The 65,680-nt window shown below is 42.8% G+C and overlaps 3 protein-coding genes across 7 annotated transcripts; 2 read left to right on the forward strand and 1 right to left on the reverse strand.

Moving 5' to 3' along the window:
* Positions 1-963: 963 nt before the first annotated feature.
* On the forward strand, positions 964-19,643 carry smpd4 (sphingomyelin phosphodiesterase 4). Of its 5 annotated transcripts, none has more exons than XM_029620342.2 (20): positions 964-1,067; positions 1,460-1,545; positions 1,718-1,804; positions 8,556-8,692; positions 10,524-10,599; positions 10,706-10,814; positions 10,945-10,997; positions 11,112-11,263; positions 11,998-12,130; positions 12,241-12,312; positions 15,441-15,572; positions 16,303-16,451; positions 16,562-16,652; positions 16,775-16,872; positions 17,024-17,187; positions 17,321-17,526; positions 18,294-18,524; positions 18,610-18,741; positions 18,830-18,958; positions 19,039-19,643. In XM_029620342.2, the coding sequence occupies exons 2-20, from the start codon at positions 1,507-1,509 to the stop codon at positions 19,360-19,362; spliced, it is 2,514 nt and encodes an 837-aa protein (XP_029476202.1). In that variant the 5' UTR covers positions 964-1,067; positions 1,460-1,506; the 3' UTR covers positions 19,363-19,643. The 5 variants fall into 5 exon arrangements, with proteins under 5 accessions (XP_029476202.1, XP_029476203.1, XP_029476204.1 ...); XM_029620343.2 differs by having other exon boundaries at positions 12,241-12,306; XM_029620344.2 differs by lacking the exon at positions 15,441-15,572.
* A 3,092-nt stretch (positions 19,644-22,735) lies between these two features.
* On the reverse strand, positions 22,736-35,754 carry LOC115101124 (mediator of RNA polymerase II transcription subunit 15-like). Its single transcript, XM_029620349.2, is given in 19 exon segments — positions 22,736-23,236; positions 24,951-25,049; positions 26,472-26,638; positions 26,879-27,039; positions 27,217-27,283; positions 27,382-27,445; positions 27,532-27,666; positions 27,950-27,997; positions 28,000-28,079; positions 28,210-28,334; positions 28,929-29,039; positions 30,563-30,667; positions 30,887-31,213; positions 32,254-32,549; positions 32,982-33,146; positions 33,270-33,296; positions 33,411-33,462; positions 35,022-35,109; positions 35,625-35,754. Coding segments are annotated over 19 exon segments (2,331 nt in total). The 5' UTR covers positions 35,702-35,754; the 3' UTR covers positions 22,736-23,099.
* Positions 35,755-42,193: 6,439 nt separating this feature from the next.
* Positions 42,194-57,080, forward strand: LOC115101125 (crk-like protein). The gene is made up of 3 exons (XM_029620354.2): positions 42,194-43,401; positions 43,926-44,394; positions 55,028-57,080. The coding sequence occupies exons 1-3, from the start codon at positions 43,091-43,093 to the stop codon at positions 55,160-55,162; spliced, it is 915 nt and encodes a 304-aa protein (XP_029476214.1). The 5' UTR covers positions 42,194-43,090; the 3' UTR covers positions 55,163-57,080.
* The last annotated feature ends 8,600 nt before the right edge of the window (positions 57,081-65,680 follow it).

Consider the following 65,680-nt stretch of genomic DNA (forward strand, 5'->3'; position numbering starts at 1 on the left):
GAGCCGAGCGGCCATGGCCGTGCGTTTTACAGCCGTGCAGGTTCTAGAACAGATCTTGTCCAGCGTGGACCAAGAAGACTACTCAGATTCCCAGGAGGAGGAGGAAGAGGAAGAGGTTTCGGGAAGACGAAGACGGGGAGGAATACAACCCGAGCGCCGCGAGGTCGACGATGCTTCTTCTCCCTCTTCTGAGGAAGCACCCGAGGACGAGCACAAGGACCAACGCGAGGAAGAAATCTCCTCGGCCCTGGACCAAAGGGGTTGCTGTCGAAAAACGGCAAAATCAAGTGGTCCCCCGTGGCCGCAGGGCCCTCGCGCCAGCCGTGCCGGACGAGACTCTGGGCCCCACGGCCTATGCCTCGACCCAGGCCCGCAACATCGAGTCATTTTGACATACTGCCTAATTTCCAGGCAGAACAGGGAACTCCAAGGGTATTTGTGAAGGGTGAGTGCACTTAAATCAAAACAGGATGTAATATGCTTTGTATGGAGTAGGGCTGGCCCCCTGGGAGTTAATACTCAATAGCATTGGGGCATGTCACTGTGAAATTAAAACACAAATAAATACACACAAACCAAATAGTTATGCCACATACTAGGCTACACAAGCACACTTATCTTTCCAATTCCAAAAAGCATACTTTGCACTTATCTTGATTTAGATCAATTGAATTCCTTATCAATACATTTGCATGCATATAATATCCATGATGATTGATTAACCTTATTGATTAATTGTTGATACACTTAGGAGGTAAATGTAACAATATTTAACAGTTAGTAATATTGCTTTAACACAATTCCACGTGGTCTATGAGCCAGCTATAAACCTTGGTTTACGACATTTTTTTTGTTTTGTTGCAACACTGCCATCTACCTAGATTAGCCTACCTGACTCTTCCTTCCCTAAAGTACTATCCACATGGGTGCGCTGTGTTCACCAGAAAGCTGCGGTCGCGTGCCATATCCTTTTAGGGAAATGACATCATTTTCGCTTCACTTTGCTGTGTCTAATGGAAACGCGGTAGATTGGAACTCGAAAGTCTGAAAATTTGTAGTCGAGGGAGGTAAGACACACTGCAGTTTTATTTTCTATAATGAGATGAGACTATTTTGTACCGTACCGTCAGCTGCTGCCTGCCAGTGCCACATTGTTATAGATGGGTTAGCTTAGTTGTACAGAAAGCTAGCTAGCAGACGTTAGTGCTAGCCGGCTGATATTAGCTAACGTTAGCTAGCTAGCTAGCTAGTCAGCCAAGCCATGGTTTCAGCCAGGTCTAACTGTATCGTCTAGCTAACTATCTTGCTTCCTATGTTTAAACATTTTGTATCCATCTCTGTACTCATAGCTAACGTTAGTTATCTAGTTAGCAATGGTGCTACTGCTAGCTAGTTTGCTTGACAGAAATAAATGTCAACAAAGCCCCTCTCAACCCTTTCTGCTTTGTGTTCTCCCCAGGTGTCAAGTGGATTTTGAAACGTGACCCGTCTCGAATATAATCTTCTATGGCTGCCCCAGCCTTGCAACAGCCCAGTTTTCTTCTGGTTAGTGGTAACTCCTATATTGTATTGCTCATCATGAGCTAGTTACATGTGAAATATATGTTGCCTGCCTGAAGTTCTCATGAGCCAAGTCAATGTCACAAAACGTCAGTTATCTAACACTGTGACAGCAGTAACTGTTGTCTACTCTTATGATGATCTCTTCTCGTTACAGGCCAATCTGAAAGTTGACTCGACCACCAAACCTTTTCTCCAGCGGTGCCAGGAGTTGGTGAAGGTCATTGATGACTACCCTGCAAAGGTGCAGTTTGCTTGTATAGACCAGCGTTGTTAGTTGTCTATCTTGCATGTGTTGTTAGAGATTGAATTGTGCGTGCTTAGGTCCAAACTATGTCAAATTTGAAGCAAGTTGTCAAGTCTGGATAAAAAATAGAATCAAATTGTATTTGTCACATGTGCCGAAAACAACGGGTGTAGACCTTACCGTGAAATGCGTACTTACAAGCCCTTAACCAACAAAGCAGTTCAATAAATAGTTAAGAAATGATTTACTAAGTAAACTAAAGTAAAAAGTAATACAATAAAATAACAATAACGAGGCTGTATACAGGGGGTACCGGTACCGAGTCAATGTGCGGGGTGGGCAGGTTAGTCGAGGTAATTAGTACATGTACAGTACCAGTCAAGTTTGGACACCTACTCATTCAAGGGGTTTTTCTTTATTTGTACTGTTTTCTACATTGTAGAATAATAGTTAAGACATAAACTATGAAATAATACATATGGGATCATGTAGTAACCAAAAGTGTTAAACAAATCGAAATATATTTGAGGTTCTTCAAAGTAGCTGCCCTTTGCCTTGATGACAGCTTTGCACACTCTTGGCATTCTCTCAACCAGCATCACCTGAAATGCTTTTCCAACAGTCTTGGAGTTCCGACATATGCTGAGTACTTGTTGGCTGCTTTTCCTTCACTCTGCAGTCCAACTCATCCCAAACCATCTCAATTGGGTTGAGGTCAGGTGATTGTCACCAAACTAGATGGGATGGCGTATCGCTGCAGAATGCTGGGGTAGCCGTGCTGGTTACGTGTGCCTTGAATTCTAAATAAATCACGAACATTGTCACAAGCAAAGCACCATCACATCTCCATGCTTCACGGTGGGAACCACACACGCAGAGATCAAAGATCTCAAATGGACAGATTTCCACCGGTTTAATGTCCATTGCTTGTGTTTCTTGGCCCTAACAAGTCTTTTGTTATTATTGGTGTCCATTTTATTTTCATTTAACCTTTATTTAACTAGGCATGTCAGTTAAGAACAAATTTTTATTAACAATGACAGCCTACTCCGGCCAAACCCGGACAACGCTTGGCCAATTGTGCGCCACCCCATGGGACTCCCAATCACGTCCTGATGTGATACAACCTGGATCCTTTAGTAGTGGTTTCTTTGCAGCAATTTGACCATGGAGGCCTGATTCACGCAGTCTCCTCTGAACAGTTGATGTTGAGATGTATCTGTTACTTGAACTCTGTGCAGTATTTATTTGGGCTGAAATTTCTCAGGCTGTTAACGAATGAACTTATCCTCTGGAGCAGAGGTAACTCTGGGTCTTCATGAGAGCCAGTTTCATCATAGCGCTTGATTGTTTTTGCGACTGCACTTGAAGAAACTTTCAAAGTTCTTGACATTTTTTGGATTGACTGACCTTGTCTTCAAGTAATGATGGACTGTTGTTTCTCTTTGCTTATTTGAGCTGTTCTTGCCATAATATGGACTTGGTATTTTACCAAATAGGGCTATCTTCTGTATACCACCCCTATCTTGTCTCAACACAACTGATAGGCTCAAACGCATTAAGAAGGAAATAAATTCTACAAATTAACTTTTAACAAGGCACACCTGTTAATTTAAATGCATTCCAGGTGACTACCTCATGAAGCTGGTTGGGAGAATGCCAAGAGTGAGCATTTGTTAAGTTAGATTACTTGTTAGATATTACTGCATGGTCGGAACTAGAAGCACATGCATTTCGCTACACTCACATTAACATCTGCATAACCATGTGTATGTGACAAATACAATTTGATTTAAAGCTGTCATCAAGGCTTACTTTGAAGAATCTCATAATATATTTTGATTTAAGACTTTTTTTTTTGGTTACTATATGATTCCATGTGTGTTATTTCATAGTTTTGATGTCTTAACTATTATTCCACAATGACTTGGGTGACTGAAGTCTTTGAAAACATTTTGGGCCTTCCTCTGACACAGCCTAGTACATAGTTCCTGGATGGCAGGAAGCTTGGCCCCAGTGATGAACTGGTCTGTACACATGACCCTATGGCAACTGCTCGGTCTAATAACGAGCACTTATCATACCATGCAGTGATGCAACCGGTCAGGCTGCTCGCAATGGTGTAGCTGTAGAACTTTTTGAGGATCTGGGAACCCATGCCAAATATTTTCAGTCTCCTAAGGAGGAATAGGTGTTGTCGGGCCCTCTTCACGACTGTCTTGGTGTGTTTACATTTACATTTACATTTAAGTCATTTAGCAGACGCTCTTATCCAGAGCGACTTACAAATTGGTGCATTCACCTTATGACATCCAGTGGAGCAGCCACTTTACAATAGTGCATCTAAATCTTTTAAGGGGGTGAGAAGGATTACTTTATCCTATCCTAGGTATTCCTTAAAGAGGTGGGGTTTCAGGTGTCTCCGGAAGGTGGTGATTGACTCCGCTGTCCTGGCGTCGTGAGGGAGTTTGTTCCACCATTGGGGGGCCAGAGCAGCGAACAGTTTTGACTGGGCTGAGCGGGAACTGTACTTCCTCAGTGGTAGGGAGGCGAGCAGGCCAGAGGTGGATGAACGCAGTGCCCTTGTTTGGGTGTAGGGCCTGATCAGAGCCTGGAGGTACTGAGGTGCCGTTCCCCTCACAGCTCCGTAGGCAAGCACCATGGTCTTGTAGCGGATGCGAGAGCTTCAACTGGAAGCCAGTGGAGAGAGCGGAGGAGCGGGGTGACGTGAGAGAACTTGGGAAGGTTGAACACCAGACGGGCTGCGGCGTTCTGGATGAGTTGTAGGGGTTTAATGGCACAGGCAGGGAGCCCAGCCAACAGCGAGTTGCAGTAATCCAGACGGGAGATGACAAGTGCCTGGGTTAGGACCTGCGCCGCTTCCTGTGTGAGGCAGGGTCGTACTCTGCGGATGTTGTAGAGCATGAACCTACAGGAACGGGCCACCGCCTTGATGTTAGTTGAGAACGACAGGGTGTTGTCCAGGATCACGCCAAGGTTCTTAGCGCTCTGGGAGGAGGACACAGTGGAGTTGTCAACCGTGATGGCGAGATCATGGAACGGGCAGTCCTTCCCGGGAGGAAGAGCAGCTCCGTCTTGCCGAGGTTCAGCTTGAGGTGGTGATCCGTCATCCACACTGATATGTCTGCCAGACATGCAGAGATGCGATTCGCCACCTGGTCATCAGAAGGGGGAAAGGAGAAGATTAATTGTGTGTCGTCTGCATAGCAATGATAGGAGAGACCATGTGAGGTTATGACAGAGCCAAGTGACTTGGTGTATAGCGAGAATAGGAGAGGGCCTAGAACAGAGCCCTGGGGACACCAGTGGTGAGAGCACGTGGTGAGGAGACGGATTCTCGCCACGCCACCTGGTAGGAGCGACCTGTCAGGTAGGACGCAATCCAAGCGTGGGCCGCGCCGGAGATGCCCAACTCGGAGAGGGTGGAGAGGAGGATCTGATGGTTCACAGTATCGAAGGCAGCCGATAGGTCTAGAAGGATGAGAGCAGAGAGGAGAGAGAGTTAGCTTTAGCAGTGCGGAGCGCCTCCGTGATACAGAGAAGAGCAGTCTCAGTTGAATGACTAGTCTTGAAACCTGACTGATTTGGATCAAGAAGGTCATTCTGAGAGAGATAGCGGGAGAGCTGGCCAAGGACGGCACGTTCAAGAATTTTGGAGAGAAAAGAAAGAAGGGATACTGGTCTGTAGTTGTTGACATCGGAGGGATCGAGTGTAGGTTTTTTCAGAAGGGGTGCAACTCTCGCTCTCTTGAAGACGGAAGGGACGTAGCCAGCGGTCAGGGATGAGTTGATGAGCGAGGTGAGGTAAGGGAGAAGGTCTCCGGAAATGGTCTGGAGAAGAGAGGAGGGGATAGGGTCAAGCGGGCAGGTTGTTGGGCGGCCGGCCGTCACAAGACGAGATTTCATCTGGAGAGAGAGGGGAGAAAGAGGTCAGAGCACAGGGTAGGGCAGTGTGAGCAGAACCAGCGGTGTCGTTTGACTTAGCAAACGAGGATCGGATGTCGTCGACCTTCTTTTCAAAATGGTTGACGAAGTCATCTGCAGAGAGGGAGGAGGGGGGAGGATTCAGGAGGGAGGAGAAGGTGGCAAAGAGCTTCCTAGGGTTAGAGGCAGATGCTTGGAATTTAGAGTGGTAGAAAGTGGCTTTAGCAGCAGCGACAGAAGAGGAAAATGTAGAGAGGAGGGAGTGAAAGGATGCCAGGTCCGCAGGGAGGCGAGTTTTCCTCCATTTCCGCTCGGCTGCCCGAGCCCTGTTCTGTGAGCTCGCAATGAGTCGTCGAGCCACGGAGCGGGAGGGGAGGACCGAGCCGGCCTGGAGGATAGGGGACATAGAGAGTCAAAGGATGCAGAAAGGGAGGAGAGGAGGGTTGAGGAGGCAGAATCAGGAGATAGGTTGGAGAAGGTTTGAGCAGAGGGAAGAGATGATAGGATGGAAGAGGAGAGAGTAGCGGGGGAGAGAGAGCGAAGGTTGGGACGGCGCGATACCATCCGAGTAGGGGCAGTGTGGGAAGTGTTGGATGAGAGCGAGAGGGAAAAGGATACAAGGTAGTGGTCGGAGACTTGGAGGGGAGTTGCAATGAGGTTAGTGGAAGAACAGCATCTAGTAAAGATGAGGTCGAGCGTATTGCCTGCCTTGTGAGTAGGGGGGGAAGGTGAGAGGGAGAGGTCAAAAGAGGAGAGGAGTGGAAAGGAGGAGGCAGAGAGGAATGAGTCAAAGGTAGACGTGGGGAGGTTAAAGTCGCCCAGAACTGTGAGAGGTGAGCCGTCCTCAGGAAAGGAGCTTATCAAGGCATCAAGCTCATTGATGAACTCTCCGAGGGAACCTGGAGGGCGATAAATGATAAGGATGTTAAGCTTGAAAGGGCTGGTAACTGTGACAGCATGGAATTCAGAGGAGGCGATAGACAGATGGGTAAGGGGAGAAAGAGAGAATGACCACTTGGGAGAGATGAGGATCCTGGTGCCACCACCCCGCTGACCAGAAGCTCTCTGGGTGTGCGAGAACACGTGGGCGGACGAAGAGAGAGCAGTAGGAGTAGCAGTGTTATCTGTGGTGATCCATGTTTCCGTCAGTGCCAAGAAGTCGAGGGACTGGAGGGAGGCATAGGCTGAGATGAACTCTGCCTTGTTGGCCGCAGATCGGCAGTTCCAGAGGCTACCGGAGACCTGGAACTCCACGTGGGTCGTGCGCACTGGGACCACCAGATTAGGGTGGCCGCGGCCACGCGGTGTGGAGCGTTTGTATGGTCTGTGCAGAGAGGAGAGAACAGGGATAGACAGACACATAGTTGACAGGCTACAGAAGAGGCTACGCTAATGCAAAGGAGATTGGAATGACAAGTGGACTACACGTCTCGAATGTTCAGAAAGTTGAGCTTACGTAGCAAGAATCTTATTGACTAAAATGATTAAAAATGATACAGTACTGCTGAAGTAGGCTAGCTGGCAGTGGCTGCGTTGTTGACTTTGTAGGCTAGCTGGCAGTGGCTGCGTTGTTGATTCAGGGGCTAGCTGGCTAGCTAGCAGTGTTGATTACGTTACGTTGCGTTAAAAGAACGACAATAGCTGGCTAGGTAACCTAGAACATCGCTCTAGACTACACAATTATCTACACAATTATCTTTGATACAGAGACGGCTATGTAGCTAGCTATGTAGACGGTGGGCGTTAGCTAGCTGGCTAGCTGCTGGGCAGATAGCAGTGTAGACTACGTTAGGACGACGAAATACGATAATTACGCAATTATCTTTGATACAAAGACGGCTATGTAGCTAGCTAAGACGAAATTGCTAAGATTAGACAAATCAAACCGTTGTACTATAATGAAATGTAATGAAAAGTTATACTACCTGCAGACCGAAGTGTTTGGACCATGATCGTTTTTTGGTGATGTGGACACCAAGGATCTTGAAACTCTCGACCATCTCAACTACAGCCCCGTCGATGTAAATGGCGGCGTGTTCAGCCCTCCTTTTTCTGTAGTCAACGATCAGCTCCTTTGTCTGGCTGATGTTGAGGGAGAGGTTGTTGTCCTGGCACCACACTGCCAGGTCTCTGACCTCCTTCCTATAGGCTGTCTCATCGTTGTGATCGGCCTACCACTGTTGTCATTAGCAAACTTAATGATTGTGTTGGAGTCATGCTTGGCCACGCAGTCGTGGGTGAACAGGGAGTACAGGAGGGGACTAAGCACGCACACATGTTGAGGATCAGTGTGGCAGATATGTTGTTGCCTACCCTGTCATTCTTAGTTACTTGGAGGTTTATGACTTATATAGAACACTTACTAGTGTTTTATGTTATCTTTTGAAAGGGTTGGGGCAGACCCATAAGTTGGATTCTCCAGGCTTTCATGCCAATGTGGAATGTGTCTAGGCAGCTGTTACTGTGTGGTATGGTGGGATCAGAGGGGATATCAGGGTAGGGTGACACAGTTCCTGGAAATCAGTGTCTCAGGAACAGCTGCTACACTGCAGATGCCTCACTCTGCGTGTGCGCGTTACAGAGGTAGAGCACCTATCTGGCAGTAGGTCAGAAAGAGCATTGAATATCCCTACCCAAACCGGTTCAGCTCAAATCAACCATGTTATCCAATCTCATTCATCCTCTTGTCTTCCACTGGAAGTTTCCTCTCCATGATCTGATGACATTGTTGTGGAGGGAGACTTAAGCAGGAATAATGGAGGTAAGCTTGTGACTGACAGCATTAATATCGTTCTCTCTTCAGGAGCTGCACCTGATCTTCCCCTGGCTTGTAGAGAGTGTTTTTGGCAGTCTGGATGGGGTCATCATGGGCTGGAACCTGCAATTCCTGCAGGCACGCAGCAATGAGTACAACATCGTCATGGACTTTCTCGATCCTAGGTAGGCCTCACAAGCTCCTTTGGTGTTAGCTGCTATTTGCAATGCTTGTGTATTTACACTACAGCGTTGCTCCCTAATTGTATTCGGTTGCACAAAAACAGTCCGTGGGAAGCCAGAAGTTACAAATATATATATATATTTCAACTTTCTATGCCAGTGGGCAAGACGGTTGGTCATTAAAACGGGGATAATGTGAGACAAAATATCTAAAGAACGTATTATTAAGCAGACTTTCCAAACACATAGGGTGTTAATGTTACTTTGGTGTGTGTCACTTTACTGTGACACACAGTATGTATTACAGTGCATTTGGAAAGTATTCAGACCCCTTGACTTTTTCCACATTTTGTTACGTTACAGCCTTATTCTAAAATGGATTAAATACTTTTCCCCCTCATCAATCTACACCCAATAACACCATAAAGACAAAGCAAAAACAGGTTGACATTTTAATAATAAATAATAAATAATATAATAATAATAAATAATAAAAGAATTCAGGCCAAAGAGTTCAATCTTGGTTTCATGTGACCAGAGAATCTTGTTTCTCATGGTCTGAGAGGCCTTTTGGCAAACTCCATGCGGGCAGCCATGTGCCTTTACTGAGGAGTGGCTTCCGTCTGGCCACTCTACCATACAGGCCTGATTGGTGGAGTGCTGCAGAGATGGTTGTCCTTCTGGAAGGTTCTCCCATCTCCACAGAAGAACTCTGTTAGAGTGACCATCGAGTTCTTGGTGACCTCCCTGACCAAGTCCCTTCTCCCTAGATTTAGCCTTGCTGCCAGCTCTAGGAAGAGTCTTGGTGGTTCCAAACTTCTTCCATTTAAGAATGATGGAGGCCACTGAGTTCTTGGGGACCTTCAGAATTGTTTTTTGTACCCTTTCCCAGATCTGTGCCTCGACACAATCCCGTCTTGGAGCTCTATGGAGAATTCCTTCGACCTCACAGCATGTTTTTTGCTCTGACATGCACTGTTATCTAGATAGGTGTGTGCCTTTCCAAATCATGTCTAATCAATTGAATTTACCGCAGGTGGTCTCCAATCAAGTTGTAGAAACATCTCAAAGATGATCAATGGAAACAGGATGCACCTGAGCTCAATTTCGAGTCTTATAGCAAAGGGTCTGAATACTTATGTAAATAAGGTATTTCTGTTTTTTATTTGTAATTTGCAAAAAAAATCTAAACCTGTTTTCGCTTCGTCATTGAGGTATTGTGTGTAGATTTGAAGAGGGGGAAACATTTATTTGATCCACTTTAGAATAAGGCTGTAACATAACAATGTGGAAAAAGTTAAGGGGTCTGAAAACTTTCCGAATGCACTGTACATGTAACTGTGTTGTTGTATGTGTCGAACTGCTTTGCTTTATCTTGGCCAGGTCGCAATTGTAAATGAGAACTTGTTCTCAACTTGCCTACCTGGTTAAATAAAGGTGAAAAAATACATAAAAAATCAAATGTATGTTGCTGTACAAGGTGACAATGTCTCTTTTGTACCAGTACTGTGTGTCTATGACAACCCCTCAGGAACATTACATTTTATTATTTTTTTATTTGACATTTATTTAACTAGGCAAGTCGGTTAAGAACAAATTCTTATTTACAATGACTGCCTACCGGGGAACAGTGGGTTAACTGCCTTGTTCAGGGGCAGAACAACATATTTTTACCATGTCAGCTCGGGGATTCGATCCAGCAACCTTTTTTGGCCCAACGCTCTTACCACTAGGCTACCTGCCGCCCCAGCCTAAATGACTTTATAAAAAGCATTTTTCGAAAAATAGTAATGTACTGTATACTGACTTAATTATGATTGTATATGCTTTTCAGTGGGCCAATGATGAAGCTTGTGTACAAGCTTCAAGCAGAGGAGTACAAGTATGAAATACCTGTCAGCTTTCTCCCTGTAAGTCTCATCCCTTTTTAAACTTTTTTTTTCTCAATTTGAAACATAGCAAGGTCGTCCACAACAGTGATTGGTGTAAAAGCTTGGATGTTATTTTCTCTTGCAGGGTCCTGTAAAGGCATCTATACAGGAAGGTGTCCTCCCAGATTGTCCACTTTTTCACAACAAGCTGCAGTTTCCTCTGTCTGGTCTCCAGACACTCAGCCTGGCGCTCAGTATCCTTGATGCTCAAACTCACTCTGTCCTCACCTTCTCACAAACATACAATGTGGACAATGACAATGTTTGCTTACATTATATACATTTGTTTTGTAGTCTGGTGGTATGTCCTTAAACCATCTGCAGATCCATTTGAATATTACATGTTCATATTTGCTTCCAGTCTTATCACACCAAAGGTAAACCCTACTCAACTGTCATTACAACAGTAAATGTTTTCATAGTTTGTGATAACTTCCATGATAATCAGACTTATTTGACCTAAAATGATAGTTTTGATGTGATTTTCTCAGAACTACCCTCTGGGCCAGCATGTGAGCAGCTTGGACAATGCGTACTTTGTGCTTGTGGACACCTACCTCAAGTACTTCCTCCCTACAGAGGGCAGCGTTCCTCCCTCTCCATTCGCCGACAATAGAGGCTCTGTGTCTCCACCTGCTCCCAGGTACTCTACAGTGGGGATAGGTCTTATCAAAATAAATGTTTCTGATAGTGGTGTAAAAAGTACTCAGTGGTTATACTTGAGTAAAAGTAAATATACCTTTTTTAATATAAAATTACTCAAGTAAAGGTCACCCAGAAATACTTTTAGACTTTTATTCAAGCAGTATCTGGTTTGAAATGTACTTAAGTACAGTGGTGGAAAAAGTACTCAATAATACTTGAGAAAAAGTAAAAGCTATACAAACCAGATGGCACAGTTTTATTACTGACAGACGGGCACACTCCAACACTCAGGCATAATTTACAAACACATTATTTGTGTTTAGTGAGTCCGCCAGATCTGAAGCAGTAGGGATGACAAGTTGTTGTATTGATATGTACGTCTATTGGACCATAATTCTGTCCTGCCTTAACATTAGAAGTGAAGAGTACTTTTTGGTGTCAGGGAAAATGTATGCTAGTAAAAAGTACATATTTTATTTAGAATTGTAGTGGAATAAAAAGTTGTGAAAAATATATATATAAATAGTCAACTCAAGTGTAGATACCCCAAAAATGACTTAAGTTGTACTTTACACCACTGGTTTATGTGAAAGGGTTGTGATCAGTAGGGTGAGAAAAGATGCTACCTGAACTTGTCCAATAAGAGCACACACTTACCTTTGGCTCCTCTTAGTTTCTCCTTCCTTCCTTATGCTATAACTCTGAGCTCACGGTTATGTCTTTGGCATCCAGGGCTCCCAGCGTGCCTTTTGCAGGGTATGGCATCCACAGCACCAGCCTCCTCAAGCGCCACATATCCCATCAACCCTCGGTCACTGCTGACCCTGCAGCCCAGGAGATCTGGAGGTCAGAGGCATTACTACAGGTGAGGCTCCTTCATCCTTTGTCAGTCATGAATGCATTTAGTCTGAATGATGTCAGTCAGGTGTTTAGGGAATCGGGAATAAGACGTGTGTTTGCGTGTGTTACCCCCAGGTTTTTGTGGAGATCTGGCTGCATCACTACTCCCTGGAGATGTACCAGAAGCTGCAGTCCCCCCAGGTGAAGGTAAGAGCATGTCACATGGACCCTCCCACCACCAAGCTCCCCCTTCACCCCTGCACGGCAGCAACGCACGGCTGACTGGCTGATGAACCCCTCACTTGAACAACGGCATGGCTCGTCCCACTCGAGTGCCATGCTAGAGCTTCCTCCAAGCCACAGACATGGACCCCACATGGTGATCAGCGTCAAATCAACCTGCCCCCTGGCTGGGACTGGGACACAAAAAGGGTCACATTGTCCTATTTTCAACTAGAGGAGTATTTCTATAAGACTTGCACTCCCACACCTGGGCTATAAAAATTTAGTTTATATCCATCTCCTTTGCTCTGCATAGATGGGTATACTGTATGTTAGTTGCTGTTTCTTATGCTTCTTTGAGGGTAACTGGAAAATCAGGCAGAGGGAGGTCTGGCTTTGGTTTGTACTGATCTATAGTCTCCTTATTTGCACAGATTAGGAAACATGAATGCTATCAAAATGATCAAAGTTCAATGTTAAACCAATCAAAATAGGGCACAGTAAACATCAGGCATTTGTAATTATTTTTGAAAGGCAGGCTTATTTTTTTTTATTTTCTTCGTTGCTGAATTATTGGCTTATGGGCAACTGCAGAGCAAATGTTCTGCACTGATTTGGCATGTGTATCTGGTAGTAGTGCTTTAGCTTCCCGCATGCCGTGTGTGTGTGTGTGTGTGTGTGTGTGTGGGGCACCATTAACTGTTTCAGTGCCCTTCTCTGTTGTTTATTTGGCTGCTAGGCTGGTTGCCAACTCTACTTCTGTTCATGTATCATTTAGCCACCACCCTTTATCATGATCCATACACCTGTCAAATCCCCAATGGTGTACAGGCCATACCCTTCCCATCCCTGCTGTCCCCTAGTATCTTAGTACATTCCCAGTAGAGGTCGACCGATTAATCGGAATGGCGTATTAATTAGGGCCGATTTCAAGTTTTCATAACAATCGGAAATCTGTATTTTTGGACATCGATTTGGCCAATCTATTTTTTTTCACCTTTATTAAACTTTATTTAACTAGGCTAGTCAGTTAAGAACACGTTCTTATTTTCAATGACGGCCTAGGAAAGGTGTTAACTGCCTTGTTCAGGGGCAGAACGACAGATTTTTACCTTGTCAGCTCAGGGATTCAACCTTGCAACCTTAGTTACTAGTCCAACTCTCTAACCACCTGCCTTTCATTGCACTCCCCGAGGAACCTGCCTGTTACACGAATGTAGTAAGCCATGGTAAGTTGCTAGCTATCATTAAACTTATCTTATAAAAAACAATCTATCAATCACTAGTTAACTACACATGTTTGATGATATTACTAGTTTATCTAGCTTGTCCTGCATTGCATATAATCGATGCGGTGCGTATTTCGCAAAAAAAGACGGTCCTTGCTCCAATGTGTATCTAACCATAAACATCAATGCTTTTCTTAAAAATCAATATTCAGAAGTATATATTTTTAAACCTGCATATTTAGCTAAAAGAAATCCAGGTTAGCAGGCAATTTTAACCAGGTGAAATTGTGTCACTTCTCTTGCGTTCATTGCGCGCAGAGTCAGGGTATGTGCAAGAGTTTCGGCCTCCTAATTTGCCAGAATTTTACGTAATTATGACATAACATTGAAGGTTGTGCAACAGGAATATTTAGACTTGTGGATTCTACCCGTTAGATAAAATACGGAAAGGTTCCGTATTTCACTGAAAGAATAAACGTCTTGCTTTCGAGATAGTTTCCGGATTCAACCATATTAATGACCTAAGGCTCGTATTTCTGTGTGTTATGTTATAATTAAGTCTATGATTTGATAGAGCAGTCTGACTGAGCGATGGTAGGCACCAGCAGGCTCGTAAGCATTCATTCAAACAGCACTTTCGTGCGTTTTGCCAGCAGCTCTTCGTTGTGCTTCAAGCATTGAGCTGTTTATGACATCAAGCCTATCAACTCCCGAGATTAGGCTGGTGTAACCGATGTGAAATGGCTAGCTAGTTAGCGGGGTGCGCGCTAATAGCGTTTCAAACGTCACTCTCTCTGAGACTTGGAGTAGTTATTCCCCTTGCTCTGTATGGGTAACGATGCTGCGAGGATGGCTGTTGTCGATGTGCTCCTGGTTCGAGCCCAGGTCGGGGCGAGGAGAGGGACGGAAGCTATACTGTTACACTGGCAATACTAAAGTGCCTATAAGAACATCCAATAGTCAAACGTATATGAAATACAAATGGTATAGAGATAAATAGTCCTATAATTCCTATAATAACTACAACCTAAAACTTCTTACCTGGGAATATTGAAGACTCATGTTAAAAGGAACCACCAGCTTTCATATGTTCTCATGTTCTGTGCAAGGAACTTAAATGTTAGCTTTCTTACATGGACATATTGCACTTGTACTTTCTTCTCCAACACTTTGTTTTTGCATTATTTAAACCAAATTGAACATGTTTCATTATTTATTTGAGGCTAAATTGATTTTATTTATGTATTATATTAAGTTAAAATAAGTGTTCATTCAGTATTGTCATTATTACAACAACAACAACAAAAAAACGGCCGATTTAATCGGTATAGTCTTTTTTTTGGGGTCCTCCAATAATCGGTATCGGCGTTGAACAATCATAATCGGTCGACCTCTAATTCCCAGTCTGTTAAATTGCATATTTTAAGTTAAGTATGTGGTCCTCCATAGTGTAAGAGATGCAGTATCCCCCCCCCTAAAAAAAAACCTGACCTGTCATGGCCATTGGACAGAAACAATCCTTTTACCTGTGGACTGTTCTTCAACCTAAAATAACAAACCATGTTATTAACCATGTGTTGTGTCTTCTGTGCCTCATTGATGAGGATATTTACTGTTTAATCTCTCCTGTCTTGGGTGTGGAAAAGGCTACTGCATCACCCTAGCTGTCATAGCATTGTGTTCCTGTGGTCAATATCTTTTGTTTGTTTTGTTTCTTGTTTTCTCCCATATTTGGTGTTCATTCCTTTTCCTTTGTGGATGCACTATATCCCTTTTCTCCTTTCTATTCTCATGTTCACCTCCTTACCTTCTCCCCCTTTCTCCTCCTTTCCCAACTGTGTTGTCGTTTCCCTCTTCCTCCCCTGGTTGTGATGGGTCGTACAGCTGGCGCTGCTGCACTATCGCCTCAGTATGTCCAGCATGCCGTGCCAACCCCTGACCCCTCCTGGCTCTGGGACCCTCGACACGTACCAAGTACTTTTACCTTTTCATCCACTCCCACCGGGCCTGCTGGAGGTAAACCTAGGCCCTGAGGACAGAGTAGTATTAAGGTGGGGAGGTCAAGGGTACTTCTCTTCAACAAAAAAACAACAACATTTGAATGCCGTTACAGTGCATTCTGTAAAACCAACTGCCTGGTTGACGCAACCAGTCAAAGACCTATCCTTGGATGGACCCCATTTTGACGGCACGAAATTCACATAACGTCAAACATCTCACAGTAGGATCTGGCCCATAGAGAAGTATCCTTGAAAGGAGAATGTGCCTTCAAAGCATGTTTTGAGTTTGAAGAGTGACGTTTTCATTGTATGTAGCATGTGGATGTCTGTTGTGTTGCACACTATCCTTAGTTAATGTGTGTCATTGTTGTCTTTCCCATCTCACATTCTTCCATTGAGCAAACACTACTACAGTATACAAAACATTATAAATAACCAAATTGCCCTAAATCAATTAAATAATTCCTCAAATTGTCTACTTTCCTCATTCTAAGAATAATGGATCTGAATATCAATTTGAAGTACTGTATGTGCCCGTTTCTGAGCTAGTCATGGATTGAATTCTGTTTTCAGCTAGGCTTTTTCAACAGCAGGGTAATTTGAGAAACCATAACAATGGCTAGGGGAGGAACCAGGATTAGGGGAATGTTCCAAGCCCAATGTGTGATTGGTTATTGTTATCTGAGGAGCTTTGTGTGATTGGCTGCTGCCCCTGTGGATCTCTGTATGACTGGCTGCTGTTTCAGGAGACTTTCACCCCGACAGAGGAGCACGTTCTGGTGGTGCGTCTCCTGGTGAAGCACCTCCATGCCTTTTCCTGCAGCCTGAAGCCTGAGCAGGTCTGCTCCTCGCCCTCGGCCCACTCCCACGCCAGCCCCCTGGAAGAGTTCAAGAGGTGAGCTGAGCAGTGAGCACCCCAATAGTCAGACATCAGGGTCCACGTTCTCTCCAGGAAATCAGTCGATCTAGTTTTGTCTGTAATTAACTGTGGCCCTGTCTCTGTAGGGTGGTGGTGCAGCGTTTTGTCCAGCAGAAGCTCTATGTGTTCCTCCAGCACTGCTTTGGTCACTGGCCTTTAGATGCCTCCTTCAGAGCGGTAGGTGTTCCAACTCCATCCTCAACCTTCTCAGCTTGGCTGGTGTCAATCACAACCCTCTCTCATTTTGTCCACTTTTTCTTTTTTTTGTGCTCTTATCTCTATACCACCACTGTGTTTAGGTGTTGGAGACGTGGCTTAGCTACATCCAGCCGTGGAGGTACACAGGAGAGAATACCAATCCTCAGACAGACCAGAACAAAGGTGTACCTGAGAAATGGTGGGTTATCTGTTGGATTATAGTATAGGTCAGGCTAAATAAATGTGTGCTAGCAGTGCTTCCTTGAAATGTTTTACTCAGAGGCACGGTTTAATATTGGTGTATTTGTCTTACTGATTCCGAAAATGTTCTGATCCATCTTCTTGACCAGGGGCTTGTTTGTTCAGGAGAACCTGCTCATGTACACAAAGCTCTTTCAGGGCTTTCTCAACAGGGTGGTACGCATAGACCTGGTCAACGTCAAAAATGCACTAATGGTCTTCAGGGTGGCCAAAGTCTTCGCTCAGCCAAACCTATCAGAGATGATTCAGAAAGGTAAGAACAGAAACAATCACCTAGTCTTATGATACTTGTGTGATGCAGATGACCTAATAGTAATGTCCAACTACAGTAGACTGTGCTATCGCTAACCTGTACTACCCTAACCCTCCTATCTGTCCCTCCCCAGGAGAACAGCTGTTTCTGGAGCCGGAGCACGTCCTCCACCATCGGCAGCACCGGGTCTTCCTCACGCCAAGCCACGGTGGCAGCTTCCTGTCTGCCCGGCAGTCCGTGGTGACAGACGGGGTTTTCAGGGTGAAGAGCCACGTGTACGGCCTGGAGGGCCAGGACTGCCAGTACAAACAGATGTTCGGCACAGAGCTGAGGGGCGCGGTGAGTGGAGTGGAGGCAGCATACTTGGGGGTGGTTTCATTTCAATTCCAATTCCCATTTCTGGAATTGAACCGAACTTTGGGAGAAAAGTACTCATGAGGATAATGGTGAGCTAGCTAGTGTTAACCACCTGCTACAAGCACAGTCTGTGTGGACTTTATTGAATTTGCTAGGCTGACTGTTCACACATTTTGTCATCAGTTAACTGTAGTCTCAGTTGAGTAAAATTAACTAGCTACGCTCTGCAAGATTAGATTGCTCTGAACTGTAGTGTGTTGCTGACTTTCTGGAGAAGACTATGTTCTTCTTGCTTCTCACAACTGCCCAGGCCTTCCCTTCATCTTAGATTTACATTTGTCATTTAGCTCAGGGTCCAAACTCAGTCCTGCCTCCCCCTGGGTAAACGTTTTGGTTTTTGCCCGAGCACTACACAGCTGAATCAAATATCCAACTCATCATCAAGCTTTGAATCAGCTGTGTGGTGCTAGGGCAAAAAACTAAACGTGCACCGAGGGGGGGCCCCGGGACCGAGTTTGGGAAACCCTGATTTAGATGCTTTTATCCAGAGCAACTTAGAGTAGTGAGTGCATCCATTTTCATACTGGTCCCCCGTGGGAGGTGAACCCGCAACCCTGGCATTGCAAGCGCCATGCTCTAACAACTGAGCCACACAGCACCACTAGAACCAATCAACAACTACTCCTTTAGTCTGATGTTTTGAGGCTGCATATAAGCATGGTCACTGTTGTCATCCTTCTTTGATGTAGGTCCTGAAGCTCATTCAGATCATCGCCCAGGCGAGGCAGACAGCTAAGAGGATATCAGATCACTCAGCTGAAGTGGCGGCCAATAACTCCTTCATGTCTTGGTTTGGAATGGGCTCCCCCGACCTCAACTACACCTTCAATGGAGGAGAGGTGGATGACACTGGGGAATGTGTCAAGAAGACCCACGAGTTCCTGGAGAGGTCACTGGACTACCTCTGTCAGATATTTCGTGTAGGTTTACACAGACTTTTTCCTTAAGATTTTCGCATGTGCTAAACTGCTGTAATTGATATTAATCAAACTGTCTCGTCTCCAGCTGAATGCAGGGCAGCTTTCTCAGCTGATGGCAACCCTGGGCTCTGGTCAGGACGATGGGAACGTCAGGCAGCTACCAGACTGTGTTCAGGGTGAGAATGGACTCATCCTCACAGACCTGGGCCGAATGCAGGTCAGACTACTTATTCAACTCACCCAAAACTACAACCCCAACCATGTCATAGAGGGATTATTGTTAAAAATGTGTCATGTTTTTGCAGATCATCAATGGACTGCGTAGATTTGAGATTGAGTACCAAGGAGACCCAGAGCTTCAGCCCATCAGGAGCTATGAGAATGCCGTCCTGGTCAGACTGTTTTTCAAGATCTCGTCCCTGGTGAATGAGAGGGTATGTGATATGTAGCCTAACAGAATCTGAGTTATCATAGTCCAAGCATTCCGTAATCAGAACCGTTCTCCCCTCCACAGTTCGGAGGTCACATGGAAGTTCTGTGCTCGCGGCCGGACTTCCTGGGCCGGTTGGGACGACACTACCTGGCCAGCCCCGAGGTCATGGCGGACGGCAGGCAGAGGAGCCCAGAGACACGGCGAACAGCGGAGAGGAACAGACGGCCGCGGCTAAGTCTGCGCAGACTGGCGAGCTACAGAACCCTGCTGATGCTTCTATTTCTCTACCTGTTTGGGGTGCTGTTCTCATTCGGCCCCATATCCAGCACACTGCTCATCCTTACAGGCGGCTTTCTCTATGGACTCTTCATAACAATGTTTGGAGATAAACTCAAGTCCCAATAGCAGGGGAATGAAAAGGCTTTTTTTGCCACTTGCCTTTGCTTGGCCATCTGATATATTCAGTCCCTTTTTATTCTTGTAAATAAATACAAGTGCATTGCTTTTCAGATGAAGTTTGCTAAATGTTTTTTTTAAGCAGTTATACTGATTGACAGTTGTATGATTTAATATTCTAACAAAATATTGAATGTTTTTCAATTGAACATTGAAAGGATGGTGGTGATTATCCACAAACTACAAGACTGGCCGGTGTAATAAAAAGTTACATGAGTCTTGCACTAGTATTTTGAATTGATGATAATCATTTAACTGATGGTATTCTTTTGCCTTTATCGTTTTTGTATGATTGCTTGTCTGTATGTGTGAGCTTGCAAAGACGACAGAAATGTAGTTGTACAATGTTGCATTCGAATGGCAGATAGTATTTTCCGCCACCGATTGAGACATTCTGGTTGTCATGGCAACGCATGCAGGCGTGCTTGTCCACTAAAGACAGGTGAGAGGAAAAATAAATCGTAAGTGCACGTGGGTGATCTGTGTATTGACCTTATCTCGTTCAATTGTTCCTGAACTTTGCACATTGTGGCGGTGAACAATCCTTGCGCTCGGGAACGTTTGTGGTAAGGGGTTCTGCGCGATTATTAATGTGGGACTTGCTAGCTAGCCAAGTTAAACGGTCGTCAAATTACAACAGGCAGGGTTTGACTGATTATTTCTACAATGTATCTTCTAAAAATGTGATTTTTAAACGTAAGCTTAACCACACCACTAACCTTAAATTAAGACTGTCTGGCAACAGTCTGTCCGAAATCTACCCCACTGGTCCCATGTTATATGCTTTGACAAGCCTTACTTTCCACAACCACTTCATGTCCCAGTCTACGAACCAAGTTAAGTCTCATCTCACCGCAATATGGATACCTGCGTTGCATCCAGTGTTGCCAACTTAGCAACTTTGTCGTTATATTTAGTGAGTATTCAGACCCCTCTAGCGACAAATCTAGCGACTTTTTCTGGTGTTGTTGGAGACGTGAAAGCACCTATCGTTCTTACTCTTCTCAACGAGCAGCGGGTGCTGCCGTGGGACTCACCCCTGTCCCAAAGCACGCCCAGTCCTCGCACAGCAGTCCCTCCCAGCTGCAGGAGATGTTCACCCCTCTGTGTCCAGACTGCAAATGAATCGTTGCCGCTGGCTGATCCCGCACTGGGTTTACGTAAAAAATTTTTTTTTAAATAACCCGAATTAGGGCCAGACTAGTTACCATAATTTTCTCACATTGCCATTGCCAGTTTTTTCTATTGTCTCTTTTTGGTCCATTTAGATTGTTAATGTAGATTCTACTGTAAAACAATTATGGTTAAAAATGTTTGTTTTACTGTGACTACTTGTAAGGCTCCTAAGTGGACCATAAGGTTAAAAACCAAAACAATTTAAGGAAACTAAAACAAAAAAACGAAGTAACTGTTTATTTTGGGTCACTTTTGCCAGTCCCAAGGAATTGTGACATATAAAAAAAAACAAATCGATAGAGGAAAGTTCATTTGTAGTTCTAAACATATTTAGGGTGTTTTTTTACTCGCTTTTTGTCTCCCACGACATTATTCCCCTCTCCTACAGCGTCCACCACAATTACGTTCACATGGCCAATTATGCCAATTAGGCGATGACGTCATTTAGCAACTTGTAGCTACTTTCCTTACTGAGGAGTTGGCAACACTGGTGCATTGCTTCAGATTAATATTCAGTTGTTGCATCTACAGGACAGTGACACGTCAGAACCTATTGTTGAACTGCTTCCTCCATGTCCCTGCACCTTTTTTGGGAAGCAGGCAAGGGTGACCCTCCCAGCCCTCAAATAGCCTGAACTCCAGAATCGCAGGGAGATACAGAAGTAGGCTGGACAATAGAACGGGTCAAAATTCACCCAAGGCTGAAAACGACTTTAGTTCGTTGGCTAAACTGGAACTGGAACACTAGCGCGTGTCCATAGCAAATGAATGGAATCGAACGTTCGCAGAGCCTGTTTTGACTGGAGTGAAGCTTGTAAATCCCTTTTTATTTTACCACTACAATCTGTTCTTAGGACAAAACTGAAAAATAACATCTCGTGTAGAAAGTAAACATCCGCACCTCAATGGTGCCAAGTGTGCTTATGTCTGCATAACGAGGAAGTAGGGGAAAAAATGGCAACTTCTATTTCTGGTCTATCGTTTGATGACGAGATATACTGCCCAGCCTTACTTAATTAGAAAGAGATTCTCATGATTAAAATGGTGTCCAATTTAAAAAAATCTAAACATACACATTGCGAGATATTTGGCAAAATAGACAGACATACCTATATTTCCCTATAGTAAACAATGGGACAACCTCAGAGTAACATTTTGTTTACATTTGAACTATAATCAACGTGAGCAGGTAGGTCTCCATTGCCAACTATAGCGAAACTGCCATTGTGACATAGTACAACAAAATGGGATTTAGAACGTTCAGAAGGCGAGTTGGTGCCACAATGTTCAATAGAATTAATAGGAGCTGGCAGGGTGAAAAATGCTGGTAATATTATGAAACTGGGCTCCACCACGGATGCAATGAACTACTTTTTATTATAAAAAAGCATTGTTAAAAATATGTGTCCATAGAGGATCAGGCTGAGAAACAATGCATTGAGGGACTAGCAGTACAGCAGGCTCAGTCCACACTAACAAAAGTACAGACTCCTACCATGGCCATTGAAGGACTTCCAGTAAATTACCACTGACTGAATGCTAACTTATAAAGTTTAAGTTCAATGTACATACATTTATATTTCTCCCTATTAAACCTATTTTGGTGTGGCGTTGTTGGTCAAGTTAGTTGTATTTTGTCTTATGGACGTACAGGTAACTGCCAAAACAAACACCATCAGTGTCTTAAAGTAGGGTGTTCGGTCACAACAGCTTCAATGCGCCTTGGCATAGATTCTACAAGTGTCTGGAACTCTATTGGAGGGATGCGACACCGTTCTTACAAGACATTTCATAATTTGTTGTTTTGTTGATGGAAAACACCATCTCAGGTGCTGCTCCAGAATCTCCCATAAGTGTTCAACTGTGTTAAAATCTGGTGACAGACACCATTTAAACCACCTGTAATCCTTTGAGACACCTATTTCCAAGACACTGAGATCACTTCTAGCCACAGTAGCCAAAACAATGAGCTACTGGGCATTTTATACATGACCCTAAACGTGATGGGATGCCAATTGATTAATTAACTCAGGAACCACACCATTGTGGAAGCACCTGCATTCAATATACTTTGTATCACTCATTTACTGAAGTGTTTCCTTTATTTTGGAAGTTACCTGTATCTAGGTTCATGAAAACACAGATGAACAGAAACGTTTTTATTCATCAAAACAAAACAAAAATCCCTTATGAGTATATATATATATACTACCATTCTCTCTCTATATATATAGAGAATGGGAGAATATATATATATATACACACACACACACACTTCAAAGCTTTACACCGCAACGTGTTCAGTTATTGGTTATACATTTTCTCAACTCAAAATTCTTTACATAACTCATCCCAAATGGACCTTCTCATAATACAGTTTGTATAGAACCATCAGCAGCACACCCTAGTGATAGGGGAGAGCTGGTGCTCCAAGATGTGGTAGCCCACTCCTTCCAGTTTGCACTGTCTTAGTGATAAGTTATGCTGGACAGGTGAGGTGAGCTTCTTGTCTATGCTGCTGAAAGACAGGCTTGTCTGACACTCTGGGCCCAAGTATTGAGAAGTGCAGTCACTGAGTGCTTGTCTGGGAGCTGTAGGAGCTTGGAGGTCATATTTCTGTGAACGTTTTGTAGGAAGGGGTTAGCACCTGGAGAGTAGAGGAAGACAAAGTAAAGCATAAATCAACTCGAAAATGCATTGAAACCTGAGACGAGCTAAAAATAAATAAATATGTAACATTTTAAACTGTCATGGTAATGTTGAGCTACTTTCTCCATTACACCCAAAGTTACAGAGTCAATTTGACTAATACAGTGCATTCGGAAAGTATTCAGACCCCTCGACTTCTTCCACATTTAGTTACATTACAGCATTTTTCTAAAAACGGATTAAATTGTTTCCCCCCTCAATCTACACACAATACCCCATAATGATAAAGCAAAAACAGGTTTGGACATTTTTGAAAATGTCTATAAATAAACTGAAATATCACATTTACATAAGTATTCAGACCTTTTACTCAGTAGTTTGTTTAAACACCCTTGGCAGCGATTTCAGCCTTGAGTCTGATGCTACAAGCTTGGCACACCTGTATTTGGGGAGTTTCTCCCATTCTCTGCAGATCCTCTCATGCTCTGTCAGGTTGGATGGGGAGCGTCGCTACACAGCTATTTTCAGGTCTCTTCCCCAGAGATGTTAGAACGGGTTCTGGCTGGGCCACTCAAGGACATTCAGAGACTTGTTCCGAAGCCACTCCTGCGTTTTCTTGGTTGTGTGCTCGGGTCGTTGTCCTGTTGGAAGGTGAACCTTCACCCCAGTCTGAGGATTTAATCGCTCTGGAGCAGGTTTTCATCAAGGATCTCTGTACTTTGCTCCGTTCATCTTTCCCTCAATCCTGACTAGTCTCCTAGTCTTTGCCGCTGAAAAAAATCCACCCCCATGCTTCACCGCAGGGATGGTGCCAGGTTTCTTCCAGACGTGACACCTGGCATTCAGGCCAAATAGTTCAATCTTGGTCTCATCAGACCAGAGAATCTTGTTTCATATGGTCGGAGTCCTTTAGGTGCCTTTTGGCAAACTCAAAGTGGGCTGTCATGTGCCTTTTACTGTGGACTGGCTTCCGTCTAGCCAGTAAGCATAAAAGCCTGATTGGTGGAGTGCTGCAGAGATGGTTGTCCCATCTCCACAGAGGAACTCTGGAGCTCTGTCAAGAGTGACTGACCACTGGGTTCTTGGTCACCTCCCTGATCAAGGCTCTTCTCTCCCGATTGGTCAGTTTAGCCGAGGGCCAGCTCTAGGAAGTGTCTTGGTGGTTCCAAACTTCTTCCATTTAAGAATGATGGAAGCCACTGTGTTCTTGGGGACCTTCAATGTTGCAGAAATGTTTGGTATCCTTCCTCAGATGTGCCTTGACACAATCTTGTCTAGGAGCTCTACGGACAATTCCTTCAACCTCATGGCTTGGTTTTTGCTCTGACATGCACTGTCAACTGTGGGACCTTATATAGACGTTTGTGTCTTTCCAAATCACGTCCAATCAATTGAATTTACCACAGGTGAACTCCAATCAAGTTGTAGAAACATCTCAAAGATGATCAATGGAAACAGGATGCCCCTGAGCTCAATTTCGAGTCTCATTGAAAAGGGTCTGAATACTTATGTAAATAATGTGTTTTATTTTAAATACATTTAAAAAAAAATCTAAAAACCTGTTTTCACTTTGTGTGTAGATTGATGAGAAAAAAAAATGTTTTTAACCATTTTAGAATAAGGCTGCAACATAACAAAATGTGGAAAAAGTTAAGGGGTCTGAATACTTTCCGAATGCAATGTATGGGTACAGAGAAGCCAGTGTGTCTTACCATACACTTGCCCGTCGTCTGCCCACTGAGGGCTCTGGTCTGGGTAGTCAGCTGGGATGCTGAGCTGGAGAGGAGGTACACTTGGCAGGTTCTTATCATCTGGAAGAGAGAGGCAAGGAATAACGTCAGGCATCAATTTATTTTATATTTGAGAGAGAACAGTGAGATTTCCCCCGGTCTTCATCTCTCAATGCACTACACTAGCGGTTGGCCCATAAGTGATTGACTCAGCCATGCCTTCTTGCCCATCCAATATTTCCTCACCTCCCAGCCCTTCTAATGCGACTAGCCCTTCTCAATTTACATCAACAACATAGCTCAGGCAGTAGGAGGTGCTCTCATTCATTTATATGCAGATGATACAGTCTTCTACTCAGCTGGCCCCTCCCCGGATTTGGTGTTAAATGCTCTACAACAAAGAGTTCTTAGTGTCCAACAAGCTTTCTCTGCCCTTAACCTTGTTCTGAACACCTCCTAAACAAAGGTCATGTGGTTCGGTAAGAATAATGTCCCCCTCAGGTGTTATTACTACCTGAGGGTTTAGAGCTTGAGGTAGTCACCTTAAACCAGTACTTGGGAGTATGGCTAGATGGTACACTGACCTTCTCTCAGCACATATCAAAGCTGCAGGCTAAGGTTAAATCTAGACTTGTTTCCTCTATCGTAATCACTCCTCTTTCACCCCAGCTGCTAAACTAACCCTGATTCAGATGACCATCCTACCCATGCTAGATTACGGAGACGTAATTTATATATCGACAAGTAAGGGTGCTCTCGAGCAGCTAGATGTTCTTTACCATTCGGCCATCAGATTTGCCCCCAATGCTCTTTATAGAACACATCACTGCACTCTATACTCCTCTGTAAACTGGTCATCTCTGTATACCCATCGCAAGACCCACTGGTTGATGCTTATTTATAAAACCCTCTTAGGACTCACTCCCCCCTATCTGAGATATCTACTGCAGCCCTCATACTCCACATACAACACCCGTTCTGCCAGTCACATTCTGTTAAAGGTCCCCAAAGCACACACATCCCTGGGTCGCTCCTCTTTTCAGTTCGCTGCAGCTAGTGACTGGAACGAGTTGCAACAAACACTCAAACTGGACAGTTCTCAATCTCTTCATTCAAAGACTCAAATCATGGACTGACACTTGTAGCTGCTTTGCGTAATGCATTGTTGTCTCTACCTTCTTGCCCATTGTGCTGTTGTCTGTTTCCAATCATGTTTGTACCATGTTGTCATCATGTGTTGCTGCCATGCTGTACTGTTGTCTTAGGTCTCTATGTAGTGTTGTCTCATGTCATGTGTGTTTTGTCCTATATTTCAATTTTTAATTGCAGCCCCGTCCCTATAGGTCTTTTGCTTCCATCATTGTAAATAAGAATTTGTTCTTAACTGACTTGCCTAGTTTAATAAAGGTTAAATAAAATAAAATAAATAATTAGCAGAACATCCGCTCCAACTAAAATCATCCCGCGACTGAATCTAGTTGCCTACCTCAGCCCTTAACTCACCTAGTTTACAGATGAGGTGCACAGTGCCGTTGTTACTGCAGAACGAAGGGTCCAGGTTGACCAGGAACTTGGCATTAAGACGGGCCACCTCCCCCTGCAGGATGTTGGGGATGGTCTGACGGTCATCCTCCTCGTGTTTCCTCTTCCGGGCCGCGATGATGGGGCCCCTGTGGAGTGAAGAGAGAATAGACATGGGTGTCAGATGACGGCCTGATCCCACAGCTTCTGTACTCTTTAATACACTTTCTCTATGCACTGTAGGAAATGAGGATGGTCTTGTATCAACGACAGAGTGGTAGACAGATCTAAAGCAGGGATGCTCCACAATGCCCGTCGAAAAATACTTTCCTAACCTGACCTAAAGTGTAGTGTTTCTGGACATGAAGGAGTGGTTAGGGTAAACTCACATGATGGGCGGCCCGTGGATGGCTGTCATGGCTGGGGCGAAGGTACGGTACAGGGAATGGTTGAAGACAGGCGAGCGGATGTTTGCCATGACGGCATCCAAGAGGGGCTGGCACAGGTACTGCTGCTTGGTGCAGGGCACAGGTGGAGGGGGTGGCGTCGGCTAGAACAGGTTTAGGAAAAAGTCAGTTGTTAAGGAGCTAAATAAGCAAACGTTTTGTTGAATTGTTGACGATTCACATTCAATGGGTAACCTTTAGGAATTCACAACAGAAAGACATTTTGAAAACCAAGGAGCAATTAAACAGCACAAAGATTATCAACACAGTCTCATGCTTACCACAGCCATATCATTCTTCAGTTTCTCCAGGGCTATCTCACACTTCTGTAAGGTTCTGAGAGGACACCTGCAAGTCCGGGAGAGGAGATATCATTCAATAACCATTGCTGAGACAAACTTGGATGGACACTGACACACATAAGCAACACACTTGTATTATTTTACCTTGTGTTGGGGTCAGTGAGAATGTTCAGCAGGCTCTTCATCTTACTCAGGTCCTTTTTCCTATCTGTTGGGAACGCAAACTCCCTTTAGTGAGTGGGAACAGCCAAGAGTGGCAAGAAAAGTAAGAAAGAGCATGGCGTGAATGCATACCTTCATTTTTGTCTATCTTGTTGATCATCCTACGTAGCGGCTCGATGTATTTGGAGAGCTGTTTGAGTTTCTCCATGTACTGCTGGTCCTCTTGCTGATTGGCCCCGGATGGACTCATCACTGAACTGGGGTTCCCTTCACGTCACCAGACAACCACGTGGGACAACAATTAGAATCCTCGGGTACATTCAATGTGTTTACATAGTCTTGGGGACACTGGGAAAAGGCTTGATTGGTCTTCCAATATTTGGCATAGAATGTAAATAGAAAATGATATGGTTCCAGACAAATCAAAATCCTATACATAGAGCCGATTTAAGAATGTAAACTATAGTAAGGAAAACAATCCTTACTATAAGGTATGATATTTAGGGGCTAAGGCCCCCACCTCTGCTCCAACGAGGAGTTGGGACAGTACCTGGGGTGTTGAGGGGTCCTGGGGAGGGAACGCTATAGTTCTGGGGGTGCGTGCGGTGGCTGGGCTATGCGAGGGCTGGGGGGATGGGCTAGGCTGGAAGCCACCTGGCGACGGTGTGGGACCAGAACTGCTGTGAAGAAACGCAATACAGTTGACACCAGAGAAAGTCATTCTATTCTAGACCTGAAATAAAAATTCCATATTCAAGTCAATAAAATCACTACATAAAGGGAGAGAGTGGGCTTGTCATCTTTGCTCACCTGACTGAGTTGGGCTGGGAGGACGGGGGCTGTGGGGATGGCTGTGGCTGGGGAGGGGGGGGCATGGACTGGGGGGTCTGCACCTGTACCGGCGAGGGCGATGACATCATCTGGTGCTGCTGAACCTATGGAGGGAGTGAAAAGAAAAATTGGGGGCTCACACCAGACGAACCAATCACTGGAGACCCCAGCACATCTTTAGCTGGTTGGATGCTGTATCACGTTACCATCCATCCTAGATAGCAGGGGGAAAAGATCCTTCAGCCATTACACCGACCAGGGCCTGAGTGCCTACTGAGGAAGATAGGAAGAAAATACTTACTGTCTTACTGGTACTTACCATACACGATGAATACTGGCCAGACGCCCTTACACTGAGCAAAATAAACAACAGCATTCCCAATCACATCTATAGGCCTGCCCTTAATGGATTCCAAATGGGAACCTGCTTGTAGAAGGCACAGCTCTCTTTCCATGAATCCACATACATATCTATACTGAGCATGAGAACAGATGTTTACTATCCGATCTAATTCCACTGGTCTGTATAAGAAGCAGGAGTGGAGGTTTGGGGATGAGATTTGAGGGCTGCACTGAGGGATGAGGGTTGGCATAAGGAAGCACACCAGAGGGACACGGTTTTAGGAGAGGTGGTGGCCACCATGAGGGTCAGGTCAGAGTAGGAAGACTACCTGGTCACTCTACCCTGGCGTAAATACCTGTGGCATTTGCTGTCCTCCCATGGCAGCAGAGTTTGGAGGTATGGCGGGGTTCGGGGCAGCGCGGGGCAACCGGGGTGGAATTTGCATCCCAAGGCGGGGCATCATCATCTTGGAGGACAGAGGGGACAACATACATGTCACAAGCAAAACAAGAAATGCAATGCATTAGCGGAGATGATGCACATGCACGCACAAAAAAAAAACACGCTCGGACACATGCAAGCACACTCCCAGGAGCAAAATCTGTCAAATACATTACACAACAAACACATGGACGCACACTCATTGACACACAGACAGAGCCACAGTTATAGTCATATCTTAAACCCTGGTGAGAGAGAGACAGCCAGGCAGCGTTGCCAAGCATGTGACCCTGTCTCCGGAGTCGGAACAAACAGTTGCCATGACAACAGTGATGAGGCCAGCCGTGGCCAGTGGGAACATGCGCCCTCTCCTCTTTAGGCCAAACCATGCAGTGTGTATGTTATTTAAATGTCTTAGCTAAGTACAGTAGGTCAACATTGCCAACTGACTAGAAATAACATAGATCTCAATTTTTGGTTGCTAAATTATTCAACATTAATTTATTAAACATTCTAGTCTGGAAACTATTTCAATGGTTTCATCAAACAACGGTTGCGTAGAGAGACATTGCATTTTGAATGGTGGAACCTCACTGGTACCCCCAGTAGGAGGTTTGGCAGGGTTTTCCCAAACAGTATCTATTGGTCAATTGGATGAGAGAATGGGGACCCTTCAATGGTTGATGATGCCATGTATTTGCATCTACAGTAACAGTAGCGCTGGTAGATGTAGCAGCCGAGTTGAAGAATGTTGTTGGTTTGCAGGGCAGAGGCATGCAGTTGCAGCATTCACTGCATGAACAACACACATGCATGGAGGGGGAACAAGACATTCTAACGTTGCTGTGAGGTACAATAAAGAGACATCCTCTGGGAGATCAACTTTATTTTCTCTCAGCAGCCCACCCGTGGGTTTCATTCTGAGAAATGCAGTAGCACACTTCCAGGGATTTTCAATAGGGAGAAGTAGAGGGGGGAGAAGAGGTCAAGGTGAGTTCTAGTTTGGTAGAGAAGAAAGGGATGGGGGAAGTGGCTTGTGGAAGTGAATCCTAGCTCCATCCCTATTTTGCTTGGAAGCGATAGAGACAGGAGTACCAAGCCTATCAAGGAATTCTCAGAAAGCATCATATTCAAATGACAACAAACTAAATTGATTTCCTGGGTTATGTAGGAGACTCATCATTCAGTTCAAACCAAAGAACCCCTGAGCCTGAGACATCAAGCAGCAACAGTGCAATTATTAGAATAGATGCTAACTTAAGTCTCTGTAGGTAACGTTGAGCTATAAATCTAGCATTACTGCCTCCTGGCTATGGCAGTAGATTAAGTATGGCAACGGACAACACAGAGAAATATCCTGTGTCTTCCTCAAGTCATTTAACACCAACAGAAGAGCTTGCGACCCAAAATTAAAATCAACTGCTGAAATTTCAAAGGGGGTGAATCTGAAAGCGTGCACTCACTCCAGGCCAAGCTCAGTGACAAGTGGCAGTCCCCAGTCAGTCAATGAGTCCCACTACACACCAGCTTGCAGTGCTGTGCTCTTACCTGTCCAGGTACTGCTGCAGCTAGCTGGGCCTGGGCTGCCGCCTGTTGGGCTTGCTGCGCTGCCTGCTGGGCCTGCTGGACTTGCTGCTGCTGTATCGCTCTAGCCTGGCCACACAAACAAAACACAGCACATACACAAACACACACACACGGATAGGGAAGCAAGCAAGCAGAGGGGTGTGTAAAAAAAAAGATACTGGAATGGGTGTTTTCCCAGAGACTCGAGATTACGAATTTAGAGTGGACAATCAAAGGTTACCACTATTCTACAGAGGGTGAACTAAACATAGTTAATATTTTTCCATAACACCACCTCTGCTTTACCTGCAATGCTTGGATCTTGAGCTGTTGCTGCTGCTGACTGAGCGAGCTGATGGGCACGTGCTGTGTGGAGGTCATCTGTCCAGCGAGAGACTGGGGCACCATGCCCTGCTGCTGCTGGGAGTGGGGGGGTAGCTGGGCTGCCTGGGGCTGAGACTGGGCCTGAACCTGCTGCTGCTGCTGGACCATGTGCTGAATGGACTGCGCCTGGGCTTGTGCTTGGGCCTGGGCTTGGGCCTGGGCTTGAGCTTGTGCCTGGGCCTGGGCATGCTGCTGTTGGAGTTGTAACTGAACTATCTGCTGTTGTTGCTGGATCCTTGATGGGTGCATCTGAAGAGAGATGGGGAAGGCATGTAAATACCTAAATATAGATTATTTGAAGCCCCAAAATATGCTAATTTTATCCTTATATTTATTTACCAAAAGATCAACCAATTGAACTGCCTTCTGTATGTCTCTGTTAGCTTTTGATGTACATCTAGGCATGCCATCATGGTGGGGATTGGAGCTTATACAGGGACACAAACTGGTGAGGGCCCAAAGGTGAAAAGAATTGTCACAATACCAACATTTTACTAACGATGTGATACCAGGCCAAGTATCACGATACCAAGTAGTATCATGATACCACAGGGTTTGCCCCTCGATCACTTGTTATCCATCCAAAAATGTGAGGCGCGCATGGTTTATAAAATTATATAAAATGTGTACCAATTAGAGGTAGAAAGGGGAAGAAGGTAGCTCCGGTAAGGAGTGGTTTGGGCTAGAAACTTATGGCAAACCTGACTGTCAATGTGCTCCGTTTTTCCTCTATGGCACTAAGAGGTTGGGTGACAACGAAGCCAACTGCCCTTATTGTTCTTACAGGCGAAATGAAAAGAGGCGTATCCACTTCGCTTGCGCAGCGAGCTGCTCCAATAACGTCTGCACACCCCAGCTCGCCATCACGGCAAAATAACATTTAAAAACTGATGGAGATGCACAGAAAGAATGGACAGAGAAGCAGCTGAGTAGGCTAATGGCTGGTTAGGGGATGTGGCTGGATGCTCACAGCTGTCACGTGATATTGGATGAAGCACTCATTCTGACATGACAAATCTGACATCATGCTCTGAACTCTGATATTCTATTTGTAGGCCGTGTAGGGATACATTCTGTGCTCAGTCATTCATTTCGAGAGAGAGAGGGTAGTGATCACAGGGAGAAGATCTGTTTGAGGCTCTTTTGTATAGCACTATGGGTGATACACTCTACGCCTGCACACTTTTTGTCCGTTTTTTACAGCTCTACACAACTCACGTGGATGACCTATTTTGAGATCCAAGCGGTGAACATCGTCAAAAATGGACAAGTTTGCATCCCTGTTATACCTGGTTCTGTTGTTGCTGGTTTTGGGCCTGCTGCTGCTGCTGGTTTTGGTGCTGCTGTTGGAGCTGTTGGTTCTGATGGTGTTGCTGCTGTAACTGTTGCAGCTTCAGCTGCTGCTGGACCTGAAACTGCTGCTGCTGTATGGCTGTCTGTTGTTGCATAGCTGTCTGCTGCTGCTGCATGGCCGTCTGTTGCTGTTGTTGCATGGCTGTCTGTTGCTGCTGTGCCTGGAACTGCTGGAACTGAATGGACTGCTGCTGCTGGGCAATCTGCTGCATCTGCATCTGCCCTGGACCTCCTACTACAGGGAGGATGAGGACAAAACAGACACACATCCTCCAGCTGAGAACTTGGGGAAAGCCCTGGAGGAAAAGCACTACACCTGAGCGTTACTGAGGAAACAGAAATATGAGTGTAGAGCAGTGCCTGTGAGCCGAGTTGAGCGGTCGGAAATCCAGCTCACTGCACACAGAGCGCTCCACGTCCATTTCCCCAGCTGCAGTCAAATTGTGCCCGCTCTGCTCCTCGCTCTGCTCCCACTCATCTCTGCTCACATGCTCTGAGCCTCATGGAGGACACAGGAATATGAGTTTGGAGGTCCCTGATCGAAAATCAAAATGTCATGACCAGTAGGCTACTGATCCAATTGTTTCTGTGGGCTAACAGACAGCAGCATTCAAATAAACATGAATAACGTGAGAACGTTAAATAGCTTCAGAAATACACTCACTCGCTTGAGGATTTCCAGCCACACCTGCCATTGCATGCTGACCCATTTGCATCTGCCCCATGGTCCCCATGCCACCCATGGGTGCACCAGGTGGCCTAGGCCCCATGGCGATGCCCCCTGGAACCCCTGGAACCCCTGTGAGATTTGTCAGGGCATTCATGGGATCTGGAAGAGGGGAGACAGTATATACATTTTACACATGGGTAGCGGCATGAGTAGCTACATAGATATTCTTCTGAATGTCTTTCGGTAAGGGAAAACACATTTAGCAAAATCACAACAACTCACCCAGACCTCCTCCTTGTGCCTTTTTATCTGCAAAACAAAAAATATACCATTACGTAACTCAACTTTACAGAATAGTTGTCTCAAAATATGAACAAGTGTTAGACCTACATTGCAGATAGGAAAAGTATGTGGGGTACTTACGAATGTCTCTGAAGTGAATGATCAACCTTGCTACCAGGGACAAGTATTCTTCCTGTTCAGAATTAAACAATAACACCATTATTATACTGAACAAAAATATAAATGCACCATGTAAAGAGTTGGTTCCATGAATCAACTAATAGATCACAGAAATCTTCCATTTGTGCACACATTTGTTTACATCCCTGTTAGTGAGCATTTCTCCTTTGCCAAGATAATCCACCCACCTGCCAGGTATGGCATATCACAAAGCTGATTAAAAAGCATGATCATTACACAGGTGCACCTTGTGTTGGTGCCAATAAAAGAGTACTAAAATGTGCAGTTTTTTCAACAACACAATGCCAGAGATGTCTCAAGTTTTGAGGGAGCATGCAATTAGCATGCTGACTGCAGGGATGTCCACCAGAGCTGTTGCCAGTGAATGTAACGTTAATTTCTCTACCATTAGCCACCTCCAAGATTGTTTTAGAGAATTTGTCTATACATCCAACCGACATTACAACTGCAGACCACTCCAGCCCAGGACCTCAACATCCAGCTTCTTTTCCTGCGGGATCGTCTGAGACTTGCAACCCGGACAGCCGATGAAACAGCGGGCTTGCACAACCCGAAGAATTTCGGCCCAAACTGTCAGAAACGTCCTCAGGGAAGCTCATCTGCGTGCTTGTCGTCCTCACCAGGGTCTTGAACCGACTGCAGTTCGGCGTCGTAACCGATTTCAGTGGGCCAATGCTCACCTTCAATGGTCACTGGCACACTGGAGAAGTGTGCTCTTCAACCGTACCGGGCAGATGGCAGACAGTTTAGCGTGTATGGCGTCGTGTGGGCGAGCGGTTTGCTGATGTCAATGTTGTAAACAGAGTGCCCCATGGTGGAGGTGAGGTTATGGTATGGGCAGGCATGAACGAAGGACAACGAACAAAATTGCATTTTATCAATGGCAATTTGAATGCACAGAGATACCGTAACAGGATCATGCCATTCATCCACCGCCATCACCTCATGTTTCAGCCACCTCATGTTTCAGAATGATAATGCATGGCCCCATGTCGCAAGGATCTCCACACAATTCCTGGATGCTGAAAATGTCCCAGATCTTCATGGCTTGCATACTCATCAGACATGCTGGTGGTCTGGATCAACATGTACAACAGTGTGTTTCAGTTCCCGCCAATATCCAGCAACCTCGCACAGCCATTCAAGAGAAGTGGGACAACATTCCACAGGCCACAATCAACAGCTTGATCAATTCTATGCAAAGGAGATGTGTCACGCTACATGAGGCAAATGGTTGTCGCACCAGATACTGACTGGTTTTCTGATCCACGCCCCTACTTTTTCTGGGAATAACAGATGTATATCATTCATGTGACATCCATAGATTAAGGCCTAATGGATTCCTTTCAATTGACTGATTTCCTTATATGAACTGTGACTCAGTAAAATCTTTGAAATTGTTGCATGTTACGTTTATATTTTGGTTCAGTGTAGATGAGATGGTCATTCTTCACCAATAATTCCAGTTAATTATATAGAATGTGACCGAGTGTTGTCTGGTGATCCATGATGAGGTTACTAGGTGTGTGTAAATTAAAAACGTTCACTCACTCTAGATTTGGCTTTGACATAAACATGATTCTCCATATCATTGCTGGACTTCGTGTGTGCAGTCCCAGCCTTTCTCATCGCCTCTTCACTGAAAAAGATATTAAGATCAAACGAATGTTGGAAGATTATATATTTTTGCCTGCTGTATTTTGCTAACACACATTCCAGTGATATTATATTCATGGATGATTAACTGCAATTTACTCTAAATGAGGCCAAGAAGAAATGTCACCGGGTCTGTGATGACTATACCTCGCATCTAGCTAGCTAGCTAGCCAGCTAACATTAGCTAGCTAGTTACATAGGAAGCGAAGTAACAATAGCAAAGGCTAGTTTGGCTAACCTTTAGCTGAACGCCAATTAGTTCGTCTCAAAACTTCTCAAACTGCAGGCATTTTTTATGGTCAAATTAGAACACATGCAGCTAACTGCATCAACCCAGATAATGCATTGCTTACGGCCTCATATCAAGCATGTTCAGTAGCGAAGCTAACATAGATGGCTAACTGGTGTGCTAGCCACTGTCGTGATAATAGCGGAGTAAATAAAATATCACAACGTGAGCAACGTTTACACATTTTTAATAAAACTAAATTGTCTCACATTTGTGCAACAACTTTCTGTCGGAATGCAGGGCTTCTCCAATCGCTTTCTGGTCCTGGGACCTCCATTGCCGACATCGTTTTCAGACAAGCCGCAAACGTAGGCTTTGAATGAATGCAGCACCAAAAAGCATAAATAGAAAACATAAACGTACTTCCGGTTTAAATTCTCCATCCATTCAAGAGCTGCTACATCTGCAACAATGTAGCTGTAGTTTTCAAAGATATCTCTGATTAGAAAGATTTTAGTAGTGCTTAATGTGATAAACTAATCTCTGATTGGAAACGAATACTTTCAATGGGGGTGGACTTTTAGGAGTAGGCCTCTGAATTTCATGGATCTACAAAACGTTCTATTCTGAGTTTGGCAACATGAAGTGAGGCATCTGCATGGGGCTGTTAATCTGAACTGCAAGGATGTACAGTGTACATGTACAAGAGTAGACAGGGGAATTACATATCAAGATTCATTTTCAATTTATTAAATACTTTTATTTTATTATTAAATACTTTTATTATAGTATTGCTTTTTTGTTTTTACATTTACTGATAATTTCTAAGTAATATTTAAATTATAACTTAAATAATGTGGAGAGGGGTTTGTTCTCTGCCCACTTCGTTTTATGGATAAAGAATCTTCCATGAAAGATAAACAAATTAACAATGAAAGTTAAAATCAGGGTCCATATCATTTGGATCGAAACAAAACAGAATATCAGAGTCCCTCAGATTAATAACATAGTCATTTATTTTAAAATAAAATTTTCTAACTCACTCCAAAATCTTCTGACATAAGAACAGTCCCCCCAAAAATGGTCAAGAGTCTCTGGGTCACAACCACAAAATACACATTTGTTATCAATAGCTATTTTAAATCTGTGTATGATAAAGATCTTTACAGGGTAGATTCTATGAATGAGTTTGTATGATACTTCTTTCATCTTATTAGATATACAATATTTACCAGACAACAACAAAACTTTGTTCCAGTTTACTTGTCCTAGGGCTGCATTCCAGTACATTTTAGCAGAGGGAATAGCAACATATTGACATAGTTTCCGTATATACATGTTATTACATTTATAGTTTAACATGTAAATTCCTTCTAATTTAATTGGACAGTTCTGACTTAGAATATGTGGACAACTACAAATACCTAGGTGTCTGGTTAGAGTGTAAACTCTCCTTCCAGACTCACATCAAACATCTCCAATCCAAAGTTAAATCTAGAATTGGCTTCCTATTTCGCAACAAAGCATCCTTCCCTCATGCTGCCAAACATACCCTTGTAAAACTGACTATCCTACCGATCCTCGACTTCGGCGATGTCATTTACAAAATAGCCTCCAATACCCTACTCAATAAATTGGATGCAGTCTATCACAGATCCATCCGTTTTGTTACCAAAGCCCCATATACTACCCACCACTGCAACCTGTACGCTCTCGTTGGCTGGCCCTCGCTTCATACTCGTCGCCAAACCCACTGGCTTCAGGTCATCTACAAGACCCTGCTAGGTAAAGTCCCCCCTTATCTCAGCTCGCTGGTCACCGTAGCAGCACCCACTTGTAGCACGCGCTCCAGCAGGTATATCTCTGGTCACCCCCAAAACCAATTCTTCCTTTGGCCGCCTCTCCTTACAGTTCTCTGCTGCCAATGACTGGAACGAACTACAAAAATCTCTGAAACTGGAAAAACTTATCTCCCTCACTAGCTTTAAGCACCAGCTGTCAGAGCAGCTCACAGATTACTGCACCTGTACATAGCCCATCTATAATTTATCCCAAACAGCTACCTCTTCCCCTACTGTATTTATTTATTTTGCTCCTTTGCACCCCATTATTTCTCTCTCTACTTTGCACATTCTTCCACTGCAAATCTACCATTCCAGTGTTTTACTTGCTATATTGTATTTACTCCGCCACCATGGCCTTTTTTTGCCTTTACCTCATTTGCTCACATTGTATATAGACTTATTTTTCTACTGTATTATTGACTGTATGTTTGTTTTACTCCATGTGTAACTCTGTGTTGTTGTATGTGTCGAACTGCTTTGCTTTATACTGGCCAGGTTGCAATTGTAAATGAGAACTTGTTCTCAACTTGCCTACCTGGTTAAATAAAAAGGTGAAATAAAAAAAATACAAAATATATTCCAGATTAAGGGGATAATTGTGTTTGTAAATGATGTTCCAAGATAGAAGTACTTGTTTATGAAAGTTAGCAAGCTTAATAGAGATGTTACCCATATCAAATTCCTGGGACCTCAGTCTATTCAGAATCTATTTCAGGATCTTATGACCTCACCACTAGTTTCCATTACCCACTAGACAAGAGGGTGTTGAAATCGAGGAAACCTGAAAGTGTCCTGAATTCTAGTAGTTGCACAAACAAAGAGATTGCATCACCCAAATAGCCTAAATGCATACATTTTTTACATCAATAACACAGCATATTTAATGGGTGATTTTTCTTTTGAAAGGGGAAGTGTATTTCAAATGGACAAAGAAAACGGTCTTACTTTGACTTCAGTAACTGGAAACAGATTTGTCTGTCCTTCTTTCCAACACTGCCATATTAGTTGTTATTTTTTGTGTGTGTTTTTATTGATTTTACTGAATTTTCTGTCATTCTTGGATGAGGCATTTGTATGTCCCCCCCTCCCCCCTACTTTTGACTGAGCTGGTGCTGCTTCCTGTGGGAGTTGTAATTTGAGTCATTCTGACCCATTTATTCATAATCACCAAATACCTTTATTGCAATAGAAGGCTCTGCCCATTACCTACATCACATACCCCTTCTGTAGTCATGTTGGTAAGTTCATCAAGTGACAATGAAACAAATGACCTAGAAGGCATTTTTTGGGGAACCAGAACACAAAAATAGTAGATAAATCAGTAGGGTCACAGAAATTCTGTTAATCCTTCTATATGGTATTTAATTTCCCTCTTGGTCAGTGAAGTAGCCTAGGCCTGTGTTTTGGAGTCAGCAGATATTATACATTCACATAAAAAAACTCCTGTAGGTTTTCATCCAATTTGTTGCACCAGTGAGCCTTTGCAAGAATGTGGGAATTGGCTGGCGTTAGCCATTAAGAATCAGTGGGTACAAATCTATTAACATTCAGACTGTGTTGCAGTGATGAGACCAACTCTGTGCCAGTAGCAATCTCAAGAGGTATGTACTCTGAAAACTCTTCTATTTCCAAACCAAGAGAGGAAGATAGAAACTGAATGTGACCAAATGTTATGGTTGACTCACAAAATCTACAAAACAACCTCTCATGCTAATGCTAGTCCTAATGTATTCATGTATTAATTTGCATAGTTTTTTGGAGGGTCTTGGGTGGCAATGTTTCCTGCATTCACATGCATCCTGTCCCTTTCAGAATAGAATGCTGAGTGTGGGGAGGCCCAAGTCGATGTGTCATGGTTCTATGCCAGATGACACTTCAGAGGAGCTTGAATGGAGGGTAAGTTGAGGATTGACAGGAATTGAAAATAAGGAAATATGCTGGTGGGGACATCTATTCATGAATCGTGTGTAGACTGAATAGCGTACACTAGGCTAATCACCAAGCAGGCCCCTATACCTATAAATGTTGATTTGAAGCACAAATTGCCTGAATCACAGCACATTTATTGGTCACATACACATACACATGGTTAGCAGATGTTAATGTGAGTGTAGCGAAATGCTTGTGCTTCTAGTTCTGACCATGCAGTAATATCTAACAAGTAATCTACAATTTCACAACAACTACCTAATACACACAAGTGTAAAGGAATGAATAAGAATATGTACATATAAATATATGGATGAGCGATACAGTATATACATATGAGATGAGTAATGTAGGGTATGTAAACATTATATAAAGTGGCATTGTTTAAAGTGACTAGTGATACATTTATTACATCCAATTTTTAATTATTAAAGAGGCTAGAAATTTGAGTCAGTATGTTGGCAGCAGCCACTCAATGTTAGTGATGGCTGTTTAACAGTCTGATGGCCTTGAGATAGAAGCTGTTTTTCAGTCTCTCGGTCTCAGCTTTGATGCACCCTCAGGAGGCTGAAGAAATTCGGCTTGTCACCAAAAGCACTCACAAACTTCTACAGATGCACAATCGAGAGCATCCTGTCGGGCTGTATCACCGCCTGGTACGGCAACTGCTCTGCCCACAACCGTAAGGCTCTCCAGAGGGTAGTGAGGTCTGCACAACGCATCACCGGGGGCAAACTACCTGCCCTCCAGGACACCTACACCACCCGATGTCACAGGAAGGCCATAAAGATCATCAAGGACAACAACCACCCGATCCACTGCCTGTTCACCCCGCTATCATCCAGAAGGCGAGGTCAGTACAGGTGCATCAAAGCTGGGACCGAGAGACTGAAAAACAGCTTCTATCTCAAGGCCATCAGACTGTTAAACAGCCACCACTAACATTGAGTGGCTGCTGCCAACACACTGACTCAACTCCAGCCACTTTAATAATGGGAATTGATGGGAAATGATGTAAAATATATCCCTAGCCACTTTAAACAATGCTACCTAATATAATGTTTACATGCCCTACATTATTCATCTCATATGTATACGTATATACTGTACTCTATATCATCTACTGCATCCTTATGTAATACATGTATCACTAGCCACTTTAACTATGCCACTTTGTTTACATACTCATCTCATATGTATATACTGCACTCAATACCATCTACTGTATCTTGCCTATGCCGCTCTGTACCATCACTCATTCATATATCTTTATGTACATATTCTTTATCCCCTTACACTTGTGTCTATAAGGTAGTCGTTTTGGAATTGTTAGCTAGATTACTTGTTGGTTATTACTGCATTGTCGGAACTAGAAGCACAAGCATTTCGCTACACTCGCATTAACATCTGCTAACCATGTGTATGTGACAAATTAAATTTGATTTGAATTTAAGATTTTTTAATCGGTAGGACTACAAGAAAACGTAGACTACATTTTGCTTAAGTTGTGTGCATTACCTCATCACGCACTGATTTTTATGCAACAAGTCCATTTGGTGGAAATACCAGTAGGAAAATGCACATATTTTTTAATGCAGATTCTACAATATTCGCATGAAAATCTGTACCCTACTGCTGTTGGCCGTGCTTGAGCAGAAATACTGGTGATGTGCAGTTTGCGAAAGATGAGCTATTTTTGAACGACTCTTTTTACTGACTCGAGAGTCACGATATGTCTTTCTGATTGACTCGTTAATGTTAGTCGTTCGTTTGCCATGATCGTGCTGGCCGCAATGAGTCCTAGGCCTACAGCAGGATTAATACACGCTCCTCCGGCTCAGTGGCTCTAGCTAGAGACGTGCTCCGACCACCAACTGTGTGCCATATGCGAGCAGGGAAATATATCATGAGCAAAAAGAAAAATACATGTTTAGAACTGAGGATTGGCAAAAAAATGTATGCAATTAATTGGTTGGATGTTATTATTTACACATCTTTGTAAAACCAAAACATACACAGCCTGTATGTCAACGTCATACTTTCAAAATCTTAGCTATAGCAGTCATCATCATGAATCAAGTCAACAATCAAGTTGCCTGGATTTAAGGTGTCCTATTTATATCAGTACACTCATAACTGAAACCTTATGACACTTCTATTTGATCAAATAAAAACCTATGTGAGAAATGTCGGTGGAAACGCTTTGGAGTCACGTGATAACATGTTGCGCGGTATTCCCACAACGACTCATCAGTAAAGCATGCAGTTTATTAGGCTACATACGAACTAAATGATGATGAACTTCACATGGTGGTGAAAGTGCAAGGTGATGAGTTTGATGGTCCTTTCCAATAAATATCGAGGGTCTTAAATTTGGTGACATGATAATCGATGTTTGGTTGCCATTTGACAAAATAATCTCTATTTTGTCCATAATAATCTCATCATGAAGGCTATACACGCAATATTGGCAAGAATTTAACTGCCAATACCGGAGGTGGCACACTCGCTATATAACGCAACATTTTTTTGTGAGAAAGATTTGAAAATGCGATGGAATCGAATTTTATATTTAGAACATCCGAATTCACCCGCAAAATATAGTTTAATGTGCCCTACTTCCTCACGCACATACTTGTATCCACATGTTTGATGGAGAAATGCGCATATTATTTTTATGCGTATTTTAGAATATTCGCATGAAAATCTGTCGCCAATTGGATGGACACCACTATTGACCTCCAAACAAAACTCTTTGCTTGGTGGGCGAAACAACGGAAAAACCGCTACCTGCTGGAGGAAGAAAGATTTCCCGTCGAGTTGGGTCTCTGTCTTCCTCTTCCGTAGCGCTCGCGCGAGGTGTCAGTGACGTGAAAATATACTTGGTTGCCACAATCATATACACTCCGCCTATTTCTACAATTTATTTTCTTAACATATGATTTTAAACCCAATCGTAAAGACTAAAAAGCAAATGTTTGTTTTTATTTAAATAAAAAAATATTAGCCCTTTGACTTTGTGGCTGTGCTAGCTAGTAGAACTCGAAAGGCTTGGGAGCGCACAGACCCGCCCTCTAGCCGCCATTTTTCGGTCTCGGACTCCATCAGGCAGGAGGAGTGGAGCCGAGTATAAAGAAGAGAAAGACAATTATAGAGGGACCCTATTATTCAACTTTCAAGAGGATACAAATATACGCAACAAACTCTACATTTTTGTGGCTAAAAATGCATGCATTGGAGCGGAGTCACTATTTAGTGAATTAATTTTGTTTGAAGACGTGTTGCAGGCCGCCATTTTTGTTACTGCCTAAAAAGTCTGTCGGGACACCAGAATAGGATTTTAAAATATATTTCCGCGAATCGTGCTAATGTTCGACCAAGAAATTCAACAATTACAATTTAGGCTCCAGCGCGCAGCTATTTGCAACATTGTTTCGACATGGAGATTCGTTTAATCTAGTAGTGAGGCGACCTTTTCTGTTCTCATTTAGACAGTGACTGGATATATATTGTTTCATGACATAGATACGATTATATTTTTTTCGGAAGAGGGAACGAAAAGGGGAACCTTGATTGATCATTGTTGCAGCCAGGCATTCTAAATGTGTGTCACTTCTCGTAGTTTGACACCGAGATCTGGCATTTATCATTGACAATAAACGTAGAAACATTATGCTTCGAAGTTGGCTCAAGCTAGTCACAGCCTGTCTCTGAAACGCCAGGTAACGTTTCTATTGGATGTAGCTAGCTGAAACCTGCAGCCTTCGGCTAGAAATTGATTCAAGACGAGTATAGGGCGACGGCTTGCCCTGCCCTGGATCTTCAACCTTTTAGTTGTGAAAATCGGTTTCGCATCGTTATCTATCTAGCTTATTTAGGTAACTAGTATATTTTTATTTATTTATTGTTTAAACTAATATATTTGTTATTTCTATTTTGAGTTAATTTAATTTAGATCAAATATGTCATCTGCACGGTTTGATTCATCGGACCGGTCCAGTTGGTATTTTGGGCCGGTGTCGAGACAGGAGGCGCAGAATAGATTACAAGGACAGAGGCATGGCATGTTTTTGGTTCGGGATTCCTCTACCTGCCCTGGCGACTATGTGCTGTCAGTATCTGAAAACTCCAAAGTGTCCCACTATATCATCAACTCCTTGCCAAGCAAGAGGTTCAAGATCGGTGACCAAGAATTCGAGCACCTCCCAGCTCTTTTGGAATTCTACAAAATCCACTACCTGGATACGACTACACTGATAGAACCTGCCCCCAGGTAAGGAACTGTCATTCATAGGCTGCACCTGCGACCACAAACCACTCAAAGGAATGCAGTTAAATGCAATTAGGACTTAGGTTTGCAAGATATTTAGAATTAAAATTATTTGACACACTTCCTGATATGTGATTGACCTATTAGAAACCGATTCTGATGGTTGTACCACATTTCAATCACAAACTATAGGCTACCAGGCTTATACTTAATGAATAAGTGACCTGATTGACCTCTCTTGTAATGACACGTCTAACAAGGAATTGTGTAGTTCCTTCCAGTGCTTCTGCCAGAGTTATTGTTGCTGCATAACCATTTGAACCTTGTCTAGCTAGTTGTGTGTTCACAAAGAGGGTCACACTTTAAAAACAGTAGTGACTGCTCTTTTGTGAGAGGAATGTATATATTTCCAGCTTGTCAGCTGATGGTTTCAGTAGTTCAGCAGTAAAACTTTTTAATATTATCTTGAAACAGTCTTTTGATAATCTACATGTTAATCTGTATTTTATGTTCACCCTCCTGCCCAGGTACCCTAACACAGCGATAGGCACCGGACCCATTCAGACGATGGGGGGTCTAGAGGACAACCTGGAGTACGTGCGAACTCTGTACGACTTCACGGGCAGCGACACTGAGGACCTGCCCTTCAAAAAGGGGGAGATCCTGATCATCCTGGAGAAGCCTGAGGAGCAGTGGTGGAGCGCCAAGAGCAAGGAGGGCCGAGTGGGCATGATCCCTGTGCCCTACGTGGAAAAGCTGGTGCGACCCTCCCCTCACCCTGGCCAGCCCCCTCACAGCTCCCGCAACTCCAACAGCTATGGCATCCCAGAGCCGGCCCACGCTTACGCCCAGCCTCAGACGCCCTCGCCCCTGCCTCCTGGCACCCCTGGAGCAGTCATCACCCCCCTACCCTCCATGCAGAACGGGCCAGTCATGGCTAAGGCCATTCAGAAACGAGTGCCCTGTGCATATGACAAGACTGCCCTGGCTCTAGAGGTAGGAGTTCCTGACTTTCTGTTCTAGTATGGCTTTGTGAAGGGAGGCCTAAATCCTCCCAGTTGTCCCCTATTCTCATATTTGATTAGTTGGTTCACTATTTTGTGTACATTTTATTAGATTTAATGAGCTGGTACTGTGGAAACTGCATTGTAGTTTGTCAGGAACTATAGCCTGCAGCCACAGTACACATTGTGCCAAATATTATGTATCAGGTCATTTAAAATACAGTTGTGTTTGAGAAAGTTCTGATGCGGCAAGCATATTCTGTCTTGCATCCCTCATTTTTAAGTAATCTCCTTTTCTCCTCCTATTCTCTGCTCTCTTCTCCTGACCAGTGGTATAGATTCCATCAATCAGTCTGTGTAGATATTTTGTGAGGAAGCGCAAAGTTGTCAGCTTTTTTTGGAATATAAATGCGGTGGGTGGCTTTGAGCTCTAGAGGACTCCTCTCTATTTGTTAAGCTCATCCTCAAGAGCCATCCGCTAGGCTTGGGCAGTATACCACATACCGGGGTATTTGGAAATAGCCCTACAAGGTGGTTTTTCAATGCATTTCTATATTGTTAGCTACTTTTTAAGTAAATACCTGCAGTCAAATTGTACAATGCGTGAGGAGATAAAGCAGATCGCGTTCTTCATTTCACCTGACGTTGCAACTATAGTTTATCTTCTCAGAAAATATATTGTAACACATTTGGCAGAAAATAGCTTCATTGTCACCAGATGCCAACAGAAGTGCAACATTATTTGGCTGGCAGCCACACAAGTAAATGAGCTTACAATGAAAAAGCAAGTTTTTTTTTTGGCCATCATATTTCTAATGTGTATCATAGAAAAAATGTAAACAGCTACATTTCAAAATGTTTTAGCAGAGAAAAGTAAGCTCGCTACACATCAGTCAGAGCGTTGTCTTTTGATAGAAGGCCCATTGCCCTAGTGACACCCACTTTATAAGCTGATTGCCTGTTTTTGCAATTCGTTTATTTTTGCTTGCGCTCGTGAGCATATTTAGCCAGCAGCCTCCATGGAAATTCATTATTACGTGTGCTGATTTTGTTAGCGTTCTGGTAATAGGCTTTTTTGAGTTTTGGTGACCCCGGTAATACTGTAAATCCCGGTATGAGAGGAAGGACTGCATGAGAATATGAAAATTTGGATAACGCCCAACCCTGGCTCCCGCTCTCCCAAAGATCACCCCTGATGGACAGGTACCCCACAGGGGGAAGCTAGGGCCGATGACATGCCAAGTGGCTATCTAACACCACCACTCAAACTTCATTTTTGATCTGTTTAACCATTGAAGTCAACTCTCTTGATTATTCTCTGTAGACCTCTTGCTCTGAGAGAGAGCGAGAAATCCTGAGATTATTCAATAATTAGAGGGACGTGTTTTGTGAGTCAGGTCAGTTTGTTCTCATCATGTATCCTCCAGAGCAGATGGAAGGTTTGCGTTTAAATTCCCATCTGACAGAGAGTCGGGTTGTGTGAATTGCACCACCACTTTCACAAATTAGAGCAAGGCTGACTAATGCCTTGGATTACCATCCTCCCCCAGAATTCAGCAGAGTTTGAGTCAGTGGAGAAAAACGGGGTATTACGGTAGCTTCCACCACCTTGGATTAAGTCATCTGATTTAATCATGGAAACTGCTATGGCTCCACATCAGAATCTCTCAGCTTTTGTCCTCGTCTCTCTGACTGAATATAGTTTCCATCACACCACCTGAGGCAATGGTCACTCCTCCTAACTCAGGTGACTTATTTCATGACTTTGAATGTATTGGTTTGGTATGAACATCTGTAGGTAATGTCCAGTCTCCTTTCACCCACAGCCCTTGACTGTGGCAGTATTTTGATTGGAGATTTGCATGTTGTCAAATGTGCCATTAGTCATAGTGCACATTTTCAGAGGGAGAGAGAGATCTGCAGCATTAGTCATCAGTAGCTAGAACTAGACCTCCACACTAAAGTAAACCATCTCTCATTTAGAGGTTCTGCTCATGGTGCATCCGTGTTTCCACAGCAGGCCTCTGGTGGGTACAAGTTTGTTGGGGACTTCCCCCTGGTGTTGCTGCACTGTCCTCAAACACCCACTCATCACACATCCACTCTTCATACACACACTTTTAGCATTTATGAGCATGGTCTTATTTCTATTACAGCATATTGGTTGACTTATTCATATTCCATTCACCCAAGTCTGTAACATGGATAGGTTTAGGCTACTACGTGATATTGTGTTAGCTTTGTGTTACACATTATCAGGTTGCTACAACCTAGCTTATTAATTAAAGTTTATAACGTAGGTTCACAGTTCTAGAGAATTTTGAATAATCAAGGTGATAGTGACACATTCAATACTGCTTTGCACACTCTTGCCTGCATCTAGCTGATCTAGGGTGTAATCATTAGTCCAACAGTGTGAGTTTCTGTTGGACAAATTCAGGTATTTTTTTTCAACAGAATCAGTGGAATGAATACACCCCTGATGACATGCAAACACAGTTCACTTTCATAGCAGCCACATAAAAACAGCATGATCACTTTGCTCATTGTGTATATATAATTCCTTTTCGCAGCTACACTGAACAAAAAAATAAAACGTAACATGCAACAGTTAAAATATTTTACAAAGTTACACTTCATATAAGGAAATCAGTCAATTTAAATAATTTCATTAGGCCCACCTCTATGGATTTCATTTAACTGGGAATACAGATATTTATCTGTTGGTACTTTAAAAAAAAAAAAGAATTTAAGTAGGGGCGTGGATCAGAAAACGAGTCATTATCTTGTGTGACCACCATGCAACGCAACACATCTCCTTCGCATAGAGTTGATCAGGCTGTTGATTGTGGCCTGTGGAAAGTTGTCCCACTCCTGATCAATGTCTGTGCAAAGTTTCTGGATATTGGCGGGAACTGGATCACACTGTTGATACATGTTGATCCAGAGCATCCCAAACGTGCTCAATGGGTGACATGCCTGGTGAGTATGCAAGCCAAGTAAGAACTGGTACATTGTCTGTATCCACAAATTGTGTACAGATCCTTGTAACTTGGGGCTGTGCATTATCATGCTGAAAAATGAGGTGATGTCGGCGGATGAATGGCACGACAATGGGCCTCAGGATCTCGTCACAGTATCCCTGTGCATTCAGTATGCCATTGATAAAATGCAGTTGTGTTCGTTGTCCGTAGCTCATGCCTGCCAATACCATAACCCCACTGCCACCATGGGGCACTCTTTTCACAACGTTGACATCAAGACCCTGGCGAGGATGACGAGTACAACAGATGAGATTCCCTGAGATGGTTTCTGACACTTCGTGCAGAAATTCTTCAGTTGTGCAAACCCACAGTTTCATCAGCTGTCCAGGTGGCTGGTCTCTGACGATCCTGCAGGTGAAGAAGCCGGATGTGGAGGTCCTGGGCTGGCGTGGTTACACGTGGTCTGCGGTTGTGATGCCCGTTGGATGTACTGCCCAATTCTCTGTAGAGAAATTAACATTAAATTATTTGGCAACAGCTCTGCAGTCATCATGCCAATTTCACGCTCCCTGAACTTGAGACACCTGTGTTGTGACGCAACTGCACATTTTAGAGTGGCCTTTTATTTCCCCCCCCCCCCCGCACAAGGTGCACCCGTGTAATGGGCATGCCGTTTAGTCAAATTCTGGGTATGCCACCCCTGTCAGGTGGCTGGTATATCTTGGCAAAGGAGAAATGCTCACTAACAGGGATGTAAACAAATTTGTGCACAACATTTGAAAGAAATGAGATTTTTGTGAGTATGAAACATTTCTCCTATCTTTTATGTCAGCCCATGAAACATGGGACCAACACTTTTTACTTGTTGCTTTTATGTATTCGTTCAGTACCAGTCAAAAGTTGACACACCTACTCATTCCAGGGTTTTTCTTTATTGTTACTATTTTCTACATTCTAGAATAATAGTGAAGACATCAAAACGATGAAATAACACATGGAATCATGTAGTAACCAAAAAAGTTTTAAACATCAAAGTATATTTGAGATTCTTCAAAGTAGCCACCCTTTGCCTTGACAGCTTTGTGTACTCTTAGCGTTCTCTCAACCAGCTTCGTGAGGTAGTCCCCTGGAATGCATTTCAATTAACAGGTGTGCCTTGTTACTTGTTATGGCTGCAATCCCGCTAACGGGATCGATATGACAACTACCAGTGAAAATAGAGGGCGCCAAATTCAAATCACAGAAATCTCATAATTACAATTCCTAAACATATACATGTGTCTCATACCATTTTAAAGCTGTTCTCGTGGTTAATCCCACCAAAGTGTCCGATTTCAAATATGCTTTTCAGCAAAAGCATTACAAACGATTATGTTAGGTCTCCACCAAACCACAATAAGCACAGCCATTGTCCAGCTAAATATAGCCTTCACAAAAAGCAGAAATAAAAATAATTCAAGGTTAGTGATTAATTGTATCTTTATCAGATGACACTCATAGGACTTCATGTTACACTACATGCATGTTTTGTTTGATAAAATTCATATTTGTATAAAAATAAATCTGAGTTTACATTGGTGTATTAGATTCACTAGTTTCAAAAACATCAAGTGATTTTGCATAGCCACATCGTTTCAACAGAAATACTCATCATAAATGTAGATGATAATACAAGTTATACACATGGAATTATAGATATACCTCTCCCTCTTAGAACTACCCATCCCGCATCCGGTATATTTGTCATCAGCAATGCGGAATAGCATAGCGCGCAACAGTCAAAAAATATTACTAGAAAATGTTCATATTCATGAAAACCACAAGTGAAATATAGCGAAACACAGCTTAGCCTTTTGTTAATCACCCTGTCATCTCAGATTTTGAAATGATGCTTTACAGTGAATTCAATACAAGCGTTTGTGTAAGTTTATCGATAGCCTAGCATAGCATTATGTACACTTAGCATCAGGAAGCTTGGTCAAGAAAAGCAATCAAATTAACCGTTTACCTTTGATCTTCGGATGTTTTCACTCACGAGACTCCCAGTTAGACAGCAAATGTTCCATAAAGATATTTTTATAACCAAATACCTCTGTTAGTTTGGTGTGTTATGCCCAGGAATCCACCGGAAATAGCGGTCATGACAACACAGACAAAAATTCCAAATTATATCCAGAATGTCAACAGAAACATGGCAAACATTTATTTATAATCAATCCTCAAGGTGTTTTTCAAATATCTATTCGATAATATATCAACTGGGACAGTTGGCTTTTCACTAGGACCGGGAGGAACAATGGCCGCCTCTCTCTTTTGTGCAAAAATCACTCTGAGAGCCCCCACCTGACCACTTACGTAATGTGGTCGTTCGTTCTTCAAAATAAAGGCCTGAAACTATGTCTAAAGGCTCTAGACACCTTAGGGAAACCATAAAAAAAGGAATCTGGTTGATATCCCTTTCAATGGTCAATAGGGATGCATAGGAACACAAAGCTTTCAAAATAAGAGTCACTTCCTGATTGGATTTTTCTCAGGCTTTCGCCTGCAATATCAGTTCTGTTATCCTCACAGACAATATTTTTACAGTTTTGGAAACTTTAGAGTTTTATATCCTAATCTGTCAATTATATGCATATTCTAGCATCTAATCCTGAGAAATAGGCCGTTTACTTTGGGAACGTTATTTTTCCAAAAATAAAAATAGTGCCCCCTAGCATTCACCAGGGGAAGGCCCTGCGTTCCACCGGTCATCTGAAGTCATTCTAATTCTCCGGTTGGAACGTTATTCAAGATATATGTTAACCTCTTGCTCCTACTGAGACGCTTGCGTCCCATCCAGAGCTCTGGAAATGCAAATGCGCTACGCTAAATGCTAATAGTATTAGTTAAAACTCGAACGTTCATTAAAATACACATGCAGGGTATTGAATTAAAGCTACACTCGTTGTGAATCCAGGCAACAAGTCAGATTTTTAAAATGCTTTTCGGCGAAAGCATGAGAAGCTATTATCTGATAGCATGTAACACCACAAAAGACCCGCAGGGGACGTAAACAAAATCATTAGCATATTCGGCGCTACACAAACCGCACAATAAAATAGAAAACATTCATTACCATCTTCTTTGTTGGCACTCCTAGATGTCCCATAATCACTATTGTTTTTTTTTTTAGATTAAATCGGTCCATATATAGCCTAGATATTGTTATATGTAGACTGTGTGATCAACGAAAAAAAACAGCGTTTCATAACGTAACGTCATTTTTTAAAATTCAAAAAGTCGACGATAAACTTTCACAAAACACTTCGAAATACTTTTGTAATGCAACTTTAGGTATTAGTAAACGTTAATAAGCGATCAAATTAATCACAAGACGAAGTATATTCTATAGCTGTCCGTCTGGAAAAATGTCCGGCTAGAAACTCAACCAAAATATCCGGTCCTAGACCTGAAGAACTGCGCTGCCTTGCATCTGTTTGACCAAGAAACAAATCGTAGGCAAATGACAAGACTCTAGACACCGTGTGGAAGCTGTAGGTACTGCAACCTCAGCCCCATTAATTGTGGTTCACCTTTATCAATGGGTTCAAGTCGCGCAGCAATATATTTTTCAATTTTCAGTGATCAGTTTTTCCTGCGCTTTCCGATGAAACGCACGTTATGTTATAGCCACAGCCGTGATTTAACCAGTTTTATAAACGTCTGAGTGTTTTCTATCCACACATACTAATCATATGCATATACTATATTCCTGGCATGAGTAGCAGGGCGCTGAAATGTTGCGCGATTTTTAACAGAATGTTCGAAAAATTAGGGGGTAGAAGGAAGAGGTTAACAACATTCTAAAGATTGATTCAGTACATCGTTTGGCATGTTTTTACTGACTTTTGGACATTTCGTCACGTTATAATGGACACGCTTTGTGACTTTGGAATTGTTTACCCAACGCTCTAACCAAAGTAGCGAATTGGACATAAATAACGGACATTTTCGAACAAATCAGGCATTTATTGTGGACCTGGGATTCCTGCGACTGCATTCTGAGGTAAGGAAACATTTATCATGTATTTTCTGGTTTCTGTTGACTAATACATGGCGGCTAATTTGGTTAGTGTTCTGAGCTCCGTCTCAGATTATTGCATGGGTTGCTTTTTCCGTAAACGTTTTTTGAAATCTGACACAGTGGTTACTACATACATGATTCCTTATGTGATGTTTTGATGTCTTCACAATAATTCTTCAATGTAGAAAATTGTAAAAAAATAAATGTTTGAATGAGTAGGTGTCCAAACTTTTGACTGGTTCTGTAGCTCTCTCTGCTTCTCCTTAATTTGGGAATAAATTAATTTGTTCAAAACTGTTCAACTATCATTCTCTCTCTTTAAGTCAACTACTCATCACATTTTATGCACTGGAGTGCAAGCTAGCTGTAGCTTATGCTTTCAGTACTAGATTCTCTGATCTTTTGATTTGGTGGACATATCAGTTCATGCTGCAAGAGCTCCGATCGGATTGAGGGCGTCTTCCGGACTTTGTCATAATCGCTGTGTAATTCTATGGAATGGAGTGAAAGCCATGAGACTCCTAAATTTTATATTGAAGTCAATGTACCCAGAGGAGGACAGAAGCTAGCTGTCCTCTGGCCACGCCATGGTGCTACCCTACAGTGTTGTTGAGGCTACTGTAGACCTTCATTGCAGAACAGTGTGTTTTAATCAATTATTTGGTGCCGTGAATAGAACTATACAAATATATCTAAAAAGTTAACTTCAAAACACATTTTACAATTTTTCTGATATTCACTTAGGAGTATAGTGCTCCCTAGGGCTGCCCCCCCCCAAAAAAAAAACCTGCCAACTTCTTTCAACAAATCGTTTTAGGCAAAGTGTATGTTTCCATATAAAGACACACTCCTATGTGTTTTAATAACATCAACTATATGTAGGCAACTGATCTGATGCATGATTAAATCATTAAAACGCACAATTCATTCGAGGGAGCCAGAAATCAAGAGCCTAACCAGAATTTTTTTAAATAACCTGTTCCCGAACCACCACCTGCCCGCTTTCACAAATTCTACCACTACGCTCCCCAAGTTGCCGGTAATAGGCTACACCGGGGGTTGGCAACCTTTTCTACTTGGAGTGCCAATTTATCTTGTCAGTTCTATCGATCTGCGTGCCAGTTTTGATTTTCATATGCACATTTTTGTGGAACAGTTTATTTTATGATAGTCTTCAAATCTCAGTCTTGTCATGTGATTTAATAATGAAATTCTATGAAAATTATGCAAGTCTAAAAGTAACTTCCATTGCCAACTTTGTAAAAAATATCCTAGATAAAGCTAACAAATAAAAACATTGCAGCCTGAAGGTAGAAAATATCCTGATTTTGAAAAATAAAAAACTTTGGCTACTCGTGGCTTGTCTGCAAGGAACTTGAAACATTGTATCAATTTGGTCAAGCCTTAAGCTTGTGCTAACAAACTTGCAACATTGTATAAAATATTCTGGACCCTCAGTTAACCATGCTGGTGAGCTCCGGATAGGCACAGCTGTAGGCTATTTGCATGTAGGATAAGAAGTAATCAGATATTTTCTGACTTTTCCACCCACTAAACCAGAGCATTACATTTGTTTTCTCTTTCACACAGTGGTTATTGAAAGGGAGAGAGCTGGAATGTTTTTTCATATTCTACATTAAGGAAGCATTGTCATTGGATGTATACACAGACTTTGTTTACTTGCTGTTTGAGCTGAAGCTAAAAATGGCTTTGAGAGGCTCCACAGCTCAGTAGTGCTGAGTTAAGACAGTCAGAAATACTATTAGATTCCCAAATGGGCACATTTATAAGCCTACGTTTGCACGCAGGCCTGGTAGCCTAGGCCTACTTCTATGAGTAGTCAGGTGCACCTACTCAACATTGACAGGAGCACTCCAAACAAAACACAATTAATAAATTGCCAACACATAAATGGAATGAAATTAACCGAAATTTGTTTCTCACAATTGTAGCCTAGGTTGCGCGCTCTGTAAACGTGTCAATTGCAAAAATGAGAACGCTAAAAGACTAATAATATATTGAATGCAATAACAGAAATTACGGTTACCAAACATGGAAGTTGAGAAATTATGGGAATTAACGGTAAATGTACTGCTGGTGATACTGGTGTGGCATCGCCGAGGCCTCCACAATGGATTGGTCCACTGAGATAGTTGTCAATCAAGACACACAAATTCTCGCTCGACCAAACAATCGACCAGTCGACTAAATTGGGTCAACCCTAGTCCTCCTCTGAGGAGCCTCCACTGGTCCATATGTGTAAAGTGTTTTGTTATTAGTCTTTTACACTTCATCTCTCTCTTTCTGTCTCTTTTTTTCTAGTCTTCTCATCGCTCGCTCACTCTCGCTTCCTCTCACACACTCACTAATGTGATCTCTTTCACTCTCTGAATTGCTTAGAGTAGGTCATTTCCTACTGCAGAAACCTACAATTTAGCAGCAGTCTATTTTGGGGCCTATCTGCTTCCGGAAACAAAGTCATTATTCTGACTCCATCTGAAGGGAGGAATATACCCTGTGATCTACCACCCACCCACTCTTATTACAGAGAGGCTTACTGAAATCTGGTTATTACTAAGGTTTTATTGAAAATATATTAAAGTTATTCTTAACATAATTTACATTGTAATGATAAGGACCATTTGCAAAATCAGTTTAGGAAAATTATCACCACACAACAGAATAATTTCTGATATGAATAAAGTGCTAGTAGCATATATATTGGGATTTTACACAGTGATTATGCAGAACCCCATTCACCCATTACTTTGTAATCTTTGTAGTCAGATTAGTTCTACTAAAGCTTTTTGGTCGACCTGACCCAATTCACATAAATGTGATTTATAGATCTGTCATTCTTCATTGAAAGCAAGTCTTAAGCAGGATATCTGTTCTATGTACTCATTTCTATGCTTCCTGTTTTTAAATTTAGTGTTTACTACTTTTACTTTCGGTTTTTGTACACAATATATTTCAGTGGTTTATATGGTACAATGATTCTCTACACTATACATTGCTTGTTTTGTCACATAAACTGAAATCAAGCTTACTATTAGAATTTTAGCAACCAGGAAATGATGGAGCATGCATATTGCACCTTTTTTAAATGTTGACTACATTAACATGTTCTTTCACTATGCAAGAAGAGCATGCGTTGATTGCAAAAGACACTATTAAAGCTGAGGAATTTGTCTGAAGGATTATGATTATCGATTGCAGATAGGTCTGGATGACTTCAATGTCCATGAAGCCTCATCTGATCCAATGTTTCTGCAACAACATCTAAAGCCTTCCCTCCACTTTCAGGTTTTAGTCTTCCTCTTAACAATGCCAACTTTCCACATTTAATCCTGAGTAAATAGCATGTGGTCTGAAGTTTGGGGTCACGCACAGTGTCACAGAGCATCCGATTTATGGCTTTCTGCTCAGCCTGTCATAACCATAGTACAGTGTCAAATACATGAAGGGTTGACCAAATCATGTCATGGTTGCGGTTGGCACTTATCTTACATTTTCCACCCCATTTTTCTGTGCTATTAAGGAAAACTCTTCTAACGCCATGCTCCATTTCTCCTCAGGTGGGTGATATAGTCAAAGTGACGAGGATGAACATCAGCGGTCAGTGGGAGGGAGAGGTAAACGGCCGGAGAGGGCTCTTCCCCTTCACCCACGTCAAAATAATAGACCCCCTGAATCCAGATGAGTGTGAATGACCTGGACCCCAACCAACCAACCCTTCCACAGTGACACCCAAAATGCTGGCTGTCTCCACCCCGCCTGCCAGTGTCACCACGGTTACGCGCTTGCCTGCTTGAGGCTATACCGCAGCGCTCCCTGTTATTGTCACGCCAACCATCGTGCAGCTTTCTGACTGTTTACAGCTACAGACTTAACTAAACTCCTACATCGCCAACTTGGTTACAGTTTGGTCTGTGGTTTTTGCCTTTGTCCTTTAATGTGTGTTGCCATGGCTCCCACGACGCCATGTCTTACCTGGTCATTTTTTTATTTTTTTTTATTTTGTTACATTTGAAGACTTAGGAATTTGTTGAGAGCTTGCTTGTGTGTTTCATCTTGTGGATTGGAGGAAAAACAAAACAAAAAGAGGGGGGGAGCGAAAGGTGACTGAACATCACATGAACTGACTGAGGTCAGGAGAGCAAAGGCATAGAGGGCTTCAGGTGGGGCCTGAGGTTAGAACCAGCCAGTTAACTGTCTCTCACCAAACAATCATTCACTGTTGTACCTTAACCACAGCCACACATACACACCGGTAAACCATTACTTGTTTAGGGCAACTGCTGTGTGTGTGAGGATCAGTCTCTTTTCAGCTCAGCCTGTGTCAAGACAGGGACAGGAGAACAAGCCCACATGGATCCTGCCTTGTGGAATAGCCCACAGCCTCAGTGACATGAACCTAGTCGACAGAGTTCCCTTATTTATGTTTTCCCAAGACAACATGTGAAATGGTCATGTGTGATGACATCTTTTTGTTTTATTTATGCCATAAATTCAGGAGTTCTGCAAGGTGTTTGTCATAGTGTAAGTGCATGGCTGTGACCAGGCTATAGCCAAATGTTATAAGAGGGCTTATAAATACTTTTGAGGGGTAAGGGCTTTTCTATGAGACAGATGCCTCCTGCATCCAATGTTATGGGTCATGGGAGGCGGGCAAAGGTTTCATCCAGCCAATGACATCCCATCAATACCTTTCACTGAAAATGCAACTTTCGCACAAGCAATCCTTTCCTCTTCTCTCTCTCCAGGTTCCCTAAGGTGGTGATTGGTTACACTTTTGTCTTGTTTGTAGATGGTGTTGACTGTCGAGCACAGGTTCTGGGCAGACAACATGGTTGTCTTTGGTATGTCTGATGTTGTGATGCCAGAGCTGTCCTGCTCTCAGGTGTGTGTATGTGTGTGTGCACGCGCTGATAAAGTGCTCTACTAGATCTCTGCTGTAAAGAAGAAAACAGACTTACTCTCCCTGAGTGCTTTCCCTCAATCCCCCTGAGCTTTTTAATTGGGTAGAGTAATACCATTGTACAGCTATCAATCGTGTCCCAACTGTACTGTTTTTGTTTAATATGTTAGCCAGCTGTTAGACTGAAAATTAGACCGAAGGTCGCTTTCTAAAAAGGGAGAAAAAAATACCTGTTGGTGGCCTCTGCATGACTTCTTGGCCTTGAGGTTTTTCTTCCTGGTCAAATGCTGCTTTGTCAGTTCTAATTTCCTCCAAGTATGAATTAGACTTCTTTTTTTTAATCTTTTTTTTTTTTAACGTTATCTGTGGAATAAATTCTTTCAAGTATAGTTTGGTTTTCCTTGTCCAACCTCATATTAACCCATTTGATTAAGCAATACACCAATCCTAATTCTTGTTTTTGTTAGGTGAAGATGTTTTCAACCTGCTTCAGATTTTTTTTTTCTCAAGGCATTAAAAGTATTACTGTGCTTTTCCCCTCGTGTTTAAGAGAGCCTCCATGTTGTATTCTTAATTCAAAATGAAAAATTGTGCCTTTTTATTTTCTTATACCATTTACATGTGTTAATATTTCCCATGGTTAACACCCGTGCTGGTATGACCCTTTATGTACAGAACAAGTTAATAAAATGTACATCTACTTCTTTTAAGTTGCTCTGACGTCTTTCTTATGAGATGGGAATACGCATGCTCCAAATAGGTCTCCTGCTCAGCATAGATGGGGTGGGGGGGATGTGTACGTTAAAGTGGAACAGGAGAGGAGTAGGTGGGTGGGATGTTTTTGCTCTGCTTCATTTCTATTAGTTTCAGTTTTGATTGTGGCTGTGCCCAGGAGAAAGGAAGCAATTAATTAATGTTAATGAAGTGCTAATAAAAGAACTTGCACACACAGCGCTGACCTAGAGAGAGACACTTTTAAAGGGCAAGGTTTAGTCTCTTTTCTCCTTACATGACCGGTATCCAAATATGTACATTTAGGTCTACTACATGCATGCATTTCATGTTAATAGGGTATACTTTTGGAAACGTACTCAATTCATTCAATATCATCTTAGTTTGGGCATTGTAAAATTATACTGAACAAAAATATAAATGCAACAATTTCAAGTTAGTTCATAGAAGAAAATCAGTCAATTGAAATTAATTATTTATGTCCTAATCTATGGATTTCACAAGACCTGTATTCATGGACGCAAAGGGATGCCAGGCTACTGCCCCCCCAGAGAAAAATACAAATTATGTCAAATAATTTATCTTTTGTCTCTTTGTTTCAGAATTTTCCTTCAATTCGCAAGAGGCTGAATGTATCTCACAAGAGAAAGCATCTGAGCGAGCGAAACAGCGCCCCTCTGTCTCTCTATGTGTAGGCCATCTATCTGATACTGTCTGGTCCAAACGAGTATGTCACCCATAGCATTGAATACAAGGGAAGCCTGTGAGCATTTGGCCTCCCTTGACAAAAAAGGTATGCAAAAATAGCTAATCATTGTTGAGCTAGACTGAGCGAGCGCAACTGTGAATGGTCCTGGCGAAAGAAAGAAAAAAAGTGTCTGGGGAAGCCAGCTTGGATTTGGTGTCTATATCAAATCGCTTTGAGAGCATACGTCATTAACAGAAACAACTTATGTTGTTGCATCTCGTTGTCTTGTTCTCAGATGGCTAGCTAGCTAGCTAAAATTGTCCCTTTCCTAAATTAGCCATGGATGGAGATAGGGATTTAGACTTGTAGTTTTACTTAATTCTCCATACTGGCCAATGATTATAACGGCGATTCTGATCCAACCATAAATTCATACATTGTTGTGCCCCTGGCCTGAGAGGATGGAAGTTCAATATGTAGCTAGATGTAGAAGGTTAACTAACATTGCTCATGAATGGAAGTTAGGCTAGTGAGCAAGCATTTTAGCCAGGTAGCCTAGGACAGCAAAAAATACAAGTGTGTACTGTCATAGACCGCTTCGTCAACATGAAAGAGGGGAGGATGACATTGGCGTTTCTCTACAAGTAGGGTGAGTCAACATGTTTTTCTACTTGCATGAATGCATGCGCAAGCACACACAAACAGAAATCAGAACCATGGACAGCCACATCATATTTAGCTCATGTTGATTGGACTAAATTGTTTTTGGTATCTTTTAATTGTCACTGTATTAGACTAAGCAGAGGTGATTTGATGATGTTGAAGTGTAAATGGTGCTGGAATAGTGGAGGCAGTTCCTGTTTTCATGTGGTTCTAAATCAATAGTTGTTCAGTGGTCCGAAAATGTCTGAAACATTAACTTGCTTGACCATGCTGTAGGTCATGTAACTGTCTGTTCCATGCAATTTGCGTCATGGACTTCACCAGACAGAGGTTGCTATCCCGTTTTGTGATAAAACAACGGTGTGGTTGAATTTATTCTGTCTCCGTCTTCTCATTGTCTCGGCCTTTAGGCCTATATATCACAGACACAAGGCATATGAATTAACAGCAAACAACGCAATTATCACACACAACACGTAAGTTGTAATATGGCTTTGGGGTGGGGTATGCAGATGAGCATCTCTGAGACGGTTTCTGACAGTTTGTACAGAAATAATATCGTTTCATCAGCTGTCCAGGTGGCTGGTCTCAGACGATCCCACAGGTGAAGAAGCTGGATGTGGAGGTCCTGGGCTGGCGTGGTTACACCTGGTCTGTGGTTGTGAGGCCGGTTGGATGTACTGACAAATTCTCTAACTTATGGTAGAGAAATTAACATTAAATTCTCTGGCAACAGCTCTGGTGAACATTCCTGCAGTCATCATGCCAATTGCACGCTCCCTCAAAACTTGAGACATCTGTGGCATTGTGTTGTGTGACAGAACTGCACATTTTAGAGTGGCCTTTTATTGTCCACAGCACAAGGTGCACCTGTGTAATGATCATGCTGTTTAATCAGCTTCTTGATATGCCACACCTGTCACGTGGATGGATTATCTTGGCAAAGGAGAAATGCCCACTAACAGGGATGTAAACAAATTTGTGCACAAAATTTGAGAGGAATAAGCTTTTTGTGCGTATGGAACATTTTTGTCATCTTTTATTTCAGCTCATGAAACATGTGACCAACACTTTACATGTAGCGTTTATATTTTTGTTCAGTATATCTTTTTGTAAGGTCTTCATGGTGAGAAAGAAGATTGTGGTCTGTGTTGAAGGAGGGGAGTGCTTGACTTATCTGGCCCATTGGTATGGAAACCACCATGGCACCCAGCCTCGACTAGGCTATTCGTAGACTTTTTCCAACAAGTCAGATGGTAAAAAACATGCCCTCCATAGTGTGGTCTTTGGAGATTGCATTACACAACAGAGGTGCATTGCACATCTGCGTCTATATCCACTCATCTTTCAGTATGTCTCACACTTGATTGAATGGCTGACTCCTGCTTCTAGCAGTCTACGTGGTATATTCTACTCTTTGAGCTCAACGTTTGTCATCTCCAACCACTGCAGCCCAGGCTGACTGGAAGGCCACAGATGCTTGCAGTGATACGCAAGAACAGGTGCATACGAGCAGAGTGCTCAACTACGGCCAACTCTGGGGTTACCACCGCCAACGGGTGTCTCGCAGACAAAGTGGCACTACACTGGCGGCGATATAAATAAGGCCATTACGTAACTGTTTCTAGGCACGTATGCTTCTGAAATAAAGGATACAGTAGCCTAGATGTAACTGCATACACAAGAGGGCATTGTTTTACCCCAAATTTGAAACGGTTGTGTTCCTCTTTCTCCCAGCCTCCCCTGTTGATCCTTCCTTTTACAGGTATGGGCCCCCATTTGATCGAATGGACTTCTACCCGCTGCTCCACTCCAGCGAAGTAGACTTCTCTACATTCTCGCCCTTGCCACAAAGACTCGAAATCAGACCAACCTACATCATGTTCTGTCCTATTTAGCTTCCAACACATTTACATTTACATTTACATTTAAGTCATTTAGCAGACGCTCTTATCCAGAGCGACTTACAAATTGGTGCAAATTGACACAAAATGTCAGGTTAAATTAGTAATTAAAGGCTAACTTGATGTATTCATTTAGACTGTTATGGCTTCAATGGTACTTCCTGAAATGAATCAGGCTGTGTAGCACAAGGTCGATACAGGCCTCTCTCCATTCCATTAGCAGCTTGCCCCCAAGCTATCTGTTGGTGTCTGCCATGTTGGAGTGTTGAACCCATAGTGATGTGTTACCCTGGGACGTGTGAAAGAGAAGTCAGGCTCTATCTTCTCTACAATGTGTATATGCTAAGTAGTGGAGCAGGATGACATTCTGTGGCAGTCTAGATAGGTTAATGAGTCAGCATTGATTGGCTTTGTAAATGCTAGTGTTTACCCAATCCATATATTCTTTTGGCTATTTTCAGTGTGTATGTGTGCATGTATGTGTGTGTGCATTTGTTTCTGTGGGTGTTAGTGTGTGTGAGAGAGAGGAGATGCTCCCTGACTTTCTTCAACCTCAAACAGAGAAAGGGAAGTCTTTGTGGCATGCCTCTCCTATGTTATGTTCTCTCCCTGTGATGGCCTTTCCTCAACTCTGCTTGGTCAGTCACGTCTTCCTCTCTGACTCCTCATCTCCCCTCTGGTCCATCCATTTGTCCTGTCCGGGGAAAGGAATCCGATTTTCTCCTTGGTTGACTTGCTCAAATGAAGCAGAAAGCACAGAATGAATGATGAGCCTATTTTTAGCCAGTTTTCATTAGTCACGGTCAGCTGAACTTATGGCCAGCTCAGGCTCTTGTCATGCTAGGAACAGCTAAAACTGATTTTTAAATGGCACACTGGTCCTGGAGTATCACAACCACTGTATGTACTCAAGCAGCTGCAGTGGTGTAAAGTACTGAAGTAAAAATACTTTAAAGTACTACTTAACTAGTATCTGTACTTTACTATTTATATGTTTGACAACTTTTACTTTGACTTCACTACATTCCTAAAGAAACTAATGTACTTTTTACTCCACACATTTTCCCTGACACCCAAAAGTATTCGTTACATTTTGAATGCTTAGCAGGACAGGACAATTGTCTAATTCTTGCAGTTATCAAGAGAACATCCCGGGTCATCCCTACTGCCTCTGATCTGGCAGACTCACTAAACACAAATGTTTGTAAATTATGTCTGAGTGTTGGAGTGTGCCCTTGGCTATCTGTAAAAAATATAAAAGGAAATTGTGCTGTTTAGTTTACTTAATATAAGCAATTTGAAATGATTTATACTTTTACTCTTGATAAAATTGTGCTGTTTGGTTTGCTTAATATCAGCAATTTGAAATAATTTATACTAAGTATATTTTTGCAATTACATTTATTTTTGATACTTAACTATATTTAAAACCAAATACATGTAGACTTTTCCTAAAGTAATATTTTACCGGGTAACTTTCACTTTTACTTGAGTCATTTTCTACTAAGGTATCTTTACTTTTACTCAAGTATGGCAATTGGGTACTTTTTTCACCACTGAGCAGCTGTCACTCACGGTGTTTGCATGGGCATCAGTCCATTAATATTTTTCTACCTAGTTTAATATCTGTGAATATGTTTTCGGCACTTTTGAGCGATTTAGATTACGATAATATGAAAGATAAGAATGTCTAAATGGTTCATGAATATTGAATTTAAATGACTGAATAGGAATGCATTTTGTTCATTGCATTGCTGCTCCTTACATTTCAAAATAGGTTCCACTAACTGATCTGTGCTCAGGTATAAACTAACAATATCTAACTGATCTGCTCTCAGGTATAAACTAACAATATCTAACTGATCTGCTCTCAGGTATAAACTAACAATATCTAACTGATCTCCTCTCAGGTATAAACTAACAATATCAAACTGATCTGCTCTTAGGTATAAACTAACAATATCTAACTGATCTGTGCTCAGGTATAAACTGCATCTGTTTTTTGGGTATCTGTACTTTACAACTTTTACTCTACTACATTCCTAAAAATAATTATATACTTTTTTCTCCATACATTTTCCCTAACACCCAAAAGTACTTGTTACAATTAGAATTTTTAGAAGGACAGAAAAATGGTCCTGCAATTCACACACTTATCAAGAGAACATCCCTGGTCATCCCTAATGCCTTTGATCTGGCGGACTCACTACACACAATTGCTTAGTTTGGAAATTATGTGTGAGTGTTGGAGTGTGCCCCTGGCTATCTGTAAATGTAGGTTTTGACATTCTTACGTAGGTGTCATAACCAGCCATAAAATAATGCAATATATGACACAAAAATTCATGGCAGTGTTATGACTGTATTATGACAGGTTATGCAAGATATGTCAGCTGTTGTGACATTGTTATGACCGTGTCATAATGTGTTATGACCCTGGGTGTCAAGTAAACTGTTTCCAACTATTCTTAGTGCCCTTCTATGTCCGTCTGTACACTGCGTTACCAACCATCCTATGAGAATGACAAACTTATGGACTTGTGGACTTGTTTACGTGCTGCTGTGCGGTTTGTTGCTAACGCTACTTTGCTACCTGCCAATTTTCCTTTTTTTTTACTTCTAATTACCGTATTATATATTTTAAAAAATTTGCTCGCTCAACTTTCTTAATTCAACTTTTTCACCCTAGATGCTTTATCTGGACATGGTTCTACAGGGCCTCCACCAGCCGAAGCTAAGTAGTAACATTTAGCCTTCAAATTGCAGTCTCTGTACTCATAATATACAGGAGAACAATCGCCTTACGGAACCCAAACCGGCTGCGTGCGTGCGCCATCGTGCATAGATGACACGCAGGTCACGACACGCAGGTTACAATATCAAAACAAACTCTGAACCAATGACATTCATTTGGGGACAGGTCGAAAAGCATTAAACATTTATGGCAATTTAGCTAGTTAGCTTGCACTTGCTATCTAACTTGTCCTATTTAGCTAGCTTGCTGTTGCTAGCTAATTTGTCCTGGGATATAAACATTAGGTTGTTATTTTACCTGAAATGCACAAGGTCCTCTACTCCAACATTTAATCCACACATGAAACGGTCAACCGAATCGTTTCTAGTCATCTCTCCTCATTCCAGGCTTTTTCATCTTTAAACATATATTGATTGGCATCTAAACTTTCATAGTATTACCACGACAACCGGCAACACAGTTCGTCTTTCAATCACCCACGTGGGTATAACCAATGAGGAGATGGCACGTGGGTACCTGTTTCTATAAACCAATGAGGAGATGGGAGAGGCAGAACTTGCAGCGCGATCTGCGTCAGAAATAGAAATGACTTCTATTTTAGCCCTTGGCAACACAGACACTCGCTGATGCGCGCGAGCAGTGTGTGTGCAATAATTGAATAACATAGATTTCAAAATGTATTTTGCAACGCTTGCGCACGCGACACGAGCGGTGTAGTCAGGGTATTATGGTGAGGTTAACCCTGCTGCATGCCCAGCTTCAGACGCAATTGTTAGGCAAGGGTAATTTAAGTGTAGGAAAGGATGAAACAGCATCTGTGCCACCAATAAGTACAGATAGTAGTATAAATTCCCTCGCAAAATTCCCGCAGACGGACAATTTTCTCATGGCTTCTGGAAGGAAATGCTGTAGGAATGCTCAACCGATGTCGCTAATTCAGCCGACAGAAACTTTCAACCGGTTCTCCCCATTAAGCAACGAATCGGAGTCAGAGGCCAAGCCTTCTCTGGTCTCTCCTCCTCCCGTTATGGGGTCTGAGATGCCGAAGCCTCCCACCATTAGCTCTGACAAATTGAAATCCCTAGTCATTGGAAACTCCATTACCTGCAGTATTAGACTCATCCAGCGATCATTCACTGTTTACCAGGGGGCAGGGCTACCAACGTTAAGGATAATCTGAAGATGGTGCTGGCTAAGGCTAAAACTGGCGAGTTTAGAGTATAGGGATATTGTTATTCACGAAGGCACCAGCGATGTAAGGAAGAAACAGTCAGAGGTCACCAAGCACAACATAGCTTCAGCGTGTAAATCAGCTAGAAAGATGTTGGCATCGAGTAATTGTATCTGTCTCCTCCCAGTTAGGGGGAGTGATGAGCTCTACAGCAGAGTCTCACAACTCAATCGCTGGTTGGAAACTGTTTTCTGCCCCTTCCAAAAGGTAGAAATGGTAGATAATTGGCCTTCTTTCTGGGACTCACCCACAAACAGGAACAAGCCTGGCCTGCTGAGGAGTAACGGACCCCATCCTAGATGCAGTCGCACCCCTAAAAACAAAAAACATTTCTCATAAGAAACTAGCTCCCTGGTATACAGAAATTACAGAGCCCTGAAGCAAGCTTCCAGAAAATTGGAACGGAAATGGCGCTACACCAATCTGGAAGTCTTCCGACTAGCTTGGAAAGACAGTACTGTGCAGTATTGAAGAGCCCTCACTGCTGCTCGATCATCCTATTTTTCCAACTTAATTGAGGAGAATAAGAACAATCCAAAATGTGTTTTTGATACTATCGCAAAATTAACTAAACAACAGCATTCCCCAAGTGAGGATGTCTTTAACTTCAGCAGTGATAAATTCATGACCTTTTTTGATGAAAATATCATGATCATTAGAAAGCAAATTACAGACTCCTCTATAAATCTGCGTATTTCTCTAAAGCTCAGTTGTTCTGAGTCTGCACAACACTGCCAGGACCTAGGATCAAGAGAGACACTCAAGTTTTTTAATACTATATCTCTTGACACATTGATGAAAATAGTCATGAACTCTAAACCTTCAAGCTGCAAGCTGCATGCCCTATTCCAGCTAAACTACTGAAAGAGCTGCTTCCTGTGCTTGGCCCTCCTATGTTGAACATAAAAAACGGCTCCCTATCCACCGGATGTGTACCAAACTCACTAAAGGTGGCAGTAATAAAGCCTCTCTTGAAAAAGCCAAACCTTGACCCAGAAAATATAAAAAAACTATCAGCCTATATCGAATCTAACATTCCTCTCAAAAATTGTAGAAAAATCTGTTGAGTGCCAACTCACTGTCTTCATGAAGACAGACAATGTATACCAAATGATCTTGCCTGATTTTAGACCCCATCATAGAACTGAGACTGCACTCGTGAAGGTGGTAAATTACCTTTTAATGGCGTCAGACCAAGGCTCTGCATCTGTCCTCGTGCTCCTAGACCTTAGTGCTGCTTTTGATATCATGGATCACATTTTGACATTTGTCCTCTGACAAATCAACTGTAAATTTCGGTCTTCCTCAAGATTCCGTTTTAGGACCAGTATTGTTTT

Source organism: Oncorhynchus nerka, linkage group LG19 (assembly GCF_034236695.1).
Source record: "Oncorhynchus nerka isolate Pitt River linkage group LG19, Oner_Uvic_2.0, whole genome shotgun sequence".
Taxonomy (NCBI): domain Eukaryota; kingdom Metazoa; phylum Chordata; class Actinopteri; order Salmoniformes; family Salmonidae; genus Oncorhynchus; species Oncorhynchus nerka.

What these genes read in the sequence shown, in the direction of transcription:
- smpd4 (XM_029620342.2), top strand. Translation starts at nt 1,507, where the DNA reads ATGGCTGCCCCAGCCTTGCAACAGCCCAGTTTTCTTCTG. An exon ending in TAGATGCCTCCTTCAGAGCG is followed by an intron (nt 16,653 to 16,774) that starts GTAGGTGTTCCA and finishes CACTGTGTTTAG; the next exon opens with GTGTTGGAGACGTGGCTTAG. An exon ending in ATCAGAGATGATTCAGAAAG is followed by an intron (nt 17,188 to 17,320) that starts GTAAGAACAGAA and finishes GTCCCTCCCCAG; the next exon opens with GAGAACAGCTGTTTCTGGAG.
- LOC115101125 (XM_029620354.2), top strand. Translation starts at nt 43,091, where the DNA reads ATGTCATCTGCACGGTTTGATTCATCGGACCGGTCCAGTTGGTATTTT. An exon ending in CTGATAGAACCTGCCCCCAG is followed by an intron (nt 43,402 to 43,925) that starts GTAAGGAACTGT and finishes CCTCCTGCCCAG; the next exon opens with GTACCCTAACACAGCGATAG. An exon ending in AGACTGCCCTGGCTCTAGAG is followed by an intron (nt 44,395 to 55,027) that starts GTAGGAGTTCCT and finishes ATTTCTCCTCAG; the next exon opens with GTGGGTGATATAGTCAAAGT.